This window comes from Condylostylus longicornis, unplaced genomic scaffold (genome assembly GCF_029603195.1).
Source record: "Condylostylus longicornis isolate FDR11 unplaced genomic scaffold, ASM2960319v2 ptg000031l, whole genome shotgun sequence".
NCBI classification, from domain to species: domain Eukaryota; kingdom Metazoa; phylum Arthropoda; class Insecta; order Diptera; family Dolichopodidae; genus Condylostylus; species Condylostylus longicornis.
The window spans coordinates 14,976-87,064 of record NW_026578000.1 but is presented as its reverse complement, the minus strand read 5'-3'; the positions used below and the strand labels follow the sequence as shown (position 1 = coordinate 87,064).

Below are 72,089 nucleotides of genomic sequence, written 5' to 3'. Positions count from 1 at the left end.
TTATATAATAATTGAAAGTACGTACGCCCGTAAACTAACAACAATTTAAAAAGCTCAATTACTTTTTGTGAACTTTTCTCTGCATAGCCACAAGGCTTTTCTAAGTACTTAAAAAGCCTTTATTATCCACATAGTTTTTAAGGTAAAAAGATTATGTGTGTCCAACTATATTATTACCATAAAATTTCAATTAAAAAAAAAAATTCTTGTGAAACCCGTTAAATGCAATTTTTCAACATAAAAAAAAAAAATTTTTTTTTCTCTTTTTCACAATCTCAAGTTTTTTATATATTTTACACTTAAAGTAATCCTATCTTACACATGTAATTATATTATTAAACCCTAATATCGTTATAAGCATTAAAGGGACGACAAAAGATTATCATAGAAAAAAAAAATTTAAAATTTCTTTTTAAGAATTTTTAATAAAAAATTTTATGTAAGTTTCAATATTATATACACTTTTACTAATACCTTAAAAAATTATATACACACATATATATATATATACGTATATAAATTATAAAAAATAATTTCAATCTCTTGAACTTTTAATACTCTCTATAAGAAATTAAAAGCAAAAAAATATGAATTAAATAAAATAAAAGAGCAAAAAAAAAAGTAGAAAACAAGACAAAAAAAATACAAAATTGAAGATAAAAACTCGCTGTCATAATCATTTCCATTATCATTATCACATCACAAGAATTTCATAAAATCCGCAGGACACAACAACAGCAACACCAAAAAAAAAAAATTACACTATTATGAGAATTCAATGAGACCGAGAGAGAGAGAGAGAAAAGTAAACGAAGAAGAAAATTTAAAATGATCAGCAAGCAGTCATAGTAAATGTCATAACAATTATTATTGTGATGGTATTAGTATTAATATAGAAATCTTTTCGTTATCATTCAATTTTTTTTTTTTTTGACTTAAATTTTACTTTATCTTTTATTGCTAAATATACAATCACATTATTATCATTATAATAATCATCATCATTTACATAATATATTAATTTTGAATTTTTTTTTCATTTAACTGTGACATTATTAGCAAAATATTTCTATAATAACATTTTAAAACAATAAGATTATAAAAAGCACAAGATATTCATCGAATTTTGATTTTCTTGGGTGAAATGGTGTAAAATGATGTAAAATATTCTGTATATTCTAAGTGTATTCTAGTCGATTTGATGGACTAGATTTTCTTGAGTTTTTGATATTTATATGAATGTAATGTTAATATATATTTTGTTTACAGTTATGATTACCTTCCAATGGTCCATATAAAATAGGGAGTTGATATCATTCAAAACATATAAAAATTTAACCGATAAAAATATTGCTTTAATAACGAAAATTTCTTAAAAAATTGGAAACTATAGAATATGATTTGGATATCACGCCTTGGTCAATTATACGAGTATGATATTCCGAACTAAATTGCCCGTATTCACTTCATTTGTTTGAATTGAAATATGTAGGAAAACGAAATTCGGGCGTTAATAGAGAAGAATCACAGTAGAGTTGAATATACAAAAATAATAAGAATATAAAGAGAAAAGCCACTCTGTTTTTTTCACAAGAGTGACCAAACCGCAACAATTTGGTTGGGATGGGTGTGTACGATGAAGGCGTAAATATCACAAGAAAGCTCACACACTATAAATCAATATTTTGGGCTGAAACATATGCTATTGAATTTTGTATACTGGAGTATCTTAGAAGGAATCTCCGGAGAAAAAGAATATTTATTATGTGGGACAGTAAGGTTGTTTGGGGACCTCTCGTCTAATGTAGTGGGATCCAAGCTGCTAATGTTAAAATAATCCGCTGATGCCTTAGGCGTTCTGGATAGTTAAAACAAGGTAAATTTGGTGTATGTGCCAGGGCATTATGGGGTGAACGGGAATGAGAAGGTTAATTTTCGTGCAGTGGATTACGAACTTCTTTTATTAAGCCGGAACCACGTGTAAGTGAGTGGTTGTACCCACTGTAAACTGCCTCGCAATGGCTTATTTCATCGGCTAGGCGGAGAGCGAAATTTTTCGCCTCTACCTGGAAAAGGATAAAACGATAAACGACACTTTATATAAAGGCCTCTAACTGCCCTTTCAAAAACTTTTCGAAGCTTCTACTTTTTTTTAGAATGGAAATTACAAACCAAAAAGTTAGATATGGTAAATGTTATCAAATGTTTTTAAAGTCTCGGTAGCTTTCCGAAAGGGTTTCGATTTGAAACTTATAATCTGCCCAAAAACTTTATTGATTCTCTATTGTCTACCCAATGGGCTATATACCATCCTAACGTCTTATTGAAACACTCTTCATTTAAACCCTATCTACACATTCTCTCTTTTCTGAGATGAATTTATTTTTTAATGCTCTCGACATAATGTTCTTTGTAGGAGGTAATCACTTTAAAAAAATTTTCTTTTTTTTTGTAAAATTGTTTTATTATCATTAATGGAAAATATTAAAGTTTTATAAAAGCGAAATGAATGACCTTGAACTTATATTTATTTTAAATTTTCAAATTAATTTATATAAGAATAAAATTAAGAGAATTTTTCGAACAAAAAACTTAATAATAGTCAGTTGAATGGCGATAAGGTGTAAATGAAAACAAAAGATATTTTATAAATTAATCTTTTATACTTTAAGGAATAAACAATAATTATAAAATACTACAGTAGCTTTTTAGACGATAAATCTTAAAATTTCTTGAGAAGCAAAAAATATTTTCTAATTTTGTAATACACAACCGAACTAAAATCTATCTATGACTTTCGCTAATAAGAGAAGGAAAATGTCATATTTTCATAAAAATTTTAAATTATTTCTTGAATAAATTTTCAGTAGCAAGATGTGAATTTTCACAATTTTCAAAAGAATGAATAATGAAATGAGATGATCATTTAAATCATTATCATCAGGTCATCATATTATTTTTAGAGAAACGCCATTTTATCTTTAACGATTTAAAAGTTTATTTAATAAAAATGTAGGTGGATGGAAAAATTTTAAGTTAATAAGGAATTTAATTTGAAAACGTGTTAAAAAGATTTTCAAAATATTTTAATATTATAGAAAAAGTTTAATTATAAGAAAAAGAGAAAAAAGACAGAAAAAAAAAAACACTAATAATGATTTTAATCATAATATTTCTAAGAAACTTTTTTTAATAACTCCCTGACGATGAATAATTTTTGGTTATCAGAATTCAAAAGAAAATTAAAAATTTTTATTTTCACAATAATATTTTTCAAGGATTTCCGATTAAATATCTTGAATTAAAATTAAATTGTCAAATATTGATTTAATTCTTTTTAATTCGAAAAATAAAGAGGTTTTTGAAAATACCACCAATATTTTTTGTAAAATTATTTTTAATAATATTGGAAAAATTTTTGGAACAAAATTTTAATTAATTTGCTGTCAGAAGGTGTGGGTTGACTTTCAAAGATTAAATTATTATTAAGAAATAAAAAATTATGAGTGTAGAAATTTACATGTAATTGTTACACAACATAAATTGCTATGGCAGTCACAAATTTTAGAGGTGGATTGAATAATGATAATATAGAATTTTATTCTATTGGGTCTAAAATTGATAAAATTTTTATTTAAGTTTTATTTAGTTAATTAAAATCGACTATAATATTTAATTGAAATCGTCTCGAGTTGAATGGATTTTCAGATTTTATCAATATAAAATTTTAATTTTTTTAGATTTTGTGCTTGCAAGTATACCTATAGAAGTAGCTGTAGAAATTACAAGTATACTTATAAATAATTTTGATACTCTTTTAATTAAAGGCATAATATTCAGATTTAGCCCTATTTTTTAAAATTCAAATGGTTTTCGTTTTTTGATTTACTTACAATATTTGATTCAATTACAATATTTGGGAAAATTTCGAATTTTACAAGCATTTTTGCAGATTTTAAAATGCAAATGGTTTTCTTTTTATTTTTGTGCCTTCATTCCTTGGATTACAATTATACCGTTTTTTTACGATTACTGTGCCTTTGAAATAGTTCCGAAAAAATTTTATTTATTTTTGATTTTTCATATACACTATAGGACAATAGCTCCTCATTTGCTTCTTAATCAACCTGTATTTATGATTCGTTATATGGTCTTAATTTAATACGGCTAATAAAATTTGGTATACATTTTTTTTGGGTAAAAAGGATGAATTTCATAAATGGTTTAATTAATATTATTGAGGAATAAATTAGTTTTTTCCTTTTTGGGTTTAGTTGAAAGTTTTTTATGTGAAAAGAATTCATTTTTGACCTAACTATTTTAAATTTTACTTTCAAATGACTTAAAATTTAACCATTGTAAGAGTATCATATAGGTTACACTATCATATGTACAGAAATATAACAATTTTCCTAGAGGTTTTTATTTAATCAAGCAAAATTTCTAATACTACTTGAAAATTTTACGAATTTTAATTTATTAGAACAAAATTTTATAAATTAGCTATATATTATGTTATGTTACGTATCGGGCGAATTTAATCAGTACGTCGACCATAAAGCTCTTCTGTGCACACCCACAAATCTTGAGTTTTAGTAACAGATCACTAGAACTCAAGATTAAAGCTCTCAGGTACGCCATGCACACCGATTCATGAGAATCCATGTCCAAGGCCTCGAGAAATCTGTTTCTAGAGCGGTCCAAGCCATCACACTTTAATAGGACATGAGTAGAGTCCTCCGTGCCGCGGTCGCAGTATCTACATCGCTGCGTGCTTGATTTACCAATTATTTGCAGATATGAGTTAAAGGGCCCATGCCCAGTGAGAAACCACGATAGAACCTTGATTGAAGAGCGGTTCCGCCTTTCAATGCCAGGAAAGGCCAAGATCCGTCGACTAAAAAAGGATTTGCATCGCGACAGCCCCGTACGGGAGCCACGACCTGGTCAAGACATCACATAGAATGGCCCACGCTCGGACCAGACTTGATAAAGAAGGCAATTACTCCCAACCTCGCCAGATAATCGGTCTCCTCATTTCCAGGTATTCTTGTATGGCCAGGAGCCCACATAAGTGTGACTTTGTTGTTCACATTCAGTTTTTCCAGGTTGTTGAAGCAACTCCAGACTAACTTCGAGTTAAAAGTTGATTATTTCAGTGCCGCCAAAGCACCCTGGCTGTCGGAAACTATAAAGATGGAACATTTCCGCCGCCGCGCAAGCACCGCATAGCACACGTCTCGATTGCGAAGACCTCCGCCTGAAAAACGGAGGGAGCTTTGCCCAAAGGCACATATAGCCTATAGTTGCGGCCGTATACAACAGCACCCGTGCCGCGATCGTCTTTAGAGCCATCCGTGTACCACACGGACGCCTGAGCCGACAAGGAGGCTATAATTACCTCGACGGATTCCCTTTCAGATATTATTACATATTTAATCGTCTTGATTAAGAAGTCCGACGCCTCCAAGAGCTCCCTATCCAATCGAACTTCGTTCAGGGTGGAGTTATTGCCAGTCGAGCCACGTCCTATATATTCTGAGAGCCTTAGTCTTGAAGCCCTGGCCGCCGCAACGCCACCAACATGCAAATGTAAGAGAACAGGTCCCAGCATTCTCTCCATCGCTGCCATCGGCGAGGTTCTCAGAGCACCAGTGGCGCCCTGGCATGCCAACCTTTGAATCCTGTTAAGGATAGTTTGAGCCCCCCGCCTGCCTCGTTTTGGGCCACCATACAAAAGCAGCATAGGTTACCATTGGCCGCACCACAGTTTTGTACAGCCAAACCACCAGTTTGGGACTCAGACCCCAGGTCCTTCCGAAAAAGGACCTGCAGGAGAAAAGGTCCTTGATAGCCTTGGTTTCCACGTACTTGAAATAAGGGTTCCACGTTAGACGCCTGTCCAACATCACCCCCAGAACTTTCTAGGGTACTTTACTAGGGTACTTTCAATCCCATTGACAAGTTCATGAAGACGGTGTCCGTTGATTTTCCGGCCTGGCAGACATGTTGCCCGAGATGTATTGGATGTATAACGAAATGTTTCGCTCTGATTTCTAAAGGTAACACCTTTTCCATAGTCTTTAGTAGAAAAGATATCAAATTACGTCCCTTTTTGCCGCATTCGGGATGAAAACAATTTTTACGTGCCTCCATATAGGCGGGACGTACTTTATTAATTATAAACAAATTGTATATACGTTGAATGAATTTTATACACAAATTATCACCATATTTTATGGAATTGTTAAGACAACAAATTTGCAAATACATTATTGGATAAAATTAAAAAGATATTCGAATAGAATTTATGATTCTACATAATACAGATTGTATGATCAAACTTTTATACAAACAATAAACGAAATAAAAGTTTGTGGTTTAACTCAAACACATTATCATCAAATTAAAAATATACAGGATCATTTTCTCTTCTCTATTTGTGTAAACATTAAGTTTCATATAAGGAGGGTAACGTATAATGTACGGGAAACGTCAAATATCTCATTCTAATAATATTATAATTTTTGTTTTTTATTCAACTATACATTATCATACTGCCTTTTCAAATATAATGGAATATAACCACAATCAAAGGGGAATATACACAGAAAAAAAAAAAATAGTGAAAAAAATTATCGACTTAATTACCAACAATTAAGTTTTGTTTTTCTTTTGGTTTTCGGTTCATTCATTGTAACTAACCAACCTTTTTTGTTTTTTTTTTTTATTTTTGTGAACCCAGACACATAACAATCATTATTATTCTACTAGTCCCAAAAAAAACAAAGTTTTCTTTCTTATTTTTTCTATTTTTCTTATTGTTGTTTTTTTTTTCAAATAAAACTCATCATCATCCCTTAACAGATTTTTAACTTTTGTTTTTTTTTTAAATTTAGAACTCATAATAATATTAAAAATATCATCAATGTGTATGTATATTAAACTTGTAAATTTTACAACTCATTGTGTATTAGTTCAAAAATTTTAAAGCTATAATACCAAACAGGAGAGTTTTAAGATAGAGAGAGAGAGGGAGAGGAAGGGAACAAATCGAATGATATGAACAGTAAAATAATGTTATTTTCTCATCTCATATTATTTGTATAAATTTATATATGTATAACCATTAAAAACATTTTCTGAGTAATTTCACATCTTAACCTCAAAAAAAAAAAAAATTTGGAGAATAAACAATGAAATTACAAAAAAAAAAACAGCAACAAAAACAAAATTTTAAATAAAAGTTTCTCATTTTGATCGTTTCACTTTTAATTGAAATAAAGTTTTCTCTTTTATAGTATAACAAAATTTTTTTTTTTTTTGAATATAAAAGATCTAGACTAAAAATGTGGTCAGATTTATTTAATTGCCTTTTATTATTATACACAGTTTATTATGATATGCTCAATAGTAAAGACATCCAACTTAAAAATTTTCGATTTCGAAATAACTGTATAAAATTATGGTTAATATTAAAAATAAAATGATTTATTCTTAGGATTTCTATTAATATAGAGATTGTTTCGCAGAAGAATAAATTCAGTGACGATTCTTTGATAAATTTCTAGCAAAAAATTATACGGGTTGCAGGGGAGGGAAGAGTACAAATATACACGTTTTCGAGCTACAACCTGTTGAAAAAAAAGGAGTAGCAGATTTTTTCTGTATAAAAAATAAATGCTTATAACTTCCGAACTATTTATTATAGAGTAACCATCAGAGGTTTTCTTTTACAGACCATTGATTGATATTTATTTTGAGCCGATAAATTTGTTTTGAGCTTTCATAGTTTTCGAAATAAAGCTCGTCAAAATTTTCGTTTTTTTTTTGGTTTTTTTCTTTTAATTATTTACCACCTTATGCGCGTAACTCCCTTAATAAAACCAATGTTATGCATATAACATTCTTTAAATCAAAACAACAACGTGTATACGAAACGGAACATTTTCAAAAGAATATTTGCCGTTCTATTGGACAATATTAGGGCAAAATTTTGTAAATTTGTGCCACTAATCCGTAAATTTTGGAGTTCTCCTAACCTAATTTTTTTTCTCTTCTTCTCTATCAAATGTCAATATCTTATGTACACACCATATGTATTTGGAGCCGTTTATGTGGAAATGTCATTTTTGAAGTTGAACTGTTTTGATTTTGACCGCTTCATATGTGTTTATCATTATATAATGCACGTATATTCTTTAATGAAAAAAATTGTATAGATTTTATCATCGTATATTAAAGTTTTGGAACAATAATAATTGAGTAACTATTCAATTTCTATATACATATATACAAATACACAAACATAAATAAAATTTAGTTAGAATATTAAGAAAATTTAATATACAATATACCAAAATATATACAGAGAAAAATATGTAATAAACAAATTAACAATAAATGATGTTATAAAAGAAAATTATTTTATGTTCGATAAAATAACATCTACATATATGTATACTACATATTATAAAGTTTTAAAAGTTTTAGGAAATTTTCATTGTCAAAAATTAACTAAAATTTTTAACATTGTTCTAAATAATAATACCATTGTTCCAATATGTATTATTGAAGGAGTATAGTATATGCAATACAACATGTTGTATGTAAGGGTCTATTAATTTTTTGCCTTTAATTATGGTTATGGTAAATGATACAAAACATTTTCTATACCCAAAGTATTCATACCTACTCGTATATAATAAAATTTTATATTTGCATATATTTAGGAGGAAAAATACTTTTCTTATTTTTTTAATAAATTTTGATTTTTCTTTCTTTCTTTCAACAATATTCTAATATTTAAATTGAATTAACTGTAATTTAAGAAGAGTGCTAATTTAAAAGTTTCTTATATGTAATGTACAGGAACATTTAAATGTTATGAAGAGACCAATTAAGTTCCTATTGTTTTTTTTTTTTGTTTTCTGTGGTTTTCTTGTTTATATAACAAGAAAACCAGGAAACTTCATGTTTTTTAAATATTTTATATATACAATTTGATTTTATATGGGAAATATCTTGTATAAGAGAATTTCAAAAGTAAGTTTACTTGTTACATAATTTTTAAATTGAATATTTCTAAAGAAAATATTGTTCATTAGTAAAAGTATACCTATACATATATATATTGTATAAAATGGTTAATTAAGCGAGTTAGAATATTGTTGATAAGTTCTTTCATAGTTTCAAGAAGGACAAGAGAAAAATATTGTTTTCATTTAACAAAAATAATTAATTTTTGTGGAAACAAACATCTTTGTCAATTATTATTTAAAATTAAAAATTTATAAGGAAGTTCACTATATTCCTTGGAATATACAATAAATTCTAGATCTTCAAGAAATGCGAAGTTTTTTACGAAATAAAGACAAGTTTGTCACGCTGTTTACTTAATATTCAAATTACTTGAAAAAAAATTCCGAAATTTCTCAATTATTTGGCAAAAAAATAATAAAGGGGAGTAAAAAAATGCAGGCTTATTGCTTCATTTTCTTGCTTATTGCTTCACTAACAAAACTCTAGTAAAGAATTTCAAGGAAATCATTAAATTTCCAGTGTAAAAATATTTGCTAAGAGTAACACTTTCGAACATCTCCAATATTTATACAAAAAAAAAAAAATAAAATTATAAAAAAAGAAAAAACAAGAATGGTATTACATATATGACTTTGTTAGCTCACTTATCCATCAATCAGTTTTTCTATAATTTATTGTGTTGACATTAAAACTAATTTTTTAAATTTAGAAAGGGTAGATTGCGTGACAGTGCAACTCCATTTTTCATAACAGGATCTATGGTACTCCCTGCTCCCCTATAATTACTAGGCACTCCTCCTGAGATTTATGTCTTCTCCAAAGACGAAGTCATTCAGAGACTTCCTCCTTTTCTGTAAATCGAAGCTCCACACTGAAACAGGAAGTATATAGTACTGTCTCCTTCTGTTGTATTCTCATCTGATTCTTGGTCATCACTGTGATTGTTTTTTAACGCTTGTGGTTATAGCTTCACATTTTCATCTTTGATTGTCAGAACCTTAAATACTTCTTGGACTGTCACCACCTTAAATATTTAATTGTTGTATAACAAATAAGGCCGGACTAAATATTAGGACTTTTTTTTAATTTTTTCTAAAATTTTCTAAAAATGCAATTTATTCGTGAGTTTAACATTTCAAAAATCAACACCAGAAGAAGATCATTTGAATTTATTAAAAAATTTTTATAAAAAAATAAAAGTTTCTGTCTAAAAATTATCAATATTAAGAATATGAACACACTCAACACGCATTCAATGTAATATCAAGTACATTTGTAAGGTACAGTAAAAATGGGATATAACGAAATATCGGTTAAAGCGACTATATTTACTTTAGCGACATTTTCTGTTTACATGAAAATGACATTATAACGAATACCTCTGCTTGGGCGGCATCTATTTTTTTATGTACGTAAGAATACTTTAATTTTCATTTTGATTTTGAGTTAGAGAGTTTATAGAAAAATTATAAAAAATTTAAAAATAAATGGTGAATATTTTTTATTTGTACACCGGCCATTTTTGCTGGTGCCTTGAATGTACGCTATAACCGATTTCTACTGTACCTTACAAATAAAAATAACAAACATTTGAAAAACTTTTTTCTCAATGAGTTCAAAAGTGTTGAATGTTAATACCATAAATTTATAAAGAAAAATATTCTTGTAAATATTTATCTAATTTGTATAGCTATATTCAAGTTTCATAGTGTCAAAAAATTTCCAAAAAAGCAATTCAATTGTTGACAAAAAGTATCAGTAATTCTTTTCTAAAACAACAGAATAGCTACTTAGCTACTAAAAAATAAAAAAATAAAGTTGGGTCAAACCAATGGTTTGTATTGTAGCACTTTTCCCTTCAACAAGTGAAAATTCTGCTTTTAAATACAATCTACGAGTATATATACCTATCACACTATTAAAATTATTTTCATTCATATACAAAACTATTTCTAGGATTGCATATGTTTAGGATGAACGATTTATGCAGTCTTTGAAATAAAGCAAAAATTAATATAAGCAGGGGTTAACGTAATGCTCGATTTTAAGGTTTAATTGTGTGAGTTAAGAAAAATAATTATATTTTTTAATATCATGGAATTTACCGTTAACTTTTTGCGTTTATAGAAATTTGAAAAAGCTTGCGGTTTCAGAAATATAAGGCGGCAAAAATGCAAATTTTACAAATTTCAAGAGGCCATAACTTGAGAGGGGGTGGAGATGGAAAAAAATTTTCTTCTAACGAAATGAATTATTTATTAATGTCTAAAAGCTGCTAAAATTTCAAAGTTCTACATTATGGGGTTTAGAAGAAAAACGAGATCAAAAATTTGGAAAAAAAGGACTTTAGATAACGGTAAATTTGAACGGCCATTTTGTTTTTCTAAAGTTTAGCTATAGTATACTGCGCTAGGGGAAGGAAGCTACTGCCTTTCTGCGTTTGCAAAATTTCAAAAATGCTTATGGTTTCATTGCAACAAATAGTTAAAATAGGCTATTTTTAGTGCTTTGGGGTGGTATAACTTCTAGAGGGGGGGAGATAGGTAAAAATTTTGTTCTACGATAATAAGTTTCTAGTAGAGATCTATGTACGTATTAAATTTCAGCTTTCTATCTTTAAGAATGTAGAAGTTTTGTAAACAGACACACGGACGGACGGACGGACGGACGGACGGACGGACGGTCGGACGGACGGACGGACGGACGGACGGACGGACAGAGTGAAACTAATAAGCACTTTTTTCAAAAAATTTTTGGAAAAGTGCTAAAAATTAACTTTTAACAAAACTTTTTACAAAATTATAAACCCAAATATAAACTAAAAGTTCTATATATAAAAAATAATTCTGTGGGGTTGATTAATTTTGGGAATTTATTCGACAATGATAGCTTAAAATATTTTTTTGGTATTTTTGCTATTTTAATGCTCGAAATTCACTTACATATTATTATATATGGCTATACGAAATAAAATTTAACTGAAATGAAAAGTTTTTCGAACTTATTATAAGGTTAAACCACTAAAAATTTACAATATTATTGTATATATATATATATATATAGAGAGAGAGCGGAACTTTTGGCGGAAAAATATCAAAATCAAAACAATTTCAATTTAAAATTTTATTTTCATGCGTTTTCATTTTGAGAATTCATTAGAAATACCAAATTGTTAGCATGCCATACGTAATTCGAGTATTTTACTCATATAGTTTGGTAGTGTAGATACCTATATACGTGTATTATAGTGTGTATACAGGGTGTTTCACATAAGATGGCATGAGGTAGGATGATTCCTTGATCAATTTGCAGCAAAAAATTGGAGTAAGGGGTGGGGGGGGGGGGGGGGGGGGGAATTCGGATATGTTCGTTTTCGAGTTACAGCCTGTTGAAAAAAAGTTCCTGCATACAGGTAAATGCTAGTAATTTCGGAACCATGCATTATTGAGTAACGATTGCAAGTGCTTGGTTTATAGATTGATTGCTCCTTATTTTCGGTTTGACAATTTATTTTGTATGAGCCACAGTTTTCGAGATAAAAGTCGTCATAGATAAAATTTTTGTTTTTTTTTTTTGATTTTTTTTTTTAAACTCAAAATTTATCGAAAATTTTTGTTATTATTCAACGAGCTGTAAAAAGGTAAGCCATATAACAGTTTCCTCTATCTCTCTTAGTTTTTTCAGTAAAACGTGTTAAATGCAAATTTTATACATTTCATAATTTAAAATTTCATGCGATAACACTCTGTATATTACTACACCTCCTTCACATTGGTATATGAAATACCGCAATATCAAAAACAACATATACACAGAGAGTGTAAAACACAAAATTAAACATTTTTTATATACTTAATTAAAATTGTATAACATACCCATAAAATATATACAATACTCGTATAATATTAAATACGTTACGTATACATGAATAAAAAATAGAAAATCTACAAAATGGAGAAAATTTTTATACTTAGAATTCTTTGAGTAGAAAATTTTTAAAAAACAATCGCAAAATTAAAATGCAAAAACTTAAAATAATTGAAAATTTTTTTTTTTTCTTGATTTTTGTTAGAGAAACTTAAAAATTTAAAATTTTGCAATATACTTTTTATGGTTTTATAAGTTATTAAATGTGTTATACGATTGTATGTTGTTATAATATAACAGTAAAACCACTTTGGGATCGAAATTAAAATTTTGCTATTTAACCAATTTTTTTAATATAATTTGGTTAGCTGTCTCGACATACAACACACATATAGTATATTTCTATAGATTTTTAAATATAATAGTTTCCTGTTGTTATACTTCCATTCACAATTAATATTACCTTAATTAGTCCTGTAATATAGGAATTTTTATCTGTTTTTTCTTTAAAAGAATTTTTCTCTACCGAATATGAAGGGGAAAAAAATAATAATCGGACTTCCCCTAAAAGTATGCAAAATACATGTACACCCTAAAAGTATGCAATAAATTTTTATTCAGTGTTTAATATAAATACGAAAATTTTTACCTTAAAATATTAATTATATAAGAGAAACATGCAACTTTTACAAATCTACTCGTTTTTAAAATAATTCTATTCCATAATTTTTGAAATAAGTTCACATAAAGTAGTTGTTCCCATGATCTACCAATAAAATTTATTTAAATTTTTGAATATTTTCCAAAATTATATTTGATATTATGAAACTAAACTAAATTCCAAAATTAAATTAAAGTTCAAGAATTCAAATAGCATTCGTCACAAAGAGTTTTAACTGTTTTTCTTTTTTATATAAAATATTTTCTTAAAAAAGTTTCTCTTCCTAGAAAACTTATTTAAAATTAAGATTTAAAATGTTAAAAGTATTTTGTTTATAATAGTATAATTTTTACATTCTATATTTAGACTCTTCTTTAAGTTACACGAGAAGAGGCAAAAGAACATTATTTCAAATTTTATAAACGATCACGTAAATTGAAACGCGAAAAACATAAGTATAGTTAGGTAAAAAGAATAAGAAAAACGCAAAAAAAAATTTTTTTTAATCAAAATTTATTCTTTTAAAGATTTTCAAATCTTAGGCAATAGTCATAGTACCAATATGATCTTTGCTTTTAAAAATATTTATCTTTTAAAATTCTTTCAACATTAAAACTTTGATAGCACTTTCTCGCGCATATCCATTCCAGAATATTGATTTGGATTTCATTCTAAAAAGTTGGTTGTCGATTTTCATATAGTCATGGAATTTTTAGCCTCTTAAATTATTTTCTTATTTATTTTACTTGCTTTTTCCGATTTTTTTCTTTTTTACAATTTTCAATTTACAATAAATTCAGTTTTCCTATATAAAATAAGTGTAAAATATGTATTAAATATATATATATATATATATACTTTGATAATAATAAAGGAGAGAATACCGCTAGAGTATAGAGAGCTATTATTCGGGCGTCAATTGTGTACACTTTATTATCATTTCAAAAGGATCAAAATCCAATTATTTGAATATTAAGATATTTTCACATTCAATATAAAATGAAAATATGTATATATATATGTATAGATTTAAGGCATTGAATATTCATGGTATATTTTTATTATATTAGTATAATATGTAGGGTAAAGTGCAAAAAAAAAATAAATTTCTTCCTTTTAGAAATCGTTCTCTTCGCGTAAAAATAAAGAATAAATTATTTAAAGAAAAACTTTTCAATGAGGCATTCAACAGTGTAAAAAATACATAAATTATTATAATGCCATATTGGCGGCTAATATCTTACATATACCTACATACATTTTGTACAATAATAATATGTAAGATTATTTTTAATTTAAGGCGAACGCCGCCCCACCCCCCCCCCCCCCCCCTAAAGATTTCATTTGAATTATTTTTTTCCTCTTTTTTTACTTTTTTTTTTCAAATCCATTTAAAAAATTGTAATTTATAAGTTAGAAAAAGTTTATGGTCGTAAAATACATTACTTATTTTGAATATTAAAATTTTTCGAACATTATAAATATTCGAATATGAAATTTTTCGAAATTTAAATTCGAATTCGTTGACAACTTTCAGAAACTTATTAATTTATATAATTTTTTGTCGAATATTTTCATATTATGTTTAATTTGATAATATTTAAGATTTAAATGCTACTTTAAATTCAAATGTGGTTGCGAAACTTAAATATTTCAAATTTTGTTAAAATTAAATTTTGCATAAAATTAGGAGGTTAACTGTATACTATCGATGGAGCGAATTATTATTGAAAAAATCTGAAGAATTTTAAGAAGAAGAAACATTTACAAATTTATAGTTGTTTAAATTTGGTAGATCTTTGTAAAAAAAAAGATTCGAAGTTATTAAAATTGAAGTTTCTTCCATTGTGTACTCAATTTTCTACAATAAAATTCAAAAATATATTAATCTGTTTAGTGTAAATATGTTACAAATTCCAGAATTATAAAATTTAGGCCTCCATAGGACTACAATATATTTGTTATGACAGGACGGATTTCAATATTTTTTTCATGGAACAAATTCTTATATTTACAAAATTTTCATATCCTATAATATTGCCGGCTATCTCTTGATATGTTCTCCTAATATAAACATTATTTTATTCCAAGGCAATCATTTCTATAAACACATATATGATTGTATATCTCATATATAAACATGTATAATTATATATTACTCGTAAACATTGAAGTTAAAAACCATTTTTCAACTGACATTACACGAGTTACAGATAATTTATATTAAACGGCTATGAATTATGTAATTGTACGGAAAACAGAGAATAATAGAAGAGATACAGAGAGAAGGAGAGCGGAAGAGAGAAAAAAAAAATGAAAACAGCTCTTATAATTATTATTATAGTCAAGAGTTGCATAAGAATTAAGGAAAAAAATTAAACCAACCCTTAGAGAGATCTTTAAAGGGGTTAAGTTAAAAATAATTTTTTTTTTTTTTTATGTTTTTGTATTTTTTTCTTATATTTAAATGGGGAAATATAATATGGTTGATCTAATTAAATAAATTAATCGAGTACATGTGTAAATGTTTGTTTAATTACAGAATGTACGTGGAGAAATGTACAAGAAGAACGAAAAAAAAAAAAATGAGAAAATGGAAAGTGTTTTAATACTGTTTTTTTTTTTTTCGGGTGTATATTAACTCACATATATTGATATGCATATATCATTGTGTATAATTAAGGCTATAAAGCTTTTGAAGGTCGAAAACATGTTTGTAAAAAAGCTAAAAAAGAATTTCGAAAGAATGCGTTTTTTTTGTGTTTTTTTTTTATGGTTCGTATACAAGAGGAATGGAAAAATTTTTAAAATATGCTCTGTGAAATGAATATGAAAGAGTGTGAAAGTTGTACGTGTTCTGTTCTAAAATTAGGCATTTGAAAAAAAAAAAAAACGAGGAAAAAATGCTTCACACAAAACATTTCTTGAGAAAATATGAAAAATTTATGAGTCGGATATGTTTTTCAATTCTATGTTTATTCGTACTTGGATAATACACAATATGGGTAAATATGATATATGCAGTATATATATGTATGTATGTATTTTATATATATATTATATTTATTAATTTAATTTTAATTAATTTAATTTTTGTGAATTTATTTATGCAGAATTCTTTATTGAAATTTACAATAGAAATATTTCTCTCGTCTGTCTCTCTCTCTCTCTCCTTTTCTGTCTCTCTATCCCTTTATCCCCCTTTCCATCTAGTTCTTTCTCTTTCTCTGTCCTTCTGACAGATAAAGATCTGTCTCGCTCTCTTTCTATCCCTTATTAATTTCCTGGTTAATCAATTTTTCATTCATTTTTTGTTCCAAATTGATCGAATATCTATACCCTGACATTTTGTATAAATTTTGTGTTCCAGTCATAGAGAATTTCATTATTTAAGAATTTTTTAAAAATACTCTTATAATGATCTTCAAACAGCCAACAGCATCGGTAGAAGTTTGAGAAACTTACTATAGTACAAACATTGCCGCTTCAAGATCCTGAAAATTTTTCTTCTAAGTTAACGAGCTTCTGTTTAAACTTCCTTAGAACCGATTCTCTTACAAGTGCATTTTTAACTATTGTATATAAATTATAGTTATAAGAATTCAAATACGCATTTCTTTACAATTTTATTAACTAAAATAAAAAACCAAAAATAAAAAGTGCGAAAAAAAGAAAACCAAACTGGTGCCTGAATGGTATGCCAAAATTCTAGTGCTAATAGAATTGAGAGATAGTTTTGGTTTATTTTTTTTTTGTTCTTTTCAAAAATTTTCCTTTTGAAATCTAAAATTTATAATGAAAATTAACATTTACATACACAAAACGTTATAAAAACCATTATATATTTTTTTTTTTTGGATTCAAATCAAAAACCACACAAGAAGAAAACAGAGAACAGAAACGAAATTCTTTAATTTGATTTCTAATTATCTTAATTGATTTTTTGATTTACCTTATTTTTTGTTTTGCTCCTTTGAATTTCGTTCCGTTCTGGCAAAATATGTGTTTCCTCCTTTAAATTTAGAGCTGATTCATATCGCTTAATTTCTCAAGACATTAATATCCTTGAAATTGGTATAACATAGAGTAAAAATATTTATTTCCGTTATGTATATCAAAAATTTGGAACAACAGTACACATTAACATATACCTATATTTAAGAAATTTTCTATTCATTTTATAGAACACCTATTATAGATAGCTTTGCATGACTGTATATTAAATCTATGAGAAGAAAGAGAGAGAAAGAGAGAGAGAGAAACGGATCTTATGCTTTCCTTATAAAAATATTTCTATAACGAAAATGGTTAATTATTATCTTGTTTCCTGTAACTTATAGTCAGTCATCTTGCTTGATAAGTCAAACAATATATTGCTTAATGTGAGTTTGTTTTTCTTTCTCAGTTCTTCTTATGTTACAATGCTTTTTAATTTTTAAATTTTTCTCTTTATTTTCTCCATACAATTTTTATATCTACATACATACAACTATAAGTACATCAGAAAAATTTATATGTAATATGCTTGAAAATACTTTTTTTTTTTTGTTTGAAAAATTTATTTTAGGTTATAGTATTAGGCACCTACACCAACGTATTTTTAAGACTTTAGTAAATTCTTCACGTATTTTTAAAAAAGACAGTTGTGATTTAATTGTAAATTGCGGTGTTGAATAGTAAAATTTTCAGATTTAGGTGAGATTTTGTTAAATAACTTATAATTGAATCTCATAAATTTTATAGCAATTTATAAAATATTCATCATAATTTTATTAATGTTATTTATGGCAGATACGTTCAAATTATAATTATATTTACATTTAGGTAAGAAATTTAGGTTTATGATAGTGAAATAATAATGATAAAATATTCTGCATTAATCAAAATTAATTTAAAGGTGAATAATACAATTATAGTTGTAAATGTAAATGAAAATGTATAGTGGCAAATCAAAAGCTCCGTGGAGGTCTGAATTGCCAAAGTCCATAGAGAAGGGCTGGGAAAAATATGACTGTAAGGTTCATCCAAATAAATCAAAAGCACGCTAAGGTATCTACTGGTGTTCTGGCTCATAAATATATGAAAGATCGCCTCGATATTGCCCTTATCCAAGAGCCTTGTATAGTGAAGAATCAGGTTAAGGACCTAACATGTGAGCTATTGTATGATAATACAATTGGAGGCAGGCCTAGAGTCTGTATCTTGTTTAATAAAAGTCTAACATATCTTTCTATTCTAGATTACTCCAAGGATCAAGTAAATGCGTTGTTGAAGGTTGAGTCCACCGGGGGCGGGACAGAGTTTGTTGTATGCTCATACTACCTTGTATATTGTTTGTTTTATGCTCTCGGGATATTGTGCCAATCCAGACGAATAATTGAAGGATCTATTGGACTTCTGTTGATAAAGGAACTTTCAACTGACAAAAGGAAATTATTCTTATGCTTAGCATATCGTCTAGGGAAGCAGTGATATAAATAAAAAAGGTGAATGCCTACTTGAATTTATATGTTATAGCAATAAATTAACGATTATGAATGACGGGAACAAGCCGAAGAGTTCCTTGACATCACTCTATGCACTGAGTTTATTAGAAAAACGAATATACGCTTTTCTAAAGATTTTTAGTACAAGTAAAATAGTGTAATTTTAGTTGCAACTTTTGTTTCACAGCTAGCTCAAATACTTTCCAGTTCAAATCCTCTGCGGCTTTATGTAAAATATGGTTTGCTTCACTTTGACTTTCCGATATAAAATGGATTTCGGCCAATATTTTATAATTTCTTTTCATGTTTTCGATTCTACTGACGTAGCACTACTTCGAAATTCGTTACTTTGTTTCGAAATTTATGTATCGAATTCTGATATTAACAATTTTGAGTAGTTTTCTTGGGTTATTGTCTTTTCCATAGCAAGTCATATGTCATTCAATGTTATCGTGAAATGTCTTCGTTTACAATATTATATTTGATTTGCCATCTCCAGTAGAACATCCCCTTATTGTATTTTTCGAACTCACCTAACTATTACTTGCTTTTCATCTCAGTTCGTTGGTTTTTTTAATTTTTTTAAGTATTTCTTTAAATATTTTTTAATCTGCCTGATTAGTACTTTGTTTATACAGATTCTTCAATCTTTCATTGTGTTTCGAATTGGTTTCACTTTCATTTCTTTTAAGAAATCCAATAATTTTGGGTGAGAAAACAATAACATCTGTACAACTTATCATATATTTATAATAATTACGTGGTTTAAGACGTCTTAAAATTTATTTTCCTCAGGATATTCAATAATGTTTCAGTATATTAAAGGTTTTACTGTTTTGTTCATTATGAATACAATTCACTACATTTTATTGCTTCCTATTTTCTAATTAATTCGATTCCAATTTGATTTGTCATGGAAATGCTATAAATAATTTTTTATTTATTATTAAAACACCATAAGAGTTTTATTCATGATGTTAAAATTAGATTTTCTTGGTATTCCATATTAAATTAATTATTTTAATAATAAGTAATTAATTAACTGGTTTTTAGAGGAAAAAAAAACTCACCACATTCGCATTCATTGCATCATAAAGCAAAATCAAATTATTGAACACTTTTAATTCTTAATTTATCAACCATTTTTATTTTTATTTAAATAAATTTTGATATCTTTAAATCCTTAATTGATGTTGTATCCTTTAATTATTTGAACAAAAAAAGAAACTATGCTTCATAAAATTTATAGCAATTTATTTTTTACAATTATTATAAAATGTAATTTAATTTTATATAAATTAAATTTTTTTTTTTGGAAAAAATTATCTCTAAAACTAAAATTAAATGAATTTAATTACATTTTAATATCGTACGATCTGTGGTTGCATTTTGTGTTTAATTAAAAAACTTTTATTTTATTTTTCTGAAAATATTTTTAATTTTATTTTTATTATTATTTTTTTTTTTATAATATTTCATTTGCCTAAGCACACATAATATATTTTAATACTCGTAATGTTGAAATTTAACATTTTATAAATAATTTATAAAATTTATCTAAATTTAAACAATTTAGATATTATGGAAAATTTATTTAATATGGCGATCCGAATATTTTATTATTTTATTATTTTGTTGGTGATTTTGTTTTTTTTTTTTTTTTTTGTAGGAAAAATTCAATTATCAGCACAATATTAAATTGATTTTGATTAAAAAATAATAAATTTTATTTAAATTTTTTTTTTTTGTTATTAAATTGTTTTAGAGAGATTAATTTACAAAATTATTTTTTTTTTCCCTTCATGCAAATATTTTTGATGAAATTTAATAATAAAATTGTTTTTTTTTTTTTTTTCGTTTAATCCTAAGTGATTAATTTTTGGCATCTCATTAAAAAATAAAAAGTGAAAATTATTGATGCATTTATTGGTTTTAATTTACTAACCGTATTAATTAAATAGAAGTCATAATATATGAATAATTAAATAAAATGGAAAAGATAATTATAAAGAAATTTAGGAGTGTAAAAGCAGGTAAAAAAAGAGAGCAATAATATTATGCCCAATATTTTAATGGTCATTATGAAATCTTTTGCGTTTCATATTCTCGGAAGGGTTGGAGGCCGTATATAGTTCGCAATTGTCAATTAATATCTTGTATTTGATTTTGAACTCAGCATCCCTTCGGGTCCATTACGAACAATCTTGCTCAAAACACATTTGGCCTTAAATACTGTTAGATATTTAATCTATACTATTTAGATATTTAATCGTCTCCTGACTGGAGACCAGTATCACGTCCGCAGTCAAGATGCCAACTGAATCTTGTCGATGTGTTCTGTTTATGTTGCTGTTGTTTTCCGGAATGACGATCCATCAAGACTTAGCCGACTTACCAAGATAAGGCACTTATATATCCGACCTTACCTGGGTGTCAGAATATGTTCGTTGTTGAATGGTTTAAAACCTCCAAACACTGGCACAGAAGCTTATATCACATCGACATTAGATTGCACTAGTTACTCGTTGCCCCTATAAGAAGTAACCTAGTCGCCATGGCTGGGGATTAACTAGCACTTGAGAGTAAAAAGAGACTGTGAGAATCTATAAGGTTTTGAACTCATCTTCCTACCTCCCTACATATCACTATCAAGACACTTACTCTCAAGACATTTACTGTCGAGGCATTTATTGTTGTTAAGATATTTACTGTTATTACCGGCTAATATGACAATAATGCTTAATTTCGTGTGGAGCTGTATTTAAAAAATAATTTTCTTAAGCGTATTTTAGTTTTTCAAGCTTGTAATATTTTTCCTGAGATTATTCAGTTCATAACCGACAACAGTGTATATAAATCTAGTTTAGCGATAATATTTAGTATGTGTCTAGTACTGATCTTTCAAAAAAATTTACAGGTTCATTGTCCTTACACATCAAATTTAAATATTAAATTTTAAGAAATTTGGTTCATTATTTCTCTTCATAAGTCTAAAATAACTCCCAAGTTATAATATCGTAATCTATCACATAATCTCCCTTATTATATGCAATGCGGTCGCTATAAAAACACACCCTTATTAGTTCCTACAATTAATTTGTTCCTAAGTACACAAAACTCTTGTAGAAAATTTTGTTTAAAAATATTTTAAAAATTGACCATTAATTAATGGATTCCTTCTTTTTTCAAAATATTAGTGTAAATGATTCAATTATCCTTGCTTATTATTTATAATAATTGTACACGTTTTTGCTTTAAAATTTTTCAAGTCTTAATTTCTTGTTATTATCCTTCATCTTTTTTTTTACCTTAACATAAATTTAATTAAAATCACACTGTTAGGAGAGTAGAAAACGAGAAAGAAGGTTAGAGGGAAGTAAACATAATCACTAATAAAATATTTGGATTTAATCAAGAGAGAACCCATTATTGTTGCTTTAATTTTTTTTGTTGCTTTCTCGTATAATTTTCTTAAATTAATGAAAATTTGTGTCGTAAACAAGATCCTACACAAAAATTATAATTTTGCTCAAAACATAAGTAAAATTATTTCGCGGCTTAATGAATTGTAAAATTTAAAATAAAAAATTTTTGTGAAAAAAAATATCCTTATTATTAAATTTTGTGATTGAAATCGAATACTTATAGTAGGTAGGTAGATAAATTTAATAAATTTGAGTAAAATGACTTTAATATTGAGATTATTTTGAATTTAATTAAATTCTGGTACGATTTACAAGAATTCGTCGTAAAAATTGTAGAAATTGAAAATTTAATTCTTTAAATAGAAAAAAAAAACATAGTGCTTAATGAACTCTTATGTTTATGCTCTTATGTACTTATTGAAAATAAGATTAATATTTAATTAACTAGACCGGTAATTTTTAATATACAATTTTCACCTTTAATACAGTGTTAATGAAGTGAGCTACTAAGGATATTTTAAAATTTATTTTAGAATTATTCAATTCAAATTATTTTATTCCCTCCCCATGTATATTTGAAAAAAAAAATTTTGAATGAAAATAAAAATTAACTTCCTTCATTATTTATGCAGAATTATTTTGTTTGCTTACATGATTAATTATTACAATACAAAATATGCAGGACAAAAAAAAGACATAAAGTAACGATATTGAAGATTGTTAGTTTGAGTAATTAAATTTCGAGAAAATATGGATAACAAGGATTAATTAAATGAACCAACAAACAAAAAAAAAACAGTGACAAACTAAATCAAAAACATTTCCCATGCCAAATTCATAAAGAAAGTACAACAAGCAAGGACCATAATGAAAATATTAAGTTTTTTTTAACAGATTTATTAAATTTAAGGTACTGTAAATTTAATTGAAGAAAAAATTGTGTTATTATTCTCTATTAAGATTATAAATGCCCATTTGTAGGGAAATATTCTATAGATAAGCAAAATTTTAAAGTCATCACTTTATTTTTGTCAGCTAGATGTTGCAGCTAAACGATTATCTTTGTCAACAATCTCCGAAAAAGTCGAACTAATAGAAATCTGCCAAATATCATGGGATTTTGTAAACTGGCACCACTTATTGAAAAATTTTTTGCATATAATCTAATTTTATACCGGATTATTTATAAATTGGAGATAAGAGATTTGTTTAAAAAATTGTCACAGCAATATAATTTAATTTGTATATCTATTTCCTACTAAAAAAATTAAGAACAGTAAACTCTATATTGGATTTTCAGTTACCTATACATAAATTTATGTCAGAGTAATTTAGGCTGGTATTGTATAGATTCAAATTGAAATTATCGATCGTTACCACTTATCTCCCAATTATTTGTAATTAACTCCCAATTACTTGTAAATTTGTCTCATGTTGAAATTACGATAAAATCCAATCATATATTGCTATATTTTGTTTAAGATAGGTATTCCAGTTAAATTGCCTTTTATACTATTTGTACTCACTGTAAAAATAAAATGAAACATAAGACAAATTGTCAGCCTGGAGAAGAGGAATCTCTTTTTGGAAGGGGACTGAAACGAATTGTGTTCTAGTGTCAATAAACCAAATGCTATTCCGAAATACTTTCGTGCTTTAAATATATTTTCATACTAACTTTCGTGTGCCGCAATTTATACTGTATACGCTTTATATTTAATATTGAATTAAGGATAACAATTAATATTCACTATTTTTGTCACATATTATTTTAAAATCACTGATTTATTTTATCGTTTTGAATATTTTCACCTCTTTTATTTTGCTATTGGGCTTTTATATACAAACATACGCTATTATACAATAAGTATACATTTAATTAGACTTTATGGCTATGGAAATTAATTCACTAACAATTTTGGATATAATGTTAACATTATATTATTTACGAGAATGACAAGAAAAAAGAATAACAAAATAATCATTAAAAGTGAATCCATTTATACTAATAAAATCTAACAGTTAGGCATTTTTATCGCCATAGATAATAAAAATTAGCGTAAAAAATTATATCACATTACTTAATACACATAACCAAAGTATATAGCCTAAAAACATGGTCAGTACTATTAACTAATTGATTTTTAACAAGAAAAAAATAATAATAAAAAGCTACAAGGTTGTTAATTATTTGATAGACAAATTTTATGGGGGTGTATAATGGATTATAATGGGTTATAATACGCTTAAACAGGATATTATTATTATATTACATAGGATTATTAATGAATTTATTTACTTTTTTCGGGGGGGGAAATATTTTTTTGTTTTTAGGACATTTAAATAAAATATGATAATTGAAAATAATAATTATATTATGAATTACATAGTCAAGTGTATTGTTTTATTAAGTTTTTAAGCCAATATTGCTCATAGATTTGAATTAGGAGATAATCATTATTTTACGTCATAAGCAGGTTGATGATCAATTCATTTAAAAGTTGAAATTCGCTTTTTTCATTTCATTTGGATTCTGTTCAAGAATAGAAAAGGATTAATAATCAAAAATTTCTTTCTCCCTCTAAATTTCTTAAATATCTTCTTAAAAATCAAATTTTATTGCGATACTTTGATTATAATGCTCGAATTCTTATGAATGGATCATAAAAATCTTTTAATTGTTTTTTTAAATGAGTTGCAACATATTGAAGCAACTTTAATGATTTCGGAGTTATTCCGAAAATTTTCGGAGTTATTTCCGAATTTTTCGGAGTTTCGGAAATAATTCTGAATTCGGCCCATTTCCTTTAGCGAAGAGTAAAAATACGATTGGAAAAGTAAAAAAACGGAAAATTTATAATTTATACATTACCTTCACCTTATTTCATATTATGTTTGTGAATTACCATAGACACGTGAACGTACTGTAATTGAATTATGCTATTTGAAATATAAAAAAAATTCGGAATTTAAAGGCTGCATTATTAAATATAAATAAATAATAAGATGTTTTTTAAATTAATTATAAATTTCATTTATTTTCGAAAATTATTTATATTTTTTTTTTACACTATAATCAATTTCAATTAAATTGGAAACTTATTCTTTAAATACCGGACTTTAAATTAAAAAAATTTTTTTTTTCTTTTGTTCTTTTTATATGAAGTAATAAAAATTTAAACTTAATTGTATAAAATTAGTCAACTAAAGGCAGTTTTTTTATTTTTATTTTAAATTTCTCATTAATTTCATCAATTCGCTTTAAAATATTTTTTAATTATTTTTTATTTTAAATAATATCTTAATATATGATTTTTTAATTTCAATTTATTTATGTTTGTATGTACTTGTATGCATTATTCATGATAAATTTTAATAATATTTTCATTTTGAATTTTTTTATTTAAATTTTAATAAAATTATACTTTTATATATTTCATAATAATATGTGTATTTATTTTTAGAATTTTCAATTTAAAAAATATTACGATTAAATAATTTTTAAAAAAAATTTTGTAACTTATTATAAAATTTATAAAATTATTTTTAATAACAAGATTATATAATATTTATATTATAATAATTTCAATTTATTTTAATAGTAAGTGAAAACATTATAGCTATTAACTACATATTATTATTATTATTTACATATTATTTTTATTTTATACATCAATACTAATATATTGCATATATACAGGCATTCTTATTATTCCAGATAAAATTTTTGATCTATTATTCTGTTATAATCTCATTCCAATCTAATATGTTTATGTAAAATTTAAATTTAAATTATTTCCCCCCTAAAAGTATGCAATTTTGAAATTAGAATTTTTATATTGAAAATCTTAATTTTAAGAAATACCTGTATTATATTGCAAGATACATATTATATAATTTTATAATTATCATTTATGTGCATAATATATGTAATAATATTTTTAACAGGCTGAAAAAATTTAAAATCATAATATCATTTATTTTTCTATAAAATTCGAAAATTTCTGGCAATTTTCAAATTTCTGTCTTAAATATCAGGGCTAAAACTTAAACAAAATAGAAAATTAAAAATTTTATTTTTAAATTCAAAATTCATGTGAACAAGAAATCCCAAATATAAAAATAAACCCACCAGACATACCCTTATATATACGCATTTTAACATCAAAACGAACTAGTTCCAACAAATTAATAATAAAAATAAGTTTTTTTTTTAATAATTAAAATGTTTTAATTAGAAATTTCTTCTTTATTATTAAAATATTCATCTTCATATTATTATTGTTGTCCTTTCAATGATATTTTTTGAAATACTTGAAATAAAATTTTCAATTTTTATTTATTTATCATATAAAAATAAAATAGCTAATATTAATATACGAAAATTGTATAAAATAAATTTGAAACTTTTGAAATTTCTATAATAATTATTTAGTTGAATAAAAAACTGGGAATAATTAATATACAAAAGTACTGAAACACATGTTACCATACTAAAATAAATCCTTTTATATAAAAGGATAATAAAATTTTATTTCTTAAAATTTAATTTCTTACACTTAAGATTTTAATTACCATTATATTGTTTGCAAAAAGGTTACAGACCGAAAATGGAAAACTAAAAAAAAAAAATTTTTTTTTTTAATACTCGTAACTATTTTTTCTGGAACTAAAACAAATTTTTGTAAAAAAAAATTCCAATAACATTAAGAGCATAACTATTTCGGTCGTTCGACAATACAAAAGTTTGATTAGAATAATTAGAAGAAAAAGAAAATACAATTTGGTTGCATTAAACAAATTGTTGTATAAACAAATTATTAATACTCGTAATTGTGAATGCTAAGAAATTTCAATAGAAAATTTTTAATTTCAAAAATATTTTATTAAATTTAAATATTCTAAAAATTACGAGTAAGCTTTAATTTTAATAGTATGACAAATTTCACTAGTTATTGTCAAAATTTTCATTCAACAACAACAAAATATGTATGAGTATTAAGCTTATGTTGCAAGTTCTAATGAAACTTCAATTATTAAATTGAAAAATTCTTAGCCAGAAAATTTTTGTAATTAATTTGGTACTTGTTTATTTTTTTTTTTTTTTGTTGCTAAGCAAAGAAAAAGAGAAAATTTAAAATTTTTTTTCTACTTCAATTCTTTCTCGATTAAATTTTGTATGTCATACAAATTATGTATGAACATGAATTTTTATGTCAAACTTATTGTGAATGGAAAAACTTTGTTAACAGTTTGAATACATTTTAAGTTTTAAATTTTTGAAAATTTAAAATTTTTATCAATTATTGATTATTGAGAATTTTGTTTTCTATTTTCTCTCACATTTTTTTTTGTTTTGGTCTTATCTTGTTTTAAGACATTAATTTTTTGAAGACCTCTCAAAAATTTTATTATCATTTTTATATTATAAATAAAATGCATATAAACAAGATTTTGAAGTTTAAAAAAAAAAATTATTTTGAAACTGTCAAACTAATTGAAAATATTTTTAAGATTTTTTTTTTATGAGATTTTTTTTTTCTCTTTTTTTGTCGGATGGTATGTAAATTTTTATTGATAAATTGGTTATTTTTATATTTATATAAAAAAAAATTTAAAACTTTCATAAAAAAGTTGTTTAAAAAAAAACATTTTTTTTTTTTTTTAAATTAAACTTTCTCGAGAAACACAAAATTTAAAGAAAAAAATATAAAACTCCTTGAGATTTTAACGATGAAAACTTTATTTCTTATATTTTTCTATACATACATGTGTATTATTATGTATATGTATGTATGTATATACAAGAATAACATTACTTTCAACTCAACTAATAAAATTGAAAAAGAATTGGATACTTTTTTGTTTTACTTTTTCTTCTCTCTGCTCTTAAAATCTATAGAAGAAGAATAAGTAGAAGAAGAAGAAAAGGAAAGAGCTATGAAATCTTTAAATTTTAACGATATAAATTTATAAAAATAAAATTTATACATACATACAAGTATATGAGAATATTATGTACTTATATGCATAATTTAGTATATAACATATACATACATACAGATTGAAATTCGTTCATGTAAAAATGTCAGCAAAAAGTAGATAAGATAATTGTATTAAAAAACGATTTTTGCTTAAGGGAAGAAAAAAAAAATTTTAACATTTTTCTCTCTTTTTAAATAATATTTTTTGCTCTCTTTGTGTTTTTTGTTATTATTGTTGCTGTTCTAAACTAGTTATCAACAAAATTATGTTATGCAAATAATTCAATAATATAGAGAGTTTAACAATTTTTGATTAGGTTTGCAATAACAAAAAAAAATTTTTTTTCTGCCTCTTTTTGAAAGTGATTTCAAAGGGGGAGTGGGAGGAGTGAACAGAAAAGTCTCAATAATGACGTAAATTTTAGTTTATTTAAAATTAATGCAGCTAAGGTGAATTTCTATACCAAACGAGAGCCCAAGTGAAATATATATTTAATTCCTTAATGACGTAGCAATTGAAATGCCTCAAAACAGCCTTGGGCTAACTTTTGTGGATTACGGCAAATATGTACTATATGAGTATGGGCTACTCGAGTTTCTGACTTTACCTACTTAAGAGAAAAATGACATTTTCAATTGACTTTATTTATTGTTTTGTTTTAACAAATAATAAATTTGTATGGAATTTTAATATTCGAAATTGAATGTATTTTTTTTCTTGCAAGCAGTATGATGGAACACATTTTGAAGTTAAATGGGTCGCATGTTGCTCATGAACCGCATTTTGATGACGGCTGTCTTAAAAAATATAAAATATTTCAATAAGTTTTCGAATTCTGCTTGTTAATTTCGATTATTCTCATTAAGTATTAAAGCATAGTAGTTGATTTTGTCCTAGAACAGGGAAAGATTAGACAAATTTTTATTATTATAATCGATTAACATTCCATACTCAGCATTCACAAAATCGCCGTAGATTTCTAATTTTACAATATTATATCAAATTTTAAAGGTGTAACGCGCTTTTCAACGTCTTTCCAAGATTTTCGTAAAATTCTCTATGAAAGAATTCGTTATACTCTCATATTCGCTTGAAAAAAAAATAAATTGTCTCTCTAACGGAGTAAGCTTTCTTTCTGCTAAGGGAGTAAGAGTCATTCGCTGTGCTAAGGGAGTAGCAGAGAGGTAAAAAGAGAACCATTCTGTTTTGTCAGTTTAAAGATATAATTTACAATATTTGATAAAAACATATAGATATTTTGAGATTTTTCACGTCAATAAATTAAATTTAATTGTAATATTAAGAGTATGTCTAATTATACATCAATTTCATTGATATTATTATGAAATCGAACATGTTAATATCAAAATTAAACAGCAAGTAATTTTGCCCTATTGCAATTATACACTTTCAGATTATGACCTCATTCTTAATTCTGGCAATTATATCACACTTTAATTGTGTTAGAGACTTTAAGTATGATAGGTCAAATTGGTCAGATTTTATTTAAATTTATTATATATGCACATAAATGTTACGTATATATATATATATATAATACAAAATAATTTTTGACATATTCAACTTTTATATTATGTATAATAGTATAATAGAAATATTTTTATATTATAATATAACACATATGCAAAGTACATACTTAGCGTTATCACATTTCTTATAAATTTGAAAAAAAAAAAAATAATTTCTTTTTTTTTTATTTTTTTCTTTATAACTATTTGAAAAAAAAAACCAAAAACTGAAAATAAAAAGTCATAAAGTTAAAGGATAAAAAAGGACCTGCACTAAAATTATTTCAATTTTTTTTTGTTTTTTTTTTTTTTTATTTGAAATCTTTGAAAAATTGTTTTTATTTTAACATTTCCATTATTTTTTTTTTTGTTTTTTTTTGCTAGTATTGCTACGCAGCAGTAGTCAACCACTTATAGTTTTTTATTATATTTAAAAAAACAAAACAAATAAAAAAACCGTTTCCCTTTTGAATTATCCTGGGACCATTTCAGTTTTGTTTTACATTCTGTATGATTGGTTTTTTTAAAGTTGTTTGTTGGCTTCTCACACTCTTAATATTGTTTTTCTTTGTCTATATTTTCTCTCTATCTCACTCTATATATATATATATATATATATATATATTTAAAATTACATATAGAATTTAAAGAAATAAAGTAATAATAATAAAAAATTGGGTACAAATTGATATTAAAATAAAATTTCTAGTACAATTTCTGTTAGAAAATGTTGAAATGACAGTCTTTTTAAATAAAAAAAATAAAAAGAGAAAAAAAACCATAAGTGATCCTTTCCAATTTTTTCATTGACGCTATTGAATGCCGTATCAGTGGTATTGCGATCTTAACAAATTCCATTATAGAGGAATTTTTTATAAACATTCCTCTATAATGGAATTAGCAAGATTTCCGATCTATTTGGATGTGGACACAGGGGTACTTCAACTAACAATTTACATCTAAGATTATTTTGAAGATGACGGGGTGCATTAATCAACTTTTATGAGTAATAGCAGGCAAATGTAATATCTAACAAAAAAATTGTTCAAAATATTTGAATTTTATACAAAATTTCATGTGTCTGGCAATATAAGAAACCGGAAAGCTATTCTTAGAAAATTAGTACAAACTAATTGAGCTCTTATTCGGAAACAAACCAAATTGTCGGATTTATTAGTTATTTATAATAGAGCAACTGTTTCGTTTTGTTAAAACAATTACATAAACAATTTCTGTAGAATATGACTGAGCGCGTCTGTTCAATTTCACATTTTGTGCTAAACAAATCATTTATAAGGGAGAAAATCTTACCTAACACACTACAACGAAATCCGAAAATTGAATAACTACTAAGATCCGAATTTTCGTATTTGATGGAGAATATTAAATATGAAAGATTAAAAATATAGTTTTAATAAAATTTAAAATAAATGTTTGCATATTATTGCATTTTCGTACCAGACCTGAATGCTTCCATGGTTATATAAGAAAAATTTTTTGTCAGAATAGTTTCGGTTTCAAATTCTGATCAGGATGGTCCCCTGATGTTATAAACATTAATATACAATGCAATATACATAAAATATATTGTCACCACTGCCTATAGACTAAAATTCAATGATTTTATCTAAGTATGGGATATGACTCCTTTGAAATCATACAATAGCTCCTCAGCATGTGGTAAACAAATAGAAATAATAAAACAGAATGCATCTTCGTACTTGATTTCGAAAATATGATTATAATTTATAAAAATATAGATAACGCGAATCTTTTCTATTCTACCCCTTTCACAAATTTTCGCTACAATAGGGTTAAAAAAAAAAATGTTGAACAAAGGATTTCCGTCGTTAACTATTTCTCTTTGTGTTATTTCACTTCGTTTTATTATTGAAAATTATTTTGCCTTTTCAAGTAGATTTTAATAAATAAAAAAAATAAGAAAAAAGAAACTTTATTTAATAATAAATATTTTTTTTTTCTTAAAATAGAAAAGGCGAAATTCTTGATAGCTCTACATGACAAGTTCGAAACTTTTATCTTATTATGTACTTATGGTCAGTTTTATTGTGTAAAATTTTTTTTTGGTTATAAATAAAAATTAATAAAAACTTTTGAATGATTTTAAAGTTATTCTAACAAAACTAAATTTTTGAGGGTAATTTTTTTTTTCGAAATCATTTTAATAGATTCCAATTGAAAAAGTTTTTCCTTCACTTCTCATACATTTTTTTTTTCTTTAACATTAAAATCTTTTTAATAAAATTTCCTATGTACACTTTTAGTATTGAATTTTTTTTTTGTTTATTGAAATTTCAATTGATATTCAAATTAAGTACGGATCATAACGATTGTGAAATGAGCGTGTACACGTGTACTTTACTGCCGCCATACTCAATGTAATATAAAATAATTTTTTTTTTTTAAATAGAAGAATTTCCTTTAAATCCTTTGTGTGTGAATATTGAAAATGAGCATTTTGTGATGAAAAATTCGTGGAATAAAGTTGTAAAAAGAAAAGACAAATAAAAACAATTCAGATGATTTGAACCGAGTGAATTTATACCCTGCACCTTGACAATGTAAAATAATTTGCTTTTGAAATATTTAAAATTGTTTATATAGTTGTATGGAAGCTGCTGGAACCTGTCTGTTCTGAAATTGGACACATGACTGACAGAATTTCATGCAGCTAATTAAACTTCTCCATAAATTTTATATTAGCATTAAAGATTGTATGAAAGCTACCGGAACCTATGAAACTATTTTACAAAAATTTCAGGGATATATGTGGTTTAAAATTGGACACGTAACTGCAATAGTTTCATGGATAAAAAATATTTTATTTTTGATTATTTAAAATTAGCTTTTGAAATTTGTGTGACAGCTACCTGAACTAGAGGACAGCTACCCGAATTCATTTATTAAATTAGTTCAATTAAAATGGGGTCCGTTTTTAGTGTTAGTTTATTCGTTTTTGAGATATTGTGTGATAGGACGGACGGACGTGCCTAAATCAGAGAATATTAAGAGTTATCGTTAAGAGTTAAGAATATTGAGTTATCGCGTGATGAAGCGGATGGTGGTGTCTAAATTAACGCAAAATTTTACCTTGAACAAGAATATGATATAGATCCATACCCTAGACGACTCCTTCCAGTGGTTTACAAAGTCCGTACCAAATATAATATGCCCTTCATGAAAGTGCTGGGTATAAATTTTTGTGTATTTAAAAAAATTTATTTAAGAGCTAAAAATAACATGAGCAAAAATTTTATATTACACAAAAACACAAAAAAAAAAAATTGATTTGAATAATAAAAATGATTTTAAATCAATTTAAGGTTAACAAATAGTTTAGGGTTGGTGCAATTTTGTATTATATGAAAAGTTCTTGTATATGACAATTTTATTTTGTATATATTGTATTTGAATCTCGAAAATTCAATTAAAATTGTATAATATTTTTGAAAATATTCTAAGTACAATTGGGAGTTTTAGGGTAAAAAGTGGTGATTATTGGATGTTGCAATATTGAAATGCTTATTATATTGCAATTAAAAGAGTTTTGGCTCATTTATAGGCCGGACATTCTTATATACAATATGGAGTCATTTGGGAGCAATAAAAATTTTTTATAATAAAATTAAAAATTAATGTAAAAAAATTTCTATTTCATATTTTTTAATTTAATATTTAAAACTCACACTTGATTTTAATTAATTATGTTTAGATCGACGTTATCTTAGACGCTTAAAGTCGACTGATTCATAAAATCAAAGAGTTCAGAAAGTTCAGGTAAATGTGGGTTGATATATGAGCACAATTACAGTTGTGTTTATTAAGTGTATTAAGTTTTTAGCAATGCTGCCAAATCGTGGGAATTTCCCATTTTGAGGGAATTTTGAAGCCTCGGAGGGAAAAATGGGAAAACGTCAAAAATCGTGGGAAATTCTATTGAAATGTTATTTTCTATTCTATTTATTTCTATTTTTTTATTTGTAACCAATTTCTTTTTGATGACTTGATCAAAAATAAAAAATCTTATGTAGTTCTATTATTTATATTGAAGCTCTTGAACTGACATAGTATTACGTATATAACAATTTGAAAGTACCTGTTTAATTAATCATTGCTAATTACGATATGTAATTGAACAAATGCGATATTTTTACTTTGTTAAATGAATAATTACGTATTGGATTTAAATATAATGCTAGATGTGGGAAAAAAAAGAGTTTGGAAAGAGAAGAAATGGGAATTTTCGAACTAAGGCAAGAAAGACTTGGTAATATTGGTATTTTGTGTAACTAATTAATGTAAGGTCAGTTCATTTTTAAAATATGAAAGCATAAGTAGTTACAAATAGCTCCTGTTCGGTTCTTATTCCACTTCTATTCCAGTTAGCTCCTATTCAATTCTAATTCCACCTGTATTCCAGGTTTATTACGATTTATTTATTCACTAGTTTAGCAAATTCTAAGTTTGTTTTTAGTTAACTAACCTTGTTTGTAATCAGATCGAATTTTTTTTCCCTTAATTATTTTAAAGTCAAAAAAACCAGTGTATACACACGTTGTACGTATCCCTACGGATAATTGAGAGCACATAAATTGTCATTTATCACTAAAAACAAAAAAAAAAATTTTTTTTTAAATTGTAAACTCAATTTTCCAAACATGAAACCATATAAATTTCAATGAAATTATAGGGGGAAAAAAATATAGTTCGTTGTTTTGTTTAATGTTCTGTACATTTTTGTTTCGAATATCATTAATAAATTAATTTTGAAAGTTGATAAAGGGTAAAATATAGAAAGAGTTACAAGGGAAAAAATTTTTTTTTCTCTTTCTTTTTTTTTTATGATCGATTACACATTCAATAAAATTAATTAAATTTTTTTCCTTTCCATTATGTGAATTAAATTTTAAAAGAGAAAAGCACATTTTTTTTTTCTCTGGAATAGTTCTTGAATAATAAAAAAAAAAATTCCATACCATACTACACATAAGTTCTATTGAATTCAGAAATATAGTTTTGATATAGGAAAAAATCAAATTTAAAATTCAAAAGTATATGAAATTTTTTTATTACAAGAAAATTTCTATAAAAGGACGAAATGTGCTGGAAACTCATTGGAATTTTAAACTACACCAGAATTTTATAATGTTAAAATTGTGTGAAGAAATTAGATTTTGTGTAATGTGAAAGCATTTGTACAGTATAGCTTGGATACAGTAGAACTGTAGAACTTTGTACCTCTTTAAATAATTCCTTATCCACCTCTGGTCCCTTGAATTTTCTTATCAAATCTCCCTCTATAAGAGGGATTCCTATGTACTCTTTGTAAGTGCAATAAATTTTGTGAATTAATTGCGCACTATTTCAGTCCATTCTTACCTCCATAAGAGGAATATTTTTATGACTAGCCCACCAAATACAATTTCTATTTTTATTTTGGTTTATTTCTAATTGGTTAAAAATTGCTCTTGAAAAATTTTACGCGAGTGTATGTGTGATTTTTGTTTTAATCAGTAAATAAAAATACAGAAAACAAGATATGGGAAGTATTGACAGAAGAAATAACAACATGGTTACACACGATGCTAAAAAAAATGTAGGAACACAAACACAAAAATAATTTTTTCAGTTTTAGTGATAATGACCGCGTAACATAAATAATGTCAAAACAAGAAAACAAATATGACGTTTAGTACAATTTTGTTTTTATGAAGCTCTATTGGATTTCAGAAACTCCTCTTTTAGTCGAAATGTTTCGCAAAGATACCTGAATAAGTGGAAAACTGGGTAAGTGAGCAACCTCTTTAACTGGAACAAAATGTTCAACTATTCGACTCGAACTCAAATCGAGTTTAATAATTTTTGAATTTGTTTCAATTTAGAATTTATAACTATTTTTTTTTTATATTTAGGCAAAATCGGGTTGACTTTAATTAATTCGGAAATCTGAACATTATTAAAAAAAATAAATTATATAATTTTTAGTACAATAATCCTTTTCTTCCCTTTTTTTTTTGTATACATAACCCCATTAAAAATTATCGAGAACTGGAAACCTACAATACATTTTAATAATGTTTTTCTATATTTTTCTTTGTTAGTTGTTTAGTTTTCTTATACGAGTATAATATTATCTATGTTTTCTATTTTAATGTATATAATAAGTAAATATATATATATATATATATACAGTCAGCGCAATTCACATAAAAACAGTACTGAATTTGTTAATATTTTTATGTAATATAAATTAAATTTTTATTTTTTTGGTTTTTTTTTTTTTGTAAAACAAATAAAAATACATTTCATAACAAAACATTAATATTTTTGATTCAATTTTTATAAAATTTTAACATAAATAATTTAATTCATATAAAAACATCGCGCAATTCATATAAAAACATTTAAATTTTTAAATAAAAATAATACAAAAAATTAAAAAAAAATTTCAAATGTTGGTGCTTAATAATGTGTCCACCCTCCGTTATTTTTGATTATTTCAAAAATTCTATTCGGCATAGTGTTGACGAGTTTTTGAAGGTCCGCTGTGGTAAATGAGTCCCATGCTGATTTTATAGCCTCTTTGAGCTCTGTAACGCTATGAAATTGCTTTCGATTTTTATATACGAGGCGGGAGAGCATTCCCCACAGATTTTCTATGGGGTTAAGGTCTGGACTTCGTGCTGGCCAGCTCAAAACTTCAATATTTTTTTCACGAAACCAGGTTTTTACAACCCCAGCGGTGTGTACAGCAGCATTGTCCTGCTGAAATACGAAATTGGCTCCAATTAACTCTTCGGCTCTATCGAGCATATAATTCTCCAACATTTCAATGTATAAGAGTGCATTCATTTTTGTTGGTACCCATACAATAGAACTTTTCCCTTGAGCGCAAAAAGCAGCCCAAACCATAACGGTGCCTCCTCCAAAGTTTCTACTTAGTTTCACCTCGTCCTTTATTCTTTTGTCATGCCAATAGTATGAAAAACCGTCCGGACCGTCTAAATTGAATTTCTTTTCATCGCTAAAAAAAATTAAATTCCATTTTTTATTCATTCCCATATGACCTTTAGCAAATTGCCGTCTTGCGATTTTATGTCGTTTTAAAAGTTCAGGTTTTTTCAAAGGTTTTTTATAAATTATATTCTTATTAGCTTTTAGTATTTGCTGCACACGACGCTTCTTGATTGGCAGATTTAAATTATTAACAATTTGAGCCGCCGAAGGTCTGTATTGTCCTGGATCTTTTCTTATTTCCCGAAAGATTAGAGATTTTTGCCGAGATGTTAACTTTTTATTATGGTCGAACGTGCGATTTTTTCCATATTTTTCACCTAATAATAAAAAGTTTCTTACAACCGTGTGTGATTTGCAGATTTTTTGACTTATTTCCCTTAGTGACATCCCCAACTCATTATAAGCTTCGATTTTTGATTTTTCAGCTTCCGTTAGAAGTTTTCCTCTAGGCATATTAACAAATTATAATTTTTGGCCACAAGAAAAAGAAAAAGAAATGAGAAATATCAAATATTCTAATATTTTGTCAATACAATATCAATAAAGTAATATTTAATGCACAATTTGCCGGTGTTTTTATGTGAATTGCGCACTTTTTTTTAACAATAAAAGCGAGGAATTTAAGATCGCAAGCACCAATTAAATTAGCCGCCTCAATGACGCCTCAAACATAACAAAACATGTTTTGGAGATAATATTCAATCAATAAAAAAGCAAAAACAAAAAATAAAATTCTTGCTAATTCGAGTACTTAGAAAACAATTTCTCATTAGCATGTGTTTTTATATGAATTGCGCTGACTGTATATATATATACCGTAGTCACATATATTTGGTGCATTTTCAACTCAATATATTTCAAAATAAAAAAATAAATTTCACAATATAAAGAAAGTAAAATGTACAAGAGTGTTTTAATAGTTTTAAAATTACTCTAGCGGATAAAAATTTAATTATATTTAATTATATTTTGCAAAATGAAAACAATTTTGTCATTTAACATTTTGACATATTTAATATTCGATATAATTCATTTGTTCAATAAAATATTTTAATTTGGAAATTTTAATTTTGACAATTTTATTTGATTGGATAGAAATTTCATGAAAATTTCATGTGTGAACGTCCAATTTGTTTGATTTACAAAATTGAAAGAGAAAAATAATTAAAGTTTTGTTCAATTCTTATAAATTTTTTTTTGACAGAAACCAAAAAAATAGAATGGCAAGAACAAATTTTTGTCGTCATATGCACAGTGATCAACTTTGTGGGCGACAATTTAATTGAATTTATTAAATTTTTCGGTCTTCAATTTCTCATATAAAAATAGCGTTACTTTTGATTCAATTTACTCAAAATTTAGAAATGTTGCGATATTATTCTCAAGGTAAAAAATCTCTGTCATATTTATTAGAGAGAATTTGATTATTATATAGTAATACTATTCTGCCATATTTAGTAGAGAGAATTTAATTATTGTATATTAATATTATGCTTAGGTAATTCTTCTTCATTAGTTTTATTTTCTCATAATACAAATATACTATTGAGAATAATTAATATTCATTCGTTTTCTCTCTTATTAAGTATAAAATGAATAGTTGGTGAAAAATTATAAATTTTTATGCAAAATTAATTTAAAAAAATACACATTCGTATAACAGTTTTCGCTTGGAATTAATTCAAAATATTTTGAGTTGTAAAAACACAAAAAAAAAAATTAATATATGTACATAATTTTGAAATTTTCATATAATAAATTTTTATATTGTATTATAATTATAATAGTTTAATCATATATGTATATTATACTTACATGTTATATTATAAATTCCTATATTAATTTAATTTCTCTTATAATATTTTACAAACTATAAACTAATTTTGATTTTGATCTACTTTTCTTATATACTAATTTATTATACATATATATGTATATATATATATAGTGTTGAAAATATAATAATATTTAATATAAAATAGAAAAGAAATTAATTACAATAATAATATAATTTTTTATATAATTATGCATTTATGTATATATTTACAAAATAAATTAAGGATATGTGCTAATAAATCTTAATAAATATTTTGAATTATAATTAATTAGAAAAAAAAACAAAATAATAATTATGAAATTATTTTAATTACAATAATTAAAATCATTATTATTTAATTGAAAAGAACATTATTTCATTTTTATTATACGTATATATAAAATTTAAATTGTTTTAAAGTCATCATAGCAATTATTAATATTATAACAATAAAAAAAATTTTAAAGTTTATAATTATATAATAGATTTTTTAGTCATTATTACTATTAAAAATATTTGCTTTATTATTATAATACAAAAAAAAAAACCATTATTAATAAGAAATGAAAATTTTTTTCCAAAAAAAAATAATTTATTTCAAATTTAAATAATATTTTTATATAATAAAATTTTTCATATAATTATAATACTCGTAATAGTTATACTATTACATTCAGTGTAGCGTTGCTATATCTGTGCATGTTAATGAAATTGTAATTATCATTATTATTATTATTATTATTATTATTATTATTATTATTATTATTATGATAATATTACAATATTGTGAATTGCGGAATAATTTGATGTGTTAATATATTGAAATTTATGCAAAAAAAAAGAGGACACATAAGATCAATGAAAATTATTACATTCATTCAATTTATCATGAAATTCTTTTCATATTATTTGTAATATAATAATGATTATACACGAATATAATAATATAATATTTGAGTATATGAAATTATTTTAATTATTGAAATAACAAACTTGAATTATTATACCCGCAGAAATGTGTGTTTGAAGCAGTATAATAAATTTGCCGCACAATTTCAAACGCTAAGAAATAATGGTCTGAGATATAGACTCAAGTATATGTTTTTGATTAGCGTCGAATTATGAGCCGATTTAGCTTTGTTTGTCCGTGTACCTGTCCGACCGTCTCAACGATAATTCAAAAACTAATTGAACTAAATTCACCAAATTTTCACAAATGATTTATTATAAGAAATGCCAGAATCATATTTAAATTAGTTATGATCAATGTGCTGGTTTGGGTACTTGCCATACAACTTCCAAATACAACTATATCTCAGAAACTATAAGAGCTGTGGTATTGAAATTTCATACAATCAAATAATATTAGTAGGGCCAATTTGTTTGATAAAAGATCGTTAAAAATTGCTTAGATCCTACTGGTAGTTGACATACAACTTGAAAAGTTATTTGGCATTATCTCAAAAATTATTTGAACTATAATATAAAAATTTTATGAAAACCAATGTATTATTAGGGCGGTTATGTGTGATAAAAAACGTAGAAATCTTGACTCCTTGTGGTAGCTGACATACAACTTCAATTATAGTTTCTCAATATCTTGGAAAATATTGAAAACACAATACTGAAATTTTCTATAAAACAATACGGTAATATGGCAGCCGTAGTCTGTCTCATAGTCAGCCATAGTATATTTACTCACGCATAGGATAACAAAATTTGTACGGGTATCACAGAGTTGACACGGTCAACTCTATTTTTTCCTCGTTTTTTATTTATTGTTGTTATTGTTGTTATATTATAAGTGAAAATTCCTATTAAATGCAATTTTCCCCAAAAATAATTTTCTGAATTATAATTTTATGAAAATAAAAGAAAATTTGTGCGTTATTTGCTCCCATTTAAAAAAAAAATATTTTTACTGTGTAATTATTATTTAAAATTATTATTATTATTATTATTTCATTGTTATTTTTTCATATAAAATTTTTATTTCAATCAGTTTGGTATTTCAATTATATTGTATCAGAGAATATTAATAATAGCATGGCTTGGGTCAATTGTATTGAAATGAAAATATGAAAATTTGAATTTACAATATTTTTATATTTTAATCGAGTTTGCTCAGTGCCAGTAATTTGTTTAAATCAGAATTCAATTTAATTGAATATACTGAATATACAGAAATATAGAATGACAAAACGAATGATAGGAGTTGAGTATGTCAACGGAATGACATTCAAACGTGTGATTGATTTGTGGAGTTGCATGATGACTAATTCATATTGAATTTGCATGCCAGACACATCATCATAGAAATTCATAAGACCTGATTGACTTTTAATGAAAGTATAATTAACCTAGTCTTAAATATGTTAGTAAAAAATAGTTTTTGCTATAAAGGATGTCCCAAAATTCAGGTAAAAAGTAATTTTTATAGAAAACATCGATTTATAATTAAAAATTGTAAATTTCGTATTGATTTATATAGTATACAGTATAGAGTTGTGCATGGAATAGAAAATCGGGTGAATGGCCTCCACGACTTTGCTTTGCATACGCACTCTTTTATTGAAATTTTCCCTGATTGTTTTGCATAAATGTGGTTGAATTTCGTTGATACAGCGATCAATTTCCTCCTTTAAGACGTGGGTGATGCAGAACCTGTTGACGTAAACGTTAGACTTAGACGTTAAATGGTCTGATAATGTCTCAAACCCAAAATCCGCCTTGAACAGTAACATATTGTAGATGCATTTATTCTCAAAAATAACTTGTCGATTTTCTGAACCCCAAATGGGATAATTTCGTCGAATAACAAAGCCATCAAGATGAAAATGAGCTTCATAGCTGAAGGTGATTTTGTTTGAAAAACTTTTATTATTTAAGAAATATTGCTCAACAATAAAAATCCGTTGTTCTTTTGTGTAGTGCTTCATTTTTAATAACCCCGAACTGTCCAGTGTAACGTTGTATTTTCCTTTTTTTTTGTTGGCAATATTTACAATGGTGCATAATTCAAATTTTGCACGAATTTTGAGATACCCTTTATAAAAGAGCTGTTAGCTCAACAATCTTGTTCGCACTATAACATTAAATTATTCGAGATTGCATTCAAATTGAACTATATGGGACCTTGTATATAAACACTTGGTATTATATAGAAACTATTTATGAATTTCCTGGTATAAGATTGATTAACCAATCAATTTTTGAGTTATTGTTAGAAGAATCGGACAAACAAAACATAGTCCTAGTATTATGCATACAATTTAAAGACAATTTAGGGTAAAATAAAGGATAAAATAAATAAAGGATTTCTTCAATTTGCTTGTTATATGTTTCTTATTATGTGATACCCAATTAAAATGTGATTTTAGAATTTTATAAATAAAATTTTATTTTTGGTATTCAATAAAATCTTTACCGAAATAATCCTTTTTATTTCAAATTACTTTCCTGTTAGCTTCTAATATTTAAGAAATACTCAATGATTTATAAATGTACATATGTGTGTATTCAATCAAAATTTATAAATTGTTTCATAAATTTCTCAATTAACATAAAATAAAGAATTAATAATATTTTCTTAACAAGAATATTAATAATATTAAAGAAGAAAATAATTTTTAAAATATTGAGTTCAAGAATTTTTATGACTAATTATTTTAAGATTCCAAAATTATTTTAATTAATAAGATTCCATTACGAACTGCAATCATTTTGATTTGTGATAGAAGAAAATTATTTAAATTCATTAATGATAAATTGTACTCGTACAAAATTATAAACCCAAGGATTATTAATATTATTGAATACAAAATTATTTAAAATGTTTTTCATGTGATTTTATTTATTTGGACTTAGTGATTTTGTCCATTCCTATAATAGAAATGAAAAGTAAAATTTAATCAGGCCTTTTGTATATTGTATGCTCTAGGTATAATTTATAAATAAGTAGCTATAATTCGATCTGAAATAATTAAATTAATTATCATACCATTTGAATATCATAACAATTATATTGAGTAACAACTCGTTGTATACCTCGGAAAGCACAACTTAAAATATCTTCTAATATTAAAGAGCAGAATTTTACGAAAAATTAAAAAAAAAATTGATGTGAATAGCATATAACCAATAGTATTGTTAAGGTGTTGCTCTAGATTATGAAAATTTCCTTTAACTATGTATTTAAAGTTCTGTGAAAGATAAAGAGGGGGTTTTTGTTATAGTACCTAGAAATATGAGGACATGGCCTGTGATACGATTTTCTTGCAAAGTTTTCCAGTCAATTTCGTTAACAATCAGAACTAATAATATTAAATTTCAAGAAATACTGTCCTGAGTTCCGGAGCTGTGATCAATTACATATAATCGGCCTTTAGTAAAAAGTTCTGTTTCCGAGCCCTGATAATACCGAAAAATTTAATGGTTAATTGTGTCAATAGCCAAATTTCAAATATGAAATATCAAGTAGATTTGTTGATTATTCTTCTATATGAGTAAAAATGTAAATTCGGCCTGTAATAAATATCCAATTGCTGATATCTACTTGATTTCCTTCAAAAGTTAGTTGACTTGCTTTTCAGGAGGAATTTATATATAAAATTTCAGAAAAATTCGCTAGTTATTTTCTTAAATGTAGTCAAAAACATAAAATCATTCCATAGTATGGATTCAGTTCCAGAGATCTGGTGTATTCTAAAAGTTTAAAGCCTTCTCATCCTCGAAATAAATTCAAACATGAATTTTCATGAAAATTCGATTTTAAGATAATTTTGATCTGTAAAGGCAGACCAACAGATATCTTTCAAAAAATAGTTTATTTAAGCTTCGCTGTCATAGAGAAACACATTCCCGTTGTAAATTCGGCATATAAAATTTATTGCCATCACAATACCTTCCCTGTGGTCAGTAATCACTACTTTTACAGAGAAAATCACTAAAATTTTGTAAGTTAATAAATCAGAGGAATTCCCATTTGCTCAGTACTTTTGCTTCTAAAATAATAATTTTTTTTTGATTAATGTCGTTTTGCTGGAGCAATATAAAATTAATTGCATATTCTAATTCAATTGGCATTGTTATTAAAATTCAATTGAATTTCAATAAAAAAAAAGAGGTCAATTACTCTAAAATAAAAATTATTTTGAATTCATAACAAAAATATTTAATTAAATTCAAATTAATTATTAAGGCTTATAATGATGACTTTTTTAAAATAATTTTCTAAAAAAAAAATTGTAGAGAAAATAAACAAAAAAAAAAAAAAAATTACCCATAATTTTTAATAGAGGGGCAGCCTACCTTAACAATAAATTCTTCATATAAGAAAATTTTTATTAAATTTAAATTTTTTATTTTATTTTTTTTTTAATATCTCTTCATAATATCCTTTCTAATCCTATATTATTATATAACTACTACACTTATATTTTTTATTTAAATTTACATATTAAAAAAATGAAATTATATAAGAGAAGAAATGAGAAAGAAATCTACCCTATTCTATATTCTATCTATTTAAATTATCATCTATTATAAACTGTACTCATTTAAGTTGTTTTGTATCCTTTTGTCAGTCCTTCTTTTTGTTAATATCTTCATCAAGATTACAATTATTAATATCATTCGTTGTTGTCGTTGCTGTTGCTCCTATTACTGATGTTTGTTCTATATTATGCATATTTATTGATTTGGTTTTTGTTGTTGGAGGTGTTGTTGTTGATGATTTTAATGTTAACATTGATGTTGTTGTTAATGGTATCGTTTGATGTATTGGTGTTAATATATTTTTATTATTTCCACTAGATATATTTGATCCGGGTATTGTTGTTGTTGTAATTGTCGTTGTCGGTGATAGTTGTATTAAATTTGTTTTAACAACAATTGATCCTGATTGAAGAGATTTCATTTGTTGTTGTGTCTCTTTTAATTCTGATGGTTTTGTAGATGTAGATGTTGGTGGCAATTTTGTTGGTGGTAATTTTGTTGGAGGTGGCGGTGGTGGTGGTAAAATAATTTCATCAATTGTACATACTCTATCATTAATTGGAAATTTAAAATTTAATTCTTTATTCTTAATTGCTGATTCAGCGGTTGGTGTTTCTGTTGCAGTTGATTCAACATTTTTTTCTAAACATTTTCCAGCTTCTCCTGGTTTTTGTTTTTTTTTTTGGAAAAAATTTTTTTTGGTTTATTTGCAAGGAAATTGTCATCATTCATGTAAAGTTTTCAATTTGATTGTATAGTAACATAGAAATGAAAAAAAGAAAAGAAAATTACATTATAAAATAAAAAAATTTTTATATTTACTTGCATACATATATAAGACATATAAGTTAATTTTATGTATATACATATATATATATATATAAATGAAAAGGAAACAGAAAAAAATAGGAAAAATTTCTAGTTTTTAAAATGAAATCATTTTAAAATGGTACAAGAAACAAAACATAAAAATTTTAAAGATTTTCGAGAATAATAGAAAATTTTTTTTCTTGCTATAACAAATTTTTGTCTCCCTACAGATATTTTTAATATAATCAGAGACCTCAAATGAATATTTAAATTGTATGTATGGTAAAAAGCTTTGAGAATTTTTTGAAATTATTCAATATAGTTGTATTTTAGGGGGAATAAGAATTCGTATACAATAAAAATATTTTGATGGAAATTTAAATTTAGATTTAAGCAAAAATTTAAATGAAATTTTTAAATTCTCATGTGGATTAAATTACTATAGTTACTCATAAATTTAATATATATATATATATAATTTCCGTTAATTTAATCCAAGTTGTATAGAAAATTAAATAACAAATTATAGCTAAATTGCAATGCTAAAAAATAATTCCGAAAATATCTGCAATATTTATAATTCAAATAAATACGGGGTAGGGAATTGTTATTCTCTTAACCATCGCCGTCGATTATGATTTATTGTAGTCCCCCTACCCTTACCTACATTACTCGACAACCAAAACATTTGGATTTCGAGGCAGTGTCGGCCTTTTATATGTAAAATGTGGTTGGTAGATCTTGACAAACAGTAAAAAGAGATAAGCTTTACGAAAAAAGTCTCGGACTATTATTATGCTAACTGATGAGTTATTCCGTTACGCTTCCGCTCACTACAGCTCGACGTCAGATATATATGTTTGACATAGCTCATGTAGAACTTCTTGGCCTCAGACACATATGATTGAGATAGTAATTAACGTGTTAAAGGCTTTACTAAAGTGGAGAATTTTGAAAAATTGGCATTATTTTTGATTTTTATTGATACTCAGTTTAAAACAGTGATAATTATCACTGTTTTTAAACTGAGAAAACTAAAGAAATAAAAGCAGTCTTATGGTTTCGACGAGTTTGTTCCCAGTGATATGGGAATATCACTTTATATTTCCCATTCATAATCGAAATTGAAAGAAGTCTTACAAGATTCAAAGGGCAAATAAGACACTAGAACAAATAACAAAATTTAATTTTTCTTTTTATTATAAAGAACAAAGATTTTTATATCCATTTTAACTGAGATATTAACTCTTTTATTTTTCCTTCCATTAACTTCCATTAACAATAAGAAATACTGAAAAAAATGGAATTATTTTCAAATTAAAAGTTACTTGAATTAACACAGACGTTTCCATTTTAATATTATGTACCGAAGTTTAAGTTCTTAAATTCTACAAGTAGCTGTAAAATAAAATTATATAAGAAATTTAAAATTTGTTGAATATTTTTTTTTTTTAAAGCGATTTCCTATGCATTATCTTAATTTTTTTTTTTGTTCTCTTTATCACATTTCAAAATCCTTAATAGTCCCTTAAATTTTAATTGAAAGAATAAAATGTCCCCTAAAAAACAAAATTTCTTTTTGCTTTTCTTTTTTATTATTTCCGTTTAATATTGCTTTTTTTTCTATTTTTTATTTTTATTTCCTTAAGTAAATAATGAGTATAATTATAAGGTAATTAATATAAAAGGAAAAAGAAAGAAGAATTGTTTTTTTTTTGTGTATACAATAAACATATAAAATAATTTATATATATATAAATAATGATCACATTGAAAAGTTCCGATAGGAGACGATTGCCAAATTATTTTCGTAAAAATATAGAAAATTATGTAAGAATTTGAAAGAAAAATGGCTTGCAATTCAATAATATACTAAAAACAGGCGCGGAACTGCGGCAAGTTATTCAATATTGAATAATACTCACAGAGGCATAGCGAAGTGGCGTGGCGACATCTTGCAGGATAAAAATATTTTCATATTTATTATGTACAGCCACTATGCTATAGGCTTGTCACCTACTTAATGAACGATTTGGTATATATAACACAATAAAGAACAGACTCTGTTGGATTATAGAACAGTTCTACATTTTTCAATTAAAGGGGTGAAAGAAGAGAAAGATAAAGAAAAAACATAGTTAATCAAAGTACCATCCACTCAATTAATAAAAATTTCATATATGCAGCAATTGTCTGAGTCTGACTAAATGTATCTGAGTATACATATATTATGTATGTTCAAGGGAAATAAAGAATCGGAAATTTGTGAACATTAGAATAGTTTTAAGCCATATAGTCATATGATAGAGTAAGAATTCTTATTTATTTAAATTTTAATAGATATTGGCAACCTGAATAGAATCTATACGACACCTCTGTTACGTAATTTGGATGTTTATACATATACATGTACGTAGTTATGTAAATGTTTAGGAAATGTCTGTACAAAATATATTACACTGTGTGCCTGAAATATATAAAGTATATTTTCAGAAAAACAAAATAAGAGGAACAGAATATACTGAAGAACAAAAGAGCATAGAATGAAAATAATAAATCTGTTAAGACAAATGTAAACGTTTTCGATGGAATTTGTTTTCTTAATTATAGCAATTTTTCATTTACCTTAAAAATTTATTTTTCTTTTTTTTCTCTTCTTATTTTTATTCTCCTTTCCTCTTTTCCTTATATCACACACACATATAATATAACACTATTTATATTTCGACATTTTTCACCTTACGCCATTCGCCGCGTCTCTTTCTCTTTAAAAAAAAAAAATATATATTTCTCTATCTTAAGTTGCATAACTTTGACAATGAGAGCATTAGAAAACTTCTGTTATAAATTGTTTGAATTTCTAGATACAAGATGTTTACAAGAATATTTATAAAAAAAAAAAAAAATAAATACAAAATAAAAGAGAATCAAAAAAGTTGCATCAAACTTTTTAAAAAGTTAAAAAGCCTACATGTAAAGATCAAAAGTAAAAAAATATTCAATTTTTTCTACAACTTTAAACATTATTCTAAATATTCTTAACGTTATAGGCATTGCTAATGAGAAACGTCAGGTTTATATTTTTGTTCCCTTTCAATTTTTCCCGAGTTTGTCAAGAGTACCTCTTCTTTTTTTGATATAAAACATTGAAAAGTCTATTTTCAAGAATCTTGTATTTGAAAAATAATACCACGTGCATCTTTACACGTTTCCTTTGAATTCACTCTCCTACTATACTAATGAAATTCTATAGACCTATGAATGAGGTAGAAAAAGAAATAAAAGAAATCGTGTTGTGTAGCCTTGTCGAATTTCCTCTGAAATTCTTATTAATTTGAAAAATTATACAGGAAACCTAAAGACCATAGTATTGATATCAATTGCTATGAAAGTGTTCTCTTTTTTAAATTATATCGTATAAAGTGATTTGTCTGCTAATTTTATTAAAAGTACGGGAAATTCAATGTAATTTCATTGTATTCCTAACAATATACAATAATAAAGTTTTATTGATTTCATAGGATGATAACAGTATTGCTTATGTAGGAGTTCTCTTCAACACACAACAGATAGTAGCACATAAGAGTTGACAGTAATCGTTTAAAAATCAAATTGTTTTTTCTGTTTTCCTAATGCAGAGCTGACTTCAAGTATTTCCACATCAAATTGCGCTTATTATTGTTCCAATGATGTTTTCTAACTAATATTCTAACTTCCGATTCTCTTAAAAGCGGTTTTATTCAACTTCTGAGGCATTGAAACTTAGAATTAGTGGCTAGGAGGAAATTGAATCCAGAGGTACTTGGTAATTTCTTGAAAACTTTTTATTACTTTAGTAAAAAGGTACTTTTAAAAATCGATATAAATATTTTTCGATAATTTTATTTTTTTTATGATTAGGAAAATCTATTTCTAGCATTAATTAGCATTTTTTCAAAAGTATTCAGTTCCTTTTTAGGTCTTGTTTCAATGAAATTTTATCGAATCCCTGATATCAACATGGAGAACTCAAAACTTAAATTATTTTACACAAAAATGAGATAGCTTGTAACACTTAAAATTACAGGCTTCAATGGACGAAATAAAAATAGAAATTGAAAAATAAAATTACCTATATAGAATGTGATATATAAAGGTATAGTAGGTATAGAAATGAGAGAAATGAAAAGAAAAAAGAAAAATGAGTATGAAAAAAGAAGAATCTAAACGAAATAAAACAAAATTGATTGAGTAAATTACGCCACTGTAGAATTTAAGAAAATTGAAACTCTTTAAAAATTCATGAATTTTACAAATACATAAAATTTAAGATTACGTAATTATACACTTGGGTCACAAGTTCTATTAATTTTAACAAATAGAACGAAATTATTATAATTTCATTTTTATGATTCAAAGCAAAGAGCAGAGGGAAAACAGAATTAAGGACAAAGCTCTTCAGCCAGTCGAAATTATTGAACAATATTAATATAATTGATAATATTTTTCATTTAAATTAAGAAAATTAAAATGGTGTACAAATGGCACACTTATGGATCCCATGTTGCATAAAAAATTAAAAATTCATACATAGTATAAGTTTTTTTTTTTTAAGAAAAAAATACTAAAAGAAAAATCGAAGCGGAAATTTAACATAAGTTTCTTCGTTTAAGAGTAAATTATTTTTAACGAAAATATTAAAAATGAAATTTTGCAAAAAAAAAAAAAAATTTGTATACTTTCTCTTTTAAAGTTTTTTTTTGAACAATGTTGCTTTTGTGCTCCTCATACAAGGAGTAAATTTTAAATTTTCATTTTAACATTGAAAAAAATGCGTTGCCATTTTGTTTTTTAATTATAATTTAATGTACGCTTTGGTCTCAATTATATTTTTGGTATTTTAATCGTACTGTTCAATTTTGAATCAATTTCCTCCAAATTCATGGCTATAATTCCATTGCAATGGAATTGTCAATATGTACAAGAGATTTTACGCAACTCAAGACGGCCAACTGCAAAATCATAAAACATGACGCTAATATTGCTTCCCGAATGCATTCTCAATTAATATATTTAAATTAATAATAATTATTAATATATAAATTGAAATTGCTGCTCAGGCGCCAGTTTGTTAATACTGAAAGGGCAAATTGAACTGAATTGATTTTGTGTTCAAAGTACACTGTAACGGAATACTGTGAAGTATTTTTAAAATAGAACCACAAAAAATTTCACAGCAAAAAATCACCCTTTATATATATATATATATATATGTAAATATATAATATTTTGGAGAGCATTTGATATGAAAACATTTTGGCCAGAATTTAAAAGTATGTTGCCGTAAAAATATTCTATATACTCGTAACACTAAATTCGCGACTTATACGAGTAAGTATATATATATATATATATATATATATATTATTTTGCAGAGAATTTTAAGTGGCAAAATTTTGGGAAAAATTTAAAAGTTTGTTGCCGCAACTATATAAATTCTATATAACACTAAATACGGGAATTATACAAAGTATTATATATAATAAGAACAAGGATATTACCTACTTATAAACAAGTTTTTCAAAATTATATACGTATTATAAAAGAAAAGAAAAACATGAAAGAGAAGAGAAAAAGAAAAGAAAAGTAGAAATTCATTAATTGTTATGCCATAGCATTTCCAATACTTATAAACCACTCAAACTTATTTTATATACCACTGTTATGAAATATACTGTTATAAATGTTATAATGTTTATTTCAAATTGGAACAATTTGATTTTTTTTTTTTTTATAGTTTTTCTCTCATTATTTTCATTGTCTAAAAGAAAAATGAAATTATATTAATTTTTATGTTTATTATTTAAGAACGTTATTTTTTTTTATAGTAATGGCGGTGGTGATGGGGCTGGTATTAATCTATATCTAAACGAATGTGTTATATAGAGAGAGAGAGAGAGAACTAGATGTATATATGTAGTTTGTTATACGTATAATTAAATTGAATTGTTATTATTTTGTTTTTACTCCGGGGATTTAATTATAAATGAACAATAATATTATTAATATGTTTATGTGTATGAATGCATAAAATGAAATTAAGAAAATAATAAAAATTAATAAAAATGAAATGTTTTGAAAAAAAAAAAAAAAAATAAGAATAATTTTTGGAAATGTATGATCGTAATTAATTTTTTTCCTTTTTGTTTTGCTTTTAAATTGAAAACAACGGTCAAGGTTAACATCACGTTCTATAAAATTTCTTTATTACAATATTACCTCACTTAATAACACCTACTTATCTAACTACCTATACCTTATATAAATATTATATAACAATTTAATAAAAAGTATGTGGGTCAAATCTAATTATTTTACTTATATGTGAAATATATGATAGAATATGGTAATGACACTAATTATTGGTAGATCGTAGATAATAAAATTGATTAAAAATTTTCCGATAATAACAGATACTAAGAATTCCATGCTATACAATCAAAAATAATGTGATTTCTAGGGGAAAAAAACCATAATTTTGACTTTTGCATTATTTTTCCAAATAAAATTTTAATTTTATTACAAATAAGGTACAGGGTCCAACCAATGGTTTGTTAAGGGGCATTTTTCCCTTAACCAGTTGAAAATACTTTTATGCTTTTATAAGCAATTAATTACATTATTGGAATTACTTCCGTTCACATACCAAATATTTAAAATATTGCATACTTTTGGGATGAAACAAAACAAAAACATTAATATATGTACAAGTATGTTCCATACTATGTTCAAATATGTACAAGTTTTATAAACATGTCCAAGGACGGATAGACTGAACGAGGGTTTAGAAGTAGAAAAATTTAATATAGTTATAGACATACGAGTATTTTTGGAATTAAGTAAGTTTTGTCATATATATTTGTTGTTCTTATAATTAAGCTATTGTTCCCAAAATCGTGAAAATTCTATTCATTCCGAGGGTATAATTTTCGGCAATTCTTCTATAAAAAAGAAATACTTTGTAAAATTCATGTATAAATTACGAACTTTGAACTTTATTTCATCTCCGGAAATTTCTTTTCGAATTTGGAAAATTATTACGAAATTTTTTTTTAAATTTCTCGAATTATCCATTTCTTAAAAGCACGTGGAAGGAATAGACAAAAAAAATATACTTGTAATGTGATTTTCGAATTTCTTTATCACATTTAATGTGTTTAATTAATGTTGAATTGAAAATACCGAAATATGTGTATAAATTAAATATTGTATGTGGATTAGTACCACATACAATAGTACCACCGTTGTGTCAGGCTGTCGAATAATCTGACTAAGTAAATATTAATTTCATATTATTATGCTAAAGGCTATATCATAGTATTTTCCTTCGAGGAAATAAAATTTAAATATTTTGTATATAATTTCTACAAAATAACAATAAGAATAAAATTGTTTGGAATTGAATTTCAGGAAACTTTCATTTGCACAACAATAATTATTCACAATTCCAAATAAAATTTGCCCATGTGCAATGAAATCTCGAAGATATTTGCATATATGCATTTATATGTATTTCCGCCTAAATCTGTTCAATTCACCCAGGAACAATATATAATATGTGTAATTATAAAATAATGGATATAATAAGATCATATTCAAAGTTTGAGTAAAACAGTAATAATAATATTTTCACGCATATACAAATTTTAAGAATAAAAAACAAAACTTTAATCACTAAATTTAAATTTTAAATAACATTAAACTTTAATTAGCATTTGCATACATATGAACGCCTATATAATTTGATAATATTATACATACACGTACTATATAAACAAATTATATAAACTGAAAGAAAAAAAAGGAAATTATCTAACAACACTCCCTAAAATTAATATCACATATTTTTGCCTTAGGTCTATAATAGTTCTCATATACTATTCATACCGTATACATTTGAGGAAAAATTTTACGTTATCATTTATTCAGATTTAATATATTATTATGTATATAATAAAAAGTGTATACCTTGAGGATGATAACAAGGTTATATAATGGGAAAACTTATATAATTTTAAATAACTATTAAGGTAAAATGAAAATTATGATGATTATCATTTTAAATGTACATAAATAATTTTAATGTTAACAAAATATAAATAATTTACTTCCATCATAATTATTATAATAATGAAATTCTACATTTATAATAATTTTGTTAAAATGTTAATAATTTAAGAAAGTTGTTAAAAATTTTACACGCATTATCATAGAATTCTTCAAATTATTTTCTTCCGTTAACAAATAATTAAATTGTATATAAATGGAATATAAATTATAAATGAAAATTATTTGTTATTTTTTAAATTAAATTATAGAAATTCGAAATTCCATGCGAATTAAACAGTTTTAGAAATTAATATTGCGAAAAAAATGAGGTTTTTAGCTTTTTTACAAAAAAAAATTCGGCCGTCAACGTGCGTCCGTTACAAAACTTTTACATCCCCGAAGATAGAAACCTTAAATTTCATACGTACACAGATCTTTACTAGAAATTTATTTTCGTAGAAGAAAATTTCTACCCATCTTCCCCCCCTCTAAAATTTATACCCCCTAAAAATACTAAAAATGCTATTTTTGCCCTATTTATTGCCTAAGCATTTTTCAAATTTTCCAAATGCAATAAAAATAGTAACTGGGTTCTTCTATCGCTGCATACCATATTTGAACTTTCAAAAAAACAAAATTCCCAATAAAATTTATCTATTTTTTCCAAATTTCTGATATCGTTTTTCTTCTAGACCGTACGGCTTAAGAATCTAAAATTTTAGTAGTTCTTGGATATTCATAAAAAGTTCATAAGAAAAAAATTATTTTCCACCTCCAGCCCCTCTCAAGTAATCGTCTATCGAAATTTGTAAAACTCGAATTTTTGGCATCTCACATTTCGGTAACTGTTACCATTTTCGAATTTCTATAAATACAGGAAGCTAACGGTAAATAACTTGCCATTAAAAATTATAATTATTTTTCTTAACTCATGCAATTAACCCTTAAATTTGAGCATTGTGTTAAAGCTTCTTTAAATTTTTTTTCGTCTTATTTCAAAAATTGCTTATTTAAAAAAAAAATTATCCTAAAGGTATGCAATTTTTGAAGATGGCAAATTTGATTTTAATAAGGTAAATTTGATCCGATCCCTTGAAACAAACCCTATAGTGATTTGCATAACAACGTAAAAGGCGTATATACACTTTCCAAATATTTACATAGCCATTACATAAACTTTAATTTATTTTATAAAATAATGCAATCTTATAATAGAATATGTAAATATTAAAGCACCTTCCAATTACCACTATACCACTACAAGTTTACATACTTGAAAACAAATTTTTGTTTTATTATACCAAAAAAAAAAAAATTTAAAAATTAACTATAAAACAAATTAAAAAATGTACATAAAAAAAAAAATAAGTTTTTTATAAAAAACTAAGAAAAAAAAAGCTTAAGTTCTTGTTCAAAAGGATATAAAACCTAAAAAACAAAATCCCGATGAGATATTCTGTCAAATTCATTATACATTGTTATGTATAACAGAATTTTCTATCTTGTTTTTGCTCTCACTCTCTCTCTCTCTCCTTGTCTTTTGAAAGGGTTGTAATTCTTTTGTATATGAAAATTGAATATAAAAGATCATCCATTTTTGGATGCTTCCTTAGAAAATTTTATGTCCTATATACTCATGCACCATAAATATAAGTAAAATAATTCTGTATTATATGATTTATTAGAGTAGCTAATCTATGGAATACTTTTGGGTTGTCAACGGAGAATGTCACCTTAAGTGTTAGCAATCTAATATTATCTTAATTCGAGAAGAATTGAAACCAGTTCTCTGAACAACATTCCAAAATTATATTAAAAAATTTACTGATTACTCCCAAAAATATGTGTGAGAAATGTGCAATAATATGTGTGAGAAAACTATTGTTAATAAGAGAGAAATGTACTCATATCAATAAGTTATTTGTAGTTGTTTTCATATTTTAACGTTCGCATTGCATACAATAAGTGGTTGTACAAAATTTCGCGTATCGAGTTTTCGGTGGGAACGTTCTTTTCCATGGTAGGGAAACATAAATAAACCAGTTTTTGGAGAAATGTGGGTCTGTCAGTCTGTGCGTTCAGGCGTGTATCTCAAGTTCGGTTTGACCGATTTTGATGAAATTTTATGTATGAGTTTATTTCGGCCATGTCATGAATTCATCAACTTTTGGGATATGTCAGGCCCGAGGAATTAGATCTTTTAACGGGCCAATTTTACATTTTTGATCATATTTAAGAAATTCTTCAACAGATTAACTTTAAATTCAGTGTTTATGCATAAACTTCGTCTGACAATACCAGAAACCATCTGATTTTGAAGTAACCATCTGATTTTGAGAAAAAATCAGGCGTCAGGAACTGGGCTTTTACTAGGAGTCAAATTTACATTTTTAAGAAAATAAAGAAAAATTATCGGTTGATTTCTTTGAAGTTTAATATTCTCGGAATCTTAGGGCTTGGAAACCAAACTGGTGGTTTGATATTATATTTTTTCCCAACTCTACGAAAGTAACTAACGGAAATTCTTGAAATTTATTATTTGAGTTCTGTTTCCTAATAGATGTAACTAGTGGATTTTTTTTTGGAAATTTGAATGGCCCAAAGCGAATTCATTTTTTAATAGTATTTGACGCCAGTTACTCAGAAATTCTTTGAAATAGTCATATTGATTACAGACTTTGTGATATAGACATTGTTTAACTTACTTGCTCATCCCTTTCTGTTTTAAACAATAAATTTTTTAGTATGCAATATTCGAAATGTTCAAATGATAATCGAATTTGAATAAAGTATTAAGATTAAAAACTACAAAACCCAATATTTTTTCCATTGTTATTGTTAAATAAGATTTAAAGTATAGATTTTTATAAAAGTGACAAGAAATTTTAATTAAATTTCTTTTCTTTTATTTTAATTTTTTATTTTATGAAAATTCAATGACAAGATTATGTTCGCATTTTATTAAATAATTCAGATAAGATTTTTCAGATTTTTAATAATAAATTTTGCCTTCTGGTGAATATTTTATGGAAATGTAATCAAGCTTCAATTAATTAAAATTAGTTTATTTTTTCCTTACTATTAAAGTGACTTTTTCCAATTATATAAAAACAACAAATTATAAAAATTTTTTTTTTTCTTTCTCTTTCAGTCTATTTCAATGTTAAAGAAGAATAACAATTGTATTTTCTATGTATTCGCTCTTTTTATTATCCAAGAACGTTATGGTTAGGAGGTATAGCTTCGAGAAAAACTTCTCTTTGCCGCAGAATACAAAAAAGTCTGATGGAAAGAACTCAGCCCACTGGTTACCCAAATTGATAACATACTATTATGTGATTTGCGGATAAATTAAACACCAATATGAGAACAGGTGCTGATGCAAAGAGTCATATTCTTCAAACTTCTGCAAACGTACCACAGCATCTAACAGACAAAGGTGCACACCATTGAGCTGTGCGTGCAATTCAAAATGTTATCGAGGAATATAGAGGATTTTGATCAAGCCGGACAGGCAGGTCTTTACCGGAAACCTGAAATTACTTTTATTATCGTTTAAAATCTTAACAAATTGGGTGGATGCAATTGAGTACTGAACGCAGTATGCTGGGAAATGAAACTGCCGACTTATTGGTCTAGTAAATCTCTTCTCTACACGAAGTTTTTAGTGGAATAGGATTACACGCTGTAGATGAATTGAGGAATTGGAGAGTAGGTGGCCGGATCGATTTTGAGAAATTGTGATTTGTAGCGATTCAACCCTGTAAAAGAAGCGTACTAGAAACACATGCGGCTGAGTTACAGTCTTTCAAGCTTTACAATTTACTCAAATCGGTACGTAAATTACAACTGGAAAAGAAATCAAAATTGAGGGTGTATTGCTTTCTGTAGAGTAAATATAAGTTTGTCGTTTTATTTAACTGTAAAGACAATTTACTCAAATCGGTACGTAAATTACAACTGGAAAAGAAATCAAAATTGAGGGTGTATTGCTTTCTGTAGAGTAAATATAAGTTTGTCGTTTTATTTAACTGTAAAGACAATTGAATATTGCCCATTATAACCATGGAATTTTAGTTTTGAATAATTTCTGATTGCTATTTTGATAAGCACTCAATTACGTACATTCTTACATCTATGAACAAAGCTTAACGAAATTTATTAACTTCACGATTTTTAAAGACCTTTATATCATTCACCATAAATATCACTGCTTTTAACACAATTTTTATTTTTTTTTTTTCCAATATTAAAAATGATTGAAACACTAAACAATTTGTCTATCATTGTGCGGTTTTGATTTACATTCCTTTGAATTTCCCCATAGTATACTTATCAGATATAAATTCTTCATATTCAGAAAATTTTCAATTCTAATTTATTTTCTGAAATTCTTTTGAATGAATTTCAAAAATTTTTGTATTTTTATACAAAAATATTCATATTTCAATTTAATATTCAAATCTATAATGACAGTATAGCTGTTTCACTGATTTTCACCTCATTCCAATGCAATTTATCAACATTTCAAAAGCAATGCGATAAAGAAAATAGAAAAACAAAAAATGAAATTTTTCTAGAATTTTCAAATAAGAACTGACAATTGTAATATCATCGATCATTTTTAATGTCATTTATATTTTTTCCGTTATTCCATATAAAATTTTTTTATTTCATTTGTTTTGAAGAGAAAAAATTCTCACTCTCATTTTTCAAATTTTTGGAATTGCACTCAGGATTCTATTCAAGTGTTACATTTGTGTAAATGTTACTGATTTTCTAAATTAAAATAATATTGAAGTTGATTGTGTATATTATGTGCAGAGTAGCAATTTTTAATGCTATGTAAGTGATACAAATGTGATACAAATTATTAATATTGCCTTGAAACCTTCAATTATTTTGTATGCACATGCATACATGCAAAATTATTATTGATTTGAAATCAATGTATTTGAAATGAAAATTTGAAATTTTTATAAATTTAAAGAGAATACCTTGTACTTTTCAAATTGAATATGAATGAAAATGTGTGGATTTTTGTACGGTAATTCTTTAGAATAGAAACAATTGAGTTAATAAAATATGCATTGGAAACGTATATTACCTATAATTAATGAATATTTTAAATGTGATCATAATATTCTTTAAAAGCATGTGTATTAAGTATTTGAATATTGTACAAGATTCTTGGATGAAATCGAATCAATATTAATAATAAAATATGCAGCTGATTAAATTCCTTTTTGTTTCTAAATGCAAGAATATAGAAATGAGACCCCTCAAAAGCAAATATTTTTAAAAGTTTAATTAAACACCATAGTATACAAACTTTCGAAATTATATACAGTAATACTCGTTTAGCTGCTTCCCACTTAATTGCGTTTTCCGCTTAAGTGCATCGATTTTTTTAGAACCTTTATTTTCGCCATTACATTCAGCGTCAAAAAATTGGTTAATTGAGTTTCATATAACTGAGCGAATCGTTTAAGTGCATTAATTATTTAGTACATTTTTTCTTAATTTGTTCTAAAATTAATTGCTTTTCTGTTTCAGACACGAACCAAAAAAAAAATATTTTTCAAAGTTTTTATTGAGTTAAACATGGAAACCCACTTAGTTGCTTATATGTACGCAGTTAAACGGGTTCGGTTAAGTGCTCTATTCGGATAAGTGCTTACAAAAATTGGATTTTTTGAGACGCATTTATAAGCGGATATTACTGTAATAAAAATATTGTTATATTTTAAACTTATTATAGCATAAAACTTTCTAATAATTCCAAGTCTAGAAAAATTTATTCTAGAAGAAAAAAAAACAAAATTAAAAAAAAATTCTTAATTAAAATTGAGGAAAATGTTAAAGTATAAGTAGCTAAGTGGTTTTCACTTTAAAAAATTATTAAAAAAAAAAACTTTTATAAAATTATGATTAAAAATTTCGAAGGCAATCCTAGAACACGGACATACATTTTTAACAAACAAATACAATATACGAGAACGAAATGCTTAAATTCTTAAATGAAAATTTATAAGAATGAATTCTATTGAATTAAACAAAGTTTTGTTTTTGAAAATTTTAAATTTAAAAAAAAAATTCAATTTTAATATTAATTAATATTTATACAGCTACTTTTCTAATTATTATATAACACCTACGTTTTATAAAAGTTAGAATTTATTTTCAATTAATGCTCCCCTTCCGGGTAACTGAAAAATTGTGGGAGAATAAGAAAAATAGAGGAAATTATAATGAATAAATTCCCATGATAGAATCATCTAATAGATTAAAATTAGCTGGCCTTCTCAAATGCACGGAGGAAAATGATTGTTTAAGTTTTGCGGTAATAAAGAGTTGCATATTAAAATTTGGATTCAAACCAATTTAATACTTTATTTAGTACTTTATTATCTGGTATACTTGAAAAATTGATTACTATTTTGATATTGGCACACTCTTTGGAAATCAAATATGTAATACAATAGCCAGGCAGGCCTTACATTGGAAGCCACAGGGAAAAAAAAGAGTGGGAAGGATCCGCAACACATGGCGACGAACCACACTTAAAGAGATCGAATCCATTGGAAAGTGTTGGTCAGAATTAAAGTGCCTCGCCAAAAACAGAGATCGGTTCAGAGGATTTGTGGAAGCTCTGTGTTCCACCCGAGAATGAACAAAAGAGAAAAAAAATTGCAACCCTTTTAAAAATATCAAAATATGTCAAAATTACAGCTATAATTGTGTCATTTAAAAAAAGTAATTTCGAAAATGAACAAAATGGAAGAGAATCGAAATTTAAGTGAAAATAGCGAATCTGCTGCGTAGATGAAACTGAGTAAGTGTTGATTCTTTCTTTATAGACATATATAAAAAGTTTAAATTACGTGATATTTGTAAACGTATTTCTTGGACCGCACAGTGAGTACACATTTTGAATTACATTTGAATTTAAAAATATTAAATAACTTTTTGCGAATGTTATTAATTTCAAAAGTCAAATGATTAGAGTCATGTAATATCAGTGTCAACTTTACAGATGGTCATTTGCAGAAATCATAATAATCATCATATGAAATTTTTAAAAAGTGCTATGGTTGTGAGTAATGAAACCAACTTTCAACTAATGTTAAAAATGCGCTATAATAAAACATAGCGAAAAATGTTATTTTTTCGCGCTATTCCGATAACTGCCTGTTTTTATCACTAGGAGCATTCAAAACCCTGACAGATGTAGTATTTTTTTATTTTTTAATTTTGCAAGATCAAAATTCGAATTGAAGTAATAGAAAGAAAGCACAATTCTTAACACTGTTACAAGCTCTAATAATAAAATATTGCAAATTTTTCGCCGAATTTGCTATTTAAGTTTTTATTCTAAAATTCACAAATCTCAAAATAAATTTTGAAGAATAACACATGAAGTTCATCCTCTATTTTCGCAATTCAAGCAATTTTCATTTTATAACATTAGTTAAAACAAAAATATAATTTCTAATGAACTATTAGAAAATTGTTAACTATTTTCTAATTAACTTAACATAAAATTATAAAAAAGAACTAGAATGTTATAAAAGAATTAAAAAATAATTTCTTTAGAATTCTTTATAATTTAATTATATTTTTAGATTACGTAGCCTAACTATAGGGAATAAATGAGTATATGTGAAAACTTCAGAATATTGCTTTTAGGCATATCAAATCTATTATTTTAAAATATTTATGTAGAATTATCTTAGAATTGCTTTTATATACTACATATAATATAACGGTATACACATACGAACTAAAAACAAATTATGTCAACATAATTTTATATCCAATTTCTTTGTCATTTTAATTAATCTACTAAACATATTAATTAATTTTAAGTATACCCCAAGGTTCTTAATTTATTTTTTTTTTCCTTATTATGTTTAATAAGTGGTTGTAAGTGGTTATATGACATGTTTGGTCTCATTTTTAATAGAAAATATAATTATAAATATTGTTTTTTTTTCCTGTCTTATCTATGTACATACATATAATATGTGTGTATATATAGATTTGATTTTCAATGACAAGCGGCTTCATGACTCTTTAAAATTTCATTGATTGTGACCTTTTCTACTGTGTCCTTATATAAAAATTATTTTATTTTTTTTTTTGTCATACGGCAACTCCTATATTAATTTACTTCTTATAGTATAGAATATGCATACTTATACACAATTATAGATATATTTTTAATTATATTAATATTTGTAAAGAGTATGTTTGTATGAGTATGTATTTTTAGTTCAACTATTTTATAAATAAATTTTATATTTTGTGTTTGTGAATATTTTTTGTGTGTTATTTCATTATGTAGCCGCATGTTTAGTTAAACGGGATATTTATTTTATGCATGTTTATATTGTGTATGCATATATGTAGATGTATGTTAGCTGTCAAGAGTAAAAGTTTTTTTTTTTTCCTTATTATTTTCGTCTTTATTTTATTTTCAACATTTAAAATTGACAAATGTAGTTTTGGGTCAATGTTTACTCTTTACTATTTTTGTACTCACATATTTTAAAATATACAAGGGAAATTAATTTTTGTTTATTTTTTGTTTTGGTTGTTTTCATTAATTTTTTCTTTATTTGTCTCTCTCTAGTTTATTTTTTATGTTTTTCTTGTTATATGAGATATGAAATAAGACCCCATCAATTACAGTGAAAACAACATGCAATTTTTCAGTTATAATTTTCTATACATAACTTTAATTTTATTAGTTTTTAAAATTGTAGTTTCTGTTTTGTATGTATAAGAGATGAAAACTAAATTTGAATTTCAAATTGAGTTTTTCATTCAGATGAAAAGTATAAACCGAAGAATTGATTTCACGTACCTTGCCTCAGTTTTAATAAGAGTGGAGTGCATGACAAGATTGCTGAAACAACTACAAGTCAAACCAACACTTTTAGTAGAAAATATGAAACATGGATCACTTAGTGAAACCAACCAGTTTTTTTTTGCCAACTTTTTTCGGCTTGTCTGTTTCAGTAAGTGATTGCTCTCAATATTTCACCCAAACCATTGTTAAAGAAGTTTCAGAAAAAGCGTTTGTTTTTTCATATCAGAGACAGGCAAGCGAGGAAAACATTCTTCACATCATATGCTTCCGTGATATATTCCGTGATATATTAACGGCCCAGCTAGACATCCATAATTCTTAGTTGGAATTTCTTAACCATTTTAGTCAAGGAACAATCTCCGTCAACACCCTTGGTAATATACTATCATACACAATATGTCTATAGCGGTTTAGTGTCCATTTCGTTCTTGAAAACTCACTGAATTGGAGGAACAATTATTTTCGTGTAGTTATTGAGGATGACTCACTATATAATCAGTTTTATAATTTACTGATTTAAAGATACTGATTTACTGATTGAAAATTATGTGTAATATGCGAATAACGTGAATAATATAAATTTTAGTTTACTGGAACAACTATACGAATTTCTTCATTTTTCATTAAAAAATGCTATTAGTATTTTCTCTGTTTTGAAAAACGAGAAAACGAATTAAGGAAAACATGTTTAAGAGATAAACACACACATACACAAACAAACAATAATATCCCGTTTTAATTCTCTGAATAAACTTTTCATTTTATTTTTTTTTTTGGTTTTTGTTTTATTTCTGTATTTTTGTATGACAATTTTATGTCATGTTCATATAAAATATTATTTAAAACATTTCTCGTTGTTGTTGTTATTCTTGTTATACATGTACTAAGGAATGCTAATCGTAAAAATGTATATATGCACGTATGTATGGAAATATTTATATACAATGTACACAATACGAAGTTTATTTTTTAATGCTATCACACTTGAATTTTCAATCAATGTAATAGAAGAATAATAAAAATTTCTATGTATAACAATTTTCATTTCCATGTACAATTTTGAATTTTACACATAGTTTCTTAACGCGTTACAATTTTTTGATTATAAAATTTTTTTTTTTAATTCACCAGAGGATAACACATAGTTCTGTTAAGTTTATTTTAAATTTTTAATATAAAAGAGCATGTATGACATCTATCTGTTATAATACGAAATAACATTTTTGTTCTGTGAACTACTAAATTGCTGAATAAAATAATCGTGTATTAATGTTCGTCAGAATTTTTGGCAGTAGTGTTGATTTCGATTAGGATGCCTATAATGAAAATTCTTGAAAGTCTAGGTGAAATTGCGTTTCTTGAGGCTGTAAGGGTTTTTATGTGATCTCATTCAGAGAGAGAATGAAATCATATGAATAAGTATGAAACCAGTCTAAGTCGAAATTTTTCCTTATTTATTTCTCATATAAATTCGGAGTTTGTACAGCAGGTATATCCAATTGTTTTCGAATTCCCGAAGGTGTGTCTGGAAGTCAATGGTTAAAAACACGAATTTATAACTTGAAAAATTTTTGATTTAAGGCGACTTTTAATATTTATGATGTTCAATATTCATTTTCCTAATCATAAAATGGAATTCATTTATTTTGTGTTAAATTCAAAACTCATATTTTTCTATAAAATCCAATTTCATTAAAATAAAAATAAATTATTTTAATAGAGTAATAAATCAATATTTCAGAACGTATAGCGGAATTATTTTTTTTTTTTTATAAAAATGGCTTTTATCATGTTTAAAATTAAATTCACATTCAGAGTGTATAAAAACTCACACCACATTTCACACTCTTCATTGTATTTGTAACTAATAAATTGCAATAGAAGAGAATGAAAATTAGTTTTATATGAAACGTATACAAATTATATTGGTTATCTTTTGAACATCTTATGTAACATTATTTTAAGAATGGCGGAAAATTAAACATGAATGCCATACATGGAAAATTCACTTCAACAAGTTGAACACTATAGAAAATATTTTTCAAACAAAAAGAGTAATTTGACTTTTTAATATAGATAACAAAATTAGTAGCTCATAGAAAATTGCATAGTTACCTACATAGAAATATTTATACAACGCTGTATGTGTATGATAACACACACTGACATCTACCTCAAATTCACCAAAACTTAAACTTTCTCAATTTAAGTTAAAAATATTTCTAGTAAAAAATAATTTAACAACAAAAAAAAAAAAAACTTTAAATTAAATCTTAAAATATAACAGTAATTAAAATATAACTTTACTCAGGTAAAATAAAAAGAGAGGAGAGAAAAAAAAAATTTTTTTTTTATATATTTTTCTTACCTCCAATATGCTTCTCTTCTTGAGTATAGTAACGTGCCCGATGTCTTGAAAAACATACAGCCATTGCAAGTATTATAATTGTTATTAATACGAATATAATGCAACCCAATATTGCAAGTGTATTAAGGCCACCTATATATAACAGTAAATTAAGAGAAGAAAATAAACAAATACATTAATACAGTTATTGATAATGGCAGCGATTGTCATATTTGGCAGATATTATATTAAAAACTATATTAGAAGAAGAGTTCCTTCTCTAAGAATTAATGTGAGTTATTAGTTACTAGAGTCCGAATACAGCACGTGATCTAACTTCTAAACTTGAGATATCAATTTTTATAATAATTATTTTTTATGTCAAAAATTAGGTTAAAGCTACTTGCTGTCACTATTATTGCAAGAATCTATTATTCCCTTAACCCTTTCAGCGTTTTCGTTTCTAATTGATAACAAAAATTGGAAATCATTTTTAGAATATGTGAACATGTTACTCAACGATATTTTTAAATGTGGTCTGCAAGGGTTAAGTATCAAAACTTTAAATGAAATTTTTTGAATATTCCATACAACTTTCTTTGTATTTATTCGTTACAGTTGTGTGCATACCGCACATTTGTGAGAAAAATGAAGTAAGTCAAAATGCAGAGTTGTAAACATGTTTTTATTACTACAATACTTTAATATATAAAGCTTTTCTGTAACAAAATATTACAGAAAATTTGTTCATATGCTTGTAGGTTTCGATACTAATTTACACACGGCTATAAATACTTTAAATTCCGGAAGTCGAAGTTATTTTTTTGAATTGTGTCGTTATGGTTCCCAATGTGCGATATAATTGCGTGTAAAAAATCTTTTCCTTCATTAGAGTTTCTCGTTTTTATAAATCTACTGCTAATATAGAAATAAATTTCGAATATTTCCAAGCGGTTTGTTGTGAAATTAAATTCTGTGTCTTAATTACCATTAAATTTCTTAAATAATCCGATTCAGTTATTCGTATTAAATATCGTATTTGACTAAATTACATTGGGTTCCAGTTTTATTAAAAATTTTCACATTTTTAATTATTTATGTTATAATATTAAAGATTTCTTAATATTAAAAACAAAAGAATATTGTAATAATGTAAGTATTCATTTATTTATTTTTTCTTACCTTTATCAAGAAAGTTATGAGACGTGCTGGCGGCATTATTTTCTTCATCTGTTATAAATTCGAGGCACGTATCCAATCCCTTTAAATCGAGATCAGTTATTTCAGCACCACGTAAACTTTTTGGCAAAAAACAAATTGGATATGTTTCCCATTGTAACTATATGTGAAAAAAGAAAATAGTTTTTATATTTATAAAAAAGCAATATGTGTACTAAGTGTATATTATTATTGCTATTAAAATAATAATGTATGTAAATATGCAAATATTTATGTAATATACGCGTGCAAATGATTGTATGCATGCATATTTTAGAATAAAATTCAAAATAGAAGGAGGATGAGAGTATAAACCAGGGTAAGAAACAAGTTATTGGTAAAAAACATAAAATATTTTATGCATGAATTGTAGTATAACATAAAAGTTATAGGTAAAATAAATAAAACAAGCAGAAAAAGAAAAAATTAAAAATGAAAGCATTCTCTTTTTAATTAATGAAAAGGCAAGAAAATATTTTATATACATACATACAAGAAAAAAACTCATAATTTACTGTTAAAGAGAAAAGAACAAAACCAACGAAAATAAATACTAAAAAAAATTATTAGGGAAGTTTTTGAAAAAAAACTTTTATAACATAACAGCACGCACTTGTTGTAAACACAATCGGTGAATGCAATACATAATATTTATGTATGAACGTAGTTGTAAAAGAGGCTATAAAATAATTCATACATATCTATTGTTATACGATAAAATAAACTTTTAAATGGAATAAAGAAAATAAACTTTACAAAGAAAACTTAACTGAACTCTTAACACTTTTCTATCATAATATAAGGAATCAAACCCACAATTGTATGACAACATTAATTTTGATTTGAATATTTAAAAAAAAATTGCATACTTTCAGGGGTACGCTTGAATATAATTGAAATACGTATAGGGGGACAGTTGTTGTTCAAAATTAATCAATATAAAAATTAGCAAAGCAAAAATTTTAAACATTTTATTAATCAACTTAAAGAAACTTATACGTTGTGTAAGATTAAGTAAGTTAAAAGAATTTCAATTGTATTACTGATAAAAAACGAGAATAGATAAAATTGACCGCATCAACTTTGTAATACTCATACGAATTATTAATTTTTGCTGTATGTTAATTACAAATACTTTTTCACACATACTCATGGTTATTTTATATGAATAGTACTTTTATTCATATGCGGCAGTTAAGAATCTTAAAGAAAATTTTATTGAAAATAATGGCCATATTACCATATTCGTTTATACAAAATTTCAATAGTTCCCGTAATAAACAATCAAATAATTTTCGGACTTGTACGACAATTATTACAACAAGTCAAGAATACAAGCAAATTAAATATTTGCGATATTAACGTATAGCTACAAGAATTTCTCGGATATAGGTAAATATAGCTTTTGAAATTGTAGAGGAAGATCACATTCATTAATCATTTGTATCATTTGTGTCATTTGTGAGAATTTGGTAAGTTTAAGTAAGCTCGATTCGTTTTTGAATTATTGTTTTGACGGGCGGACGGATACACGGACGAATTTAATTAAAATTCCATATTATTTTCGAATTTTAGAATTCGTATTAGAAAACAGAATTAATTAGGAAAGTATTATAATATTTTCATTTAAAAAAATTATTTTCATAAATTAACAGCATATGTAAAACATTCTTAAATCTTGATCTGAAATTTTATATACTGACACATTATTAACGTACAATTTTCATCTTCATAGTCATAATCGTAATAATTTACATGTATGTTAAGATTTCTCTCAAGCCCTAATTCTTTCCTGTTGTAATATTAATTCTAATACAAGCAGATATGAATAAAATACTGAAAATCCCTATGAATATTACATAGAAATGTTTTTGGTTATAGAAAGTTGCATGCTAATAATAATTACCTCATGTGCAATACTGTTATATTACTATTGTTATACATAGTGTATGTTCATTATAACTATTATACTCATAATGAATGAATTTTAATGAAATCTATTTTGAATTTTAGAAAATTGATTTTTTGTTTATGTTTTACAATTTCATTAAAACTATTATATAATATTTATTTGCAAAAAAAAAGAAAAAATTAAATAGGGAATTGACATTTTAATCATAATATTGATTAAATTTTTCTCTCTCTAAAAAAAAGAACTTAAAATATTTCTTAATTTTATAAAATTACACAATTTGTATTATAAGATACCTTTTGGCGTTATTTTAATATTAATTGTATATATATATATATATATATATATATATATAATATCCTTGAAGTATGAAAATCAATTATCTCAAGAAAATTTAATAATTCAGAACACAATATGAGTAAAGACACATTTTTATATACAAATATATTTTATTGTTGTATACAATATTATTAAAATATTCATATCAACATATGTGTTATATGTGCGTACATATATTGTGAATTTTTATATGAATATTTCTAAGAAATACAAGAAATATGAAAATTTAATTATTATATATTATGTCGTATATGTATGGGTGTAAAAATTATATACAATAAATTTGTATAATGCACGTAAATTACAAGAAAATGGAAATTTTTTTTTTACAAAATTAATTTAATATAATTTAATATTATATTGAAAGTAAAGTTGTATGTGTTTGTGTGTTGTATATCCCATAATACATAAATGTTATTAAAGGCATATACATATGCATAACTATTATAATAATATTTAGTATGAAAATATGACAAAATATATTAAAATAAAAATCACAAAATATGATATTAAAATATATTTAAGGTATATAAATAATGACAATGTTATACAAAATGGAATAGAATATATTGGAGAGCATAAAGCATATATCTCAAAATTTTCTTAAATAAAAATTGTCATTTGAATTAAATGAGACAATACTGTTAAAAATGAAATTCAATTTAAAAAATTGATTGAATTTCGGAGAATTGAAATTTAATTGCTTTCGGGAATTAATTACTTATAGCACAATAAATGTAAAATTATCAAGAATTTAAAAGTATATTTTAGAAAATACAGTAATTATTTCTTGTATACAATTTAAAATTCATATTAGTTCTTAAAATTCCGAAATTATTTCAAAATTCTAGCAAAATATCTCGGTTTATTGTATTTAAACATGGTATATAAGACACTTTTTTATTATTGATTAAAATTACACCTAAACTGTAAAAAATTGGTTGAAAATTGCTTAAAAAAAATATACTAATTCTTACTACAAATTAATGTAGTATATATACGCTTTAGTTGATTAAATTTTACTTAATTTGAGAGTAATTATGCAGTTTACTCAATTAGCGAGAAAATTTCCGACAAAATCAAGAAAAAATTAATCCTGTATTGTGATTTTACTCTAAAAGAGAGTAATATTCATATATGAAGTTGAAAATTACTAAAAAGTAGAGTAAAATTTACATTGTTGAAGTAGTTTTAATTTTTTGCGAAGTATTTGTTGACATTACATTTTATATAGTAACTTTTATTGATAATAAATCAAGATTTTTGAATTTCTTCTCAGTTTTAATTGAATTCAGTTATTAATTGTTTTATATTCAATTATTTAAAATTGTTTAAATAATAAATATTTAAAATATTATTAATAACTAAATATCAAATTTTAATTTTTGAAATAATATTTGAAGAAAAGTAAAGTAAAATTTTTTTAAATTTCTATTTTATTTTATAATATGTGTAAAAATTCCAGCAAGGCTATTTAAAATTCCATAAGAAATATTGAAAGATAAAAATTATACAGTTATAGTAATACTCGAACAAATAGTATAACTTTTACTTTGCAATAAAGTAAATTATTATACCTGAAATATATCCAAAAAATAAAATTAGTAGTTCAGATTATTATTACCCATCGAAGGGTAATTTTTGTACTCTATTTAGTAAAAAAACTTACTCTAAAAACGCAAAAGTAAAATTCATGAATTACTCAACAGTTTAATATTTTACTATCGTCGAGTATTTTTACTCAATTGAGGCGCACAGCGCAGGCCTATCCAACATTATTGCAAAAATTAGTTATTATGTTCACTAGAGTTGCAGTGGCCTAAAGAATTGTTGTATATTTTCAAAGTTTATTCCTCTTTTCACTCTATTTTAACATAAGTTTGTTTTAGCTTTTAAAAAATTTTCTTAAAAATTAATTTCAGTTGCGATTTACTCGAAATATCATTTGTGCAAGTAGGCTACTAATGCGCTCAGATCATCAATTATATTAGGAATTTTACAAGTAAATTTTAAAGAATTTTTTTTTTTCAGTGTATAACATATAATTTATACGCAAAATTTCTAAACTATATAAAGACCACAATGATTAAAAAATGAAGTTAACCGGTTTTTGAAATTTGTGTTAAGAAAAGAAAAAGAGAATAGTCATCCATATTAAAAACAAATTGAGAGAGAAAAGAATTCTAAGTGCATTGATTATTTTGTAAAAAAATGATATATGAAAAATTTATATAATTATATATACGTATGTATATATATTATATACATATAACATATTAAAACTTTTAGAGAACCTGACAAGGCTTTGACAATTTAATGATAAGTAATATACTATATATATGTAAACTGTAAATAAATAACATTTCTAATGAAAATATATTTATTTATATAAAATGTAAAGTTGCCTTCATTATCTGAAAATAAGAGAGCATATAATGTAAGGTTATGAAAAAGTAAAAGAAAAAACAGAAATAAAAAAAATTTAATAAGTTAAAAGTAGAAAGAGTATATAAAATAAAAGAAGACACTAATTGAATAATAAGAAGGATAAAAATGACACTATATGAATATTTAGAATAAGGATTAAAGCATCACATTTTGTTATTATATTGGATTATTTTTCATATTATATATGAAATATACAAACTTCACATACATATAAGCATAAATAATGTAAATATTTAAGTTAATGTCAAGAATAAGTCAGTTTAAATAAAAATAATGTAAAGAGAATGAAGAGAGGGCGAACAAAGTAAAAATATTCCGTTTAGTATTTTCTGACAACTATAATTATTTTATACCCTACATACGTAGGGTATAAAAAAAGCTTATAAAAGCATTAAATTTTGTTATAGTACTAAAAATATTTTCAACCCGGATTATTTTTAATTTTAGGCAGCGATGGGATAGCACTTCGTGTAAATTTTTGCTTCTTCTAAACTGGCCACTTAAAGTATTACAAGTTTTTCTTATATAAAAGAGTCTGAAATAAATGAACTGTTAAAGAAAAGAGCTCAAAGTTTAAAAATAAAATTATCGGATTACATATATTTCTAGTAACAACTTGCCTTATTTGACCACTTAATTTCATTTACTTTGGCAACAAATGTTTTAACTTTATATAGAAGTATAGGGTATATAAAAATACTAATGTAAATATTTTAAATATTATGATAATAGGCTGTAGCAAAGATATTTTTGGAGATATATAAAAAAATCTTTTCCAAAACTTTAAACGCGTTTTCTGGCTAAACTAGAAGAGATAGAGTGATTTTAAATGTTTTTTGTGATCACTGGGAGTTCACAGATTCTGCCAATATATGATAATAGGCTGTAGCAAAGATATTTTCGGAGATATTGAAAAAAATCTTTTGCAAAACTTTAAACGCGTTTTCTGGCTAAACTAGAAGAGATAGAGCGATTTTAAGTATTTTTTGAGATCACTGGGAATTCCTAGATTCTGCCAATATATAATAATATGCTGTCGAAAAAATATTTTTGGAGATATTTAAAAAAATCTTTTGCAAAACTTTAAATGCGTTTTCTGGCTAAACTAGAAGAGATAGAGCGATTTTAAGTGTTTTTTGAGATCACTGGGAGTTCGCAGATTCTGCCAATATATGATAATAGGCTGTAGTAAAGATATTTTTGGAGACATTTAAAAATTTTTTTTTTTGCAAAACCTTAAATGCGTTTTCTGGCTAAACTAGAAGAGATAGAGCGATTTTAAGTGTTTTTTGTGATCACTGGGAGTTCACAGATTCTGCCAATATATGATAATAGGCTGTAGCAAAAATATTTTTGGAGATATTCAAAAAAAATCTTTTGCAAAACTTTAAATGCGTTTTCTGGCTAAACTAGAAGAGATAGAGCGATTTTAAGTGTTTTGTGTGATCACTGGGAGTTTACAGGTTCTGCCAATATATAATAATAGGCTGTAGAAAAAATATTTTTGGAGATATTTAAAAAAATCTTTTGCAGAACTTTAAATGCGTTTTCTGGCTAAACTAGAAGAGATAGAGCGATTTTAAGTGTGATAACTGGGAGTTCACAGATTCTACCAATATATGATAATAGGCTGTAAAGAGATAGAGCGATTTTAAGTGCTTTTTGTGATCACTGGGAGTTCACAGGTTCTGCCAATATATAATAATA

General features: G+C 25.4%; 1 protein-coding gene across 1 annotated transcript; it reads right to left on the bottom strand.

Annotated features, from left to right (window-relative positions):
- Nucleotides 1-44,312: 44,312 nt before the first annotated feature.
- On the bottom strand, nt 44,313-65,804 carry LOC129608365 (poly(A) polymerase-like; the record flags this gene model as incomplete). Its single annotated transcript, XM_055519848.1, has 3 exons — nt 44,313-45,008; nt 64,487-64,618; nt 65,648-65,804. Coding segments are annotated over 3 exons (867 nt in total), but the record flags the coding sequence as incomplete, so codon positions are not given.
- Nucleotides 65,805-72,089: the final 6,285 nt, after the last annotated feature.